Below are 52,883 nucleotides of genomic sequence, written 5' to 3' on the forward strand. Positions count from 1 at the left end.
TGCGACTGGCCGACGGGAAGGTCGTCACTGTCCCCAACGTCCAAGTGGATCTGGCTGTCAAGTTTGAAGACTTTGACAGCCTCGAACAGTTCACTGTTCTCGATATGGATCCATATGATATGATCCTGGGCATGCCCTGGCTTGAGAAGCAAGCCCTGGATCGACTGGCGAGGCAAGGCAATCGGTGCCAGCCGCCCTGCGCAGTCCGACAGAGCATTGGTGAGTCATGTTCCCACCTCTGTCAGGACCCGGGGCGCCCGCGAGGGCTGCCAGGGTACCAAAGCATCCGGCAGATGCTTGGGAGTCGTCGACGTATATGACGACTCCGAGGATGTTTTGATGGTGGCCGCGCCCAGAAGAGGCGCCGGCCAAGTGGGTAACTTAGGTCCACAGGCGGGTAACTTAGTTCCGCAGACAGCTGCAGCTGTCATGAACACTGAGAACAGCGTGTTCAGAGTGGGTAACAGAGTTCCACTCACGGTCGCCCAGACCATAACTGAAGAGGAAGACGTCGGATACGCTTCCTGTGTGGGTAACACAGTGCCACACGCGGTCGCCCAGACCTTAACTGAAGAGGAAGGCGTTGAACACGCTTCCTGTGTGGGTACAACAGTACCACACGAGGCCACGAGTGCCTCGGATGTCGTAGCGACGACATCCCTAGACGTGGGCAGCAAAGCTCCCCGTCACAGAAGCCGTCGGCAAAGACGCCGCCGCCGCCTCAAGTCGGATCCGAACTTCGTTCCGATCGACGTCGCTTCAAGCGACTCGGAGTCCAGGGCCCGGGCTCCTCCGACAAGGCCGGTGGAAAAGTGCTATCACATCTTCGATAGCGAGACGGGTTTACCCGTCAAGGCATCTGGTGTCCACTTGGAACAGTTGCCAGAGGTTGCAGAGATACTGAACCTCGAGGAAATGACGGCTGAGTCTTTCCTGGCCAACCTCAAGGCTGGAGAGATCGCTGAGATGGTACTCATAAGACCTGAGACCACTCAGGAGGAGCTGAACTCCTCCTCTGTCTTGGACGAGAACGTCCTGGAAGACATGAACAAGCAGCGTCAGGCGCGCTTGGGTTCTGAGATTCTCAAGAACCCCAAGGATCCGGTGTATCCTTTGGCGACGGAGTATGCGGACGTGGTGAATAAACACCCACCGACCCAACTCCCACCGGATCGAGGCGTACGGCACGAGATTGATCTCGTGCCCGGCACAAAGTATTGTGTCACGAGGCAATGGCCTCTCCCGCGCGAACAGTGCGAGGTCATTGATGCCTTCTTCGCCGCGAAAGCGAAGGCAGGCATGGTGCGGGAGTCGAAATCCCCGCACTCGACGCCGACTTTCTGCGTTCGTAAGCCGAACGGAAAGTGGCGTCTGGTTCACGCTTATAACAAGCTGAACAACGCAACGGTGCCGGCCCAAACACCGATCCCACGAAAGGATGTGTTGTTGAACAACATGGCCGGGAGCGTACTGTACAGTGCGCTGGATTTGGTAGACGGATACTACCAAATCCTGATGCGAGAGAGTGACATCCCGCTCACCGCGGTAAGCACTCCAAGCGGCATGCTTTGGGAGTGGCTCGTCATGCCGCAGGCCTTGTCTAACGCCCCGGCGACGTTCAATCGCCTGGTGACGCAATTGTTCCGCCCTTTGCGTACCTTCGTACAGACGTACTTCGACGACATTTTCGTCCATAACCGTGCCGAGGGAGGCAAGACGGCCATGAAGGTGCATCTGGGGCACCTCCGTCGAGTGTTGGACGTAATGCGAGCAAACAAGCTCTAAGCCAACATCGACAAGTGCGTTTTCGCGTCACCAGAGATTAAAGTTCTCGGTTGCTTCGTAAGCAACGTGGACGTTCGGGCTGACCCAGACAAGGTCAAGGCCATAGCAGCATGGCCGACGCCCCGATCCCAGAAGGATCTTCGAAAGTGGTTGGGCTTGGCCAACTACCTTCACAAGTACAGTGCAGGGTACGCGGGCTTCGCTAAGCCCTTGTCGGGCCTCCTTCAGAAGGACGTCGACTGGCGCTGGGAGCAAGAGCACCAGGATGCTTTTGACAGCATCAAGGCCAGTCTCCAAGAGGCCCCTGTCCTGGCCCTGCCGGACGAGACGAAGCCGTTTAGCGTCGTCTGCGATGCCTCCGATTACGCCATCGGGTGTGCATTGCTGCAGGCCGACACGGCTGGACATGAACGAGTCATCTCGCTCTAGTCCAGGCAGCTCAAAGCCTCCGAGAGGAACTACCATGTCCACGACAAGGGGCCCCCGGCAATGAAATATGCCCTTGTGAAGTTTCGTGTTCACCTTCTGGGCTCCAGGCCCTTCGTGATCTACACAGACCACGCATCCTTGAGGACGGCGACTAACTCGCCTCACCTCTCCCAACGGATGGCGAGGTGGCTGTCCTTCTTCGCGGAATATAACTTCCGCGTCGAGTACAAGCCGGGCAAGCTCAACGTGCTTGCGGACGCCCTCTCTAGGCGTCCCGACTATGAGTTGGCCCACATCACGCGGGTGACAACGGATCTATATGATCGGATACGCATGGCGTATCGGGACGATGAGGCTGTCGCGCCTATCGTCAAGTTCCTTAAGGCCGGAACGAGCGCGAAGTCCGACTGGCTCTCGTCGCGACAGCGCTCACGGCTCCACCGATATGAGTTGAAGGAGGGCCTCCTCTATTATCGGGTGGAGCCCACTGATCCTCCACGGGTGGTCGTACCCAACGACGAGGATCTGAAGTTCGACATCCTCGCGGAGGCGCATGACGCGCCCTCCAGCGGCCACTTGGGCCGCGAGAAGACCTTTCTGTCGGTCTCTCAGTCCTTCTGGTGGACCCACATGTACAAGTGGGTCGCCCGGTACGTCAAGACATGTGAAACATGTCAGCGGGTTAAACCCGCAGGGCACTCTTCGGCTCCACTACAGAGCCTGCCCGTACCGGCTGATTGTTGGAAGTCGATGAGTCTTGACTTCATCTTTGGGCTTCCCGCCGACGGACACGGCAACACCGGAATTTTGGTGTTCGTGTGTCGGCTGAGCAAGATGGTACATCTTGCTCCAGTTCCCGTCACTGTGACGGGCGAACAAACCGCAAGGTTGTTCGTCGATGGCGTGTTCCGCTATCACGGTCTCCCGGAGACGATTGTCTCGGACCGAGACCCGCGGTTCACTGCTGCGTTTTGGAAAACGCTGTTCCCTTTACTGGGAACTCGTCTGCAGATGTCCACTGCGGATCATCCGCAGACAGACGGCCAAACAGAGCGCGTCAATCGAGTGCTCGAGGACACTCTGCGCAGTGTGTGCGCGCAGCGCCACGTACGTGGTCGACGCAGCTTCCAGTTGTTGAGTTTGCGCTCAACAACGCGGTGCACGCGTCCACCGGGGTTCACGCCGTTCTACTTGAACGGCTTCCGCCACCCCCAGAGTGCCTCTCACTCTTCGAGGAAACACTGACTCCTCTATTCTAAGTGGGGGAGAGGCTCGGAAAGCCCTTTCCTCCCAGGTCTCGGATGTGAGGCCAGTTTCGCTGCGGAAACAGGTGGAATCCTTTATGGATACCAAGCTGAACATCGTCAGCAGGGTCCGCGATGCCATGGCAGCGGCCCAGGATAGACAAAAGGAGTACTCAGACAAACATGGAAGAGGAAACTTAAGTGTATTTAAAGTGGGGGACTTAGTGCTATTAGACACGAGGAACCTACCGCTAGACACTGTCAGCTCTGTCGGCAGCAACAAGCTGAAGCACCGCTTCATCGGACCTTTTGCAGTCCTGGCCAGACATGGTGCGTCGTACACCATCGACCTTCCAAAGTCAATGACGACGCACCCGACGTTCTATGTCGGACGTCTTAAGCGGTACTTTGACCCGCAGGGGGTTGCTGACTCGCAGACCCCCCTTGACCCAGCTCCTCGAAGCGAGGGCCGGTCACAGTCGTCGACGAGGGCGTCGGAGCAGGCACCCAAGCCTCGGTCGGGACGGCAAGGCTGCGGTCAAGACCGTACGCCGGAGGGGCTCCATACGAACGGACCCCGGCGCCATACGCCGAGTACGCTGAGTACGCCGGGTACGCACCATACGCGTACGTCTGGGAGTGTGCCGCAGGCGGCTCCGGACGTGGCAACAAAGCCTCGATCCGTCGGATCATGCGAAAGGCCTCGTCCAGATCGGACGAAGAGGCCCGGCGGTCCACCCGCAGGTGCAGGCTCGCGACCTCTCGCTCCACCAGGTCCAGGCGACCCGCAAGACGAGCGAGCTCGCCCTGATTCCCGGCCTGGGCGGCAGCATTACCGCCAGTCCCAAGGCCAAGTGCAATCTCAAGCACGAGGAGACGTTGACGGAGGCGGTCAACCTCAGGGTCCCGTGTCGGACCCGCAGTCGGAGCACTCGAACGAGAGTGGCTCTCGGGAGGCGCCGAGTACTCGTACTCGTACGAGGGCACCTCCGCCCCTGCTTGACCGGAATGGAGAAGTCCACTTCCACGTGGAGCGGATCCTCCAGGAGCAACGGTGTCGCGGGAAGCGACAGCTCCTCGTGAAGTGGAGGGGTTATGCCCACTCCGAGAACTCGTGGGAGCCGATTGAACGGCTTCTGATTGACTGCCCGAAGGCTGTCGCAATCTGGGAACAGAAGCGGCGGCAGCTTCATAAGTAGTCCGGGGCTTCTTGCCCGAACGGGGTACGGATGATGAATACATACCGTACCCGCGCTCATCGTGAGCGCTAGAAGCCGCGCGCTTCAGGATGTCCCTTGGCAGCATACGTTTGCTGATCAAGTGGGCAAACCTCACACGAAGATCACGCTGGTCCAGGATGTGGGACAGCTGCTGATCTTCATGGAGTTCCCATAACTCCGTGGGCGAGTACTTGAGAGTCTCCACCCACGCCCAGAACATGTCCTCACAAGAACTCCATGTGGGACAGTTCTCGGGCATAACCCAGGGGTATCCCCAAACAGGATAGAGACCACCCCGGGTCTCGGGCTTCTTACGACAAGTCGTGAAGTCCTTAAGGGGAATGCGGTGTGGCGCGAGAAGCACACACCGAGCAGCCTCCACGTTGTCGACGAACAACTGTTCTTTCTGAACAAGGGCTCGTTCATAGATGCCCCTAGACGTGTGGCCGCCCACAAGGCCACGAGGAGCGACGAGAAGCTCTAAGAAGAGGTCAGCCCCAGAGCTCTCCTCGGGAGGCCAATACCCTCTTGAGTTGATGGCAGCTCCCTGGCTGACGGGTGCCGCCACCGAACCCCCACGCACACGCTGGGCAGCTTGGAAATCCTCCTGCTGCTGGTCGAGGTCATTCGAGACCTCCCGGGGCTCAACAATGGCACCCTCCTCTTCCTCTTCTTCCTCCTTCTCCTCCTCTTCATCCGAGGAGCCGAAGAGACTCTGATAGGAGCGTCGAGTCTCCTTCTCCTCGCGGAGTGGAGACTTAGAGGCGGTACGCTTCTTTGAGGGCTTGGCGCCTTCGGCTTTAGAGGCCTTAGCGCGCGCAAGACCCTCGGCAAGCGAGAGACGTTTGCGAGGACTCCCTTCCTCATCGCCACCGGCTTTGGGAGTGCCCTTAGCCTTAACGGCCGGACTCTCAGAGCGCACAGAGGTCCTGGGACTGTGATCACCGTGATCACTAGCGGACGACTGCACGCTGTCTTCTTTGTGCTCACTGGGCACTGGGCTGTGCCCTCCCACAGAGCCCGCAGGAGCATCATGAGTGCTCTCGAACTCGGCATCGTCCTCACTGCCCGAGTTGAACTCATGTTCTACGAACCGAGGGTTCGGACGATTGTCTGAAGACGAGGGCGACGGACTGCGGCGCCTGCTTGCGCGCTTGTCCGCAGCCGCGTCACCCGAGGATCCGATCGCCTCGGAGGCCACCTGAGTAGCCTCCTTGAGTGCAGAGCCTTTGCCGTGAGGCTTAGTGCTCTTGGCCTGCGCCTTACCGGCTGCAGCCTTGGAGCGTGTCTTAGCACCGCTCTTAGCAGTGCCACGAGGCATGTTAACGGTCGAAGTGGAGACCTTGACGAAGAGCGCACAGGTTGCTGCTCGAGGCTCTAACTGTAAAGTGAGCCTCCGCCGCGCTCGCGCGGCCGAGTCGATGGTTTTCGACTTTGAGAATGAGAGTTTGTGACGAACATCTCTTCATTCTGATTGGTCGGTAAACCGAACCTAAGTGGGGGAGGATGTAACGGGGTACGTAGCACTAAGTGTACCCTGGTTACATGAAGTGTGACACTTCACACTTCAGGAGTATGACATGTCATACTCCGGGATATTTGGTACAAGGTACCAAGGTCATTCAAAACCAACCATTGGTTAAATGACATTGCATTTCTATAGGTAACTGATAGTTTGTATTAACCACAAACTTAACCTACCTATAAATATACTCAGTTTACAATCTACCTTATTTAGGTCACTTCGCTCTCTTTAATTAAAGAGGGGACCAGTGAACTGCCGTTCACTGAGAGTTTGTATACTCTCGGAAGATAACTTCCTCTAGCGCAAGGTGCTGTGTGACCCCGTCACAATCACAGACAGCTGCGGAGATGCTGGGAATCATGGAATGCCTCAAAGAGATAGGGCTGAAGCTACTGGAGCCATCAGTGCTTCATGTCGACAACCAAGCTACAAGAGCTCAGTTGGAGGGAGAGGATTCGTCCGGACGTGCCAAGCACATTTGACACGCGTCACAAGTTGGTGAAGGACTTCGTACAAAAGATCGTGCTACGAGTACAGTATTGTGAGTCCGTCAAGATGCGTGCAGATACCCTGACGAAGGTCCTCCCCGCGCCACGCCTCAAGGAACTGCGTGAGATGGTGATGTTGTCAGGATCATCGCCCGGGAAGGAGTGTCGGAGCTAACAGAAGATCTACATGAGACCAAGAGATGCTGAGAAGTCACGCACACGGATGAGATGGTGAAGATCACGTCATTCATGAGAAGGTGAGCGTCAGCAGAGAAGGTGAACAGGATGAGCAGTTAGGAAACCTCTCGAAGGAGAGAATGCATTTTACATAACAACTAAATTCAATCAGTCTTCAATCTACCACGCCGAGCACAAGCGCCTAACATAAGCTTAACTTCACGCAGCACAAAAGGTCGGTTAAAGCTCGCGCGTCACGTTAAAAATAGGTGGAGCTTCTTAATCTCTTAAACGATAGTAAGCTCGAGTCGCTCCTTGCTTGTTGGTTTAATCGCCATTTAAAAAACAGAACTTTTTTATAGCAATTATTGTTTTCGTTAAAAACAAAAAATGATTTGAAACGTTTTCACTGTTAAATTTAATTTACTTTACGTCAGGACTACCTCTTCGATATCGGAATCGTCGAAGCTCACTACGCTGTCATTTCGAACGTCTCGGGTGGTAGGTTCATGACTGAGAAAGTGTACAGCATCGTCGTTCTCCTTGGCAGCAGCATCGATAAGTTCCGCGAGTCTCGTTGATACCTCAGCGGATTCACTCTCGTCTAACGTCACAATACTCGTGTCAAATGACATGTTGGACGACATCGCCATTGAATGTACATGGTCGCTCCTTGATGCAGGGTCGATAGCCACAGCTCCAAAGTCCGACCATCGCTGTGACTGTAAAGAGTCGGCAGACAGGGGCACAACGGTGGATGCAAAGTGGTCGACTCTTGCATCTGACGACTGAGATTGAGTTAAACTACTTGCGTCGGCCTGCCCTAAGTGTGAAGAAGAGCGTTGTGAGCTTACTTCTTGCACTTTCTGCTCTTCATACTGCCATTGTGCTGGACGGTTCTTCTCGTCTAATTCACGTGGCGACACAGCTCGTTGAAGCCTAAGTGATGAAGTGCTTTCCTCCCCTCCATAGCTTCTAGCACCCCAGCGTGACTCTGTATCACTCGACGTAATGTGGTCTGTTGATGTCTCGAGTTCGATGCCCGAAATTTCTGTAAGCTCCGGAGTGAACGCATTGACGACCGCTACCTGAGACTCGACCGGTGAAGGTGAAGAGCTACTTCGACTCAGTTGCACTCCTCTAGAATCATTCGAATCGTCAACTCTCGTCCCTGTTTCCTCCAGTGCATTTAATAAATCGTTATCATGTCGAAGATTTTCCACGTCAAGAGTATTTCCTACGTCGGATGGGCTCACCGAATTCCCCCCTGGCGGCGTTATTTTGCCCTCCTCAAACCCACCAGCACTGACAGCCATATTAAGCTGATAGTTTGCTGAATTTCTGCGAGTTTGTATCATTCCTGAGTCGGTTTTGACATCAGTATTTAAATTTTGAGCTGCGTCTTCAACCCCTTGTCTTTCAATCGACAGTTCTTCGTGCTTTGCAGCGTCGTCTGAGGCTACCAGCTCACTGCTCCCAGTACCACTAACTTGCTTTGCTTTCATCAAAGCCCCAAAAGTTGCCATCGCCTGCCGAACAAGCCCTTGATTGATCTCAGACTTCACCTGATTCTCCGCTTTAAACCGCTCCAACGCTTTCTGACGCGTCTTCTCCATTGGTACCCACTCCTTCTCGATCATCACATTCACCACTTGTTCACATTCTACCATCTTTGACAACACGTCTGTGGGTAGCCCTTCCAAATGGCCATGCAGAGCCTGCTGGATAATAGGCAAATTGTCCTCGGATAAGCGAATACTCTTCGGCGGAGCACCAAATCGACGCGAAAACTGCTCCAGTTGCTCGAGGCAACTGGCAACACGCTCTTTAACTGCATCTTCATCATGCTGAAAGCGACTACGAACGTATTTGTGTCGAGAGATCGAGCTGTAATTTCTCAAAACTGGAGCATTACTCGAAGCTGCATAAAGTGCGGCGCTAGTGAGATAATCCAAAACAATGGTTAGAACGTGAACCTTCGCTTAGCTTCGCTTACAACTGACATGGTTACCTTTGAGCACGTTCGTCAATAGTTTCAAGAAGAGCTTGAATGTTGGACTGTTGAATATCATCGGGCACGCGATCATCCGCATTCTGCGTAGCTGATTCAAGCAATTCTACCTTTTCATCGGCAACGCTACCGTCAGGACTTGGCGACTCATCTGAAATCAGTTCGGGGACGGCGGAGCTAGATACTGGTTCATGATCTAGAGCTAGGTCTTCCATTATGCTCACCTGCGCTTCGGCATCTACGAAAAGTTTCGATTCGTGCAAGAGCTCGAGCGTTTGACTACCCACCTCTTCGTAGCTTACGACCAATGGATCTGTCCCCATGTCCACACCAACTGGAGCACTTGACTCAGTTAACTCGACGTTTTCAACAGATAAATGACTGCTTGGCTCGTCCGTCTGCACAATCTCATTAACGGTACCAGGCTGTTCCGTTTGAGAGCTATTATCTTGCTGCACAACAGGTGAAGGCTCACGTGTCAACGCCAACTTATCCGCTAGCTCTTTCTTCTTTCTTAAGGCGGACAAATGTAAGGCTTGGACCTGCGCCAGCTCTTCTCTTGCCACTGCCAGCTCGGCATTCACAGCTTCAAGTGTTTGCTGTAACTCTCTGATCTCCATCTCCGCCGCGAGTAATGTATCGTCATTACTACGCGGTAAGTTCGTAAGCATAACAGCTTTAGTAGAAGCCCCCATCATCTGCTTCTTCGCTGTGAGGAACTCGGTCTGCTGCTGTAAATCCGCCAGCTCATCCTCCGCTTTCTGTTTCTGCAAGCAAACTTCATGAAGCTGTCGCTGGGATTCTTGTAGCTGCTCAGTTTGCAGTCGACTAAGTCGCTTTTCCTCCGCTACTTTCGTTTCGGCATGTAAGTTTTCATACATTTGCTTAGCTTTCTGTGTCTCCTCTTGAGCAAGCAACCGTAGTTTCTCTTCATGCTCGTGTAGCGCTTTCTCCATTTGTTGCACCATCTTCTGCATCGCGGCTTCGGGGGATGGATACGTGTCATCATTTTTCACTGTTTTTTCCTTCTCTTCCACGTCGAAACGTGGACTCGCTTTGTGCTTCACGGGCGTCTCCACTTCTATACGTTCGTTTCTATGTCTTCTCACCAGATGCTTCTCCAAATACACAGTCGACGAGAACATTTTCCCGCAGAATCCACACACACGAGCTTCCTGCACTGCAGGGCTCGCATTCTCTAAATCTTCATCATTATTCTCCATCAAAGCTCGTCTCTTTTGCTTCGCTCGTCTCTCCGATATCAGCTCCGTTAACAGCGTCTCAATCGTCGCCACTGCCGATGGAGAAGCTCTAAACGACACAGCAATAACGACACAGCAATAAACCAATAGAACATAAACAGCGCTCAAATGTTTAAAGAAACTGCTAAAGAAAAACATACCCGTGAATCTGCAACAGTTTCGCGATATTTTGCAGCACTTGATGCAGCTTTTCCACCTGCTTGTCACCAACCCGAGCCTTGGATTTCCACTTCTGCGTGCTCACCACCAGCTCGTCTCGCTCTTGTTCCACCTGCCGCAGCTCTTGACTCAGCGATTCCAGCACGTCGCCATCTCTCGCTCGCATATAGAGCAGATATTCCATCGCCAGCTGCAGGACGCGCACGAGGAACCAGGCGTCGCGCGTCGTCGGGTCTTTCAACGTATTGGGCAGTCGCGCGAACGTTATATGAAGTGCGTACGGCTCCAGAACAGCCGGATCCCCTCGACGCACCACATCGGACACATCCAAAGCTCCTAGAAGCCGCCAGTTAAGCTTCTCGCTCCGCTCTCGCCAGCAGAACCTTCGCATACTCGCGAGCCAGTTAAAGAATAAGGCAATATATCTGATATCCTCATTCGGGGGTAGGTAAAGTTGATGTACCCATTTCGATTTTAATGCTTATATTCGGTATATTGATTTAAGACTACATGCATTACCCAATCATAATTTCTGGTTGTATTGGCTGGTGCCAAGTTCATCATTCCAGAGCTCTTCGCACGTGCATCATGGCTGCGCTAGCGGCTTCCTCGCTCAATGGCGTCAAGATCTACAACTTGTCGTCCGGCAAGACACTGCCTCAATGGCTAGCCGAGAAAGGTGGCAGTCGCAAGGCACTGGCCAAGGACGAGGACTACCGCCGTCGTGTAGAGTTGTTGCAGGACTTCCACTTCCCTGCTGGCTCCCAGCGCGTGCGCATGTCATCGGACGGCAATTACGTGGTAGCCACGGGGATGTACGCTCCATCGGTTAAGGTTTTCGACGTGCGTGACCTGAGTCTCAAGTTTGAGCGCGGGTTGGACGCTGAAGTGGTGCAACTGGAGGTTCTATCCGCCGACTTTGGCAAGCTCGCATTCCTGCAGGCAGACCGCTCCGTGGCTTTCCACGCACCATACGGCACGCACTACAATATGCGTATCCCTAAGTTCGGTCGTGACATGACGTATCACCGAAAAAACTGCGAGCTGTACGTCGCAGCATCAGGTTCCGACGTGTATCGTATTAACCTGGACCAAGGCCGCTTCGTGGCTCCGTTAGAACTGCAGTCGCAGTCCTCAGCGGCCAATGTAGTGCAATTAAACCCCATCCATCAGCTGCTGGGCGTCGGCTGTGACGACGGCGTCGTGGAGATGTTCGATTCGAGAAGTCAGCAGCGTGTGGGGAGTCTGGACGTCGCTGCATATTTCGCAACCAACTCGAACAAGCAACTGGAAGTCACAGCGTTAAGATTCGACGACGACGGACTGACGTTTGGCGTCGGCACGTCCGAAGGACAATGTCTACTGTACGACCTGCGTTCGTCGCGTCCATTACTGGAGAAGAACCACCAGTACGGCCTCCCCATTGTGAATCTGCAGTTCCACGACTACGCACGTAAGGTGATCTCGTCAGATGCTAAGGTGATTAAGATCTGGGATCGTCGTGACGGAGCCGTGTTCACGAACGTGGAGACGCCTGCAGAGGTCAAGGATGTGTGTGTTGTAGAGGGTGCACAGGGCAAGTCCGGTGTGTTGTTGGTAGCTGGAGAACAGGAGCGTGTTATGAGCTATTACATCCCTGAGCTGGGCATCGCTCCGAAATGGTGCTCGTTCTTGGATTCACTAACGGAAGAGCTGGAAGAGGAGGCACAAGCCACAGTATACGACGACTATCGCTTCGTCACTCGTGCGGAGATCGCTACGTTCGGACTGGATCACTTGGTGGGCACTCCACTACTCAAGGCGTACATGCACGGTTTCTTCATGGATGCTCGACTGTACAACAAGGTCAAGGCTGCGGCCGATCCGTTCGCGTACGATGAGTGGCGCAAGAAGAAGCTCAAAGAGAAGGTCGAAGCCAAACAGTCCAACCGTATCACCATCCAACGTCGACTGCCCACGATCAATCGTGCTACAGCCGAGCGTATACTGCAGAACGATGCCAAGCGGAAAAAGAACAGCAAGGAAGGAGAAGAGGAGGACGAGACGGACAAAAGCTTCTCGAATCCTCTTGGCGACGATCGTTTCTCGCGTATGTTTACGTCCTCGGACTTCCAAGTGGATGAAGAGAGTGACACGTACCGTATGTTGCATCCGAATGCTGCTAACACCAAACAGCGCAAGCAGGAAGACATGGACAGTGACGCTGGTACAGACGATGCGGAGGAAGACGAGGTGGGTGGTCGCTTTGCCCGTGTGGACGACAGTGAAGAGGAAGAGATTGAAGGCCGAGCGAGCGACGAGTCCTCGGACGAAGAGGAAATTGAGGAACCGAAGCGCGCTGCGCCGAAGGGCAAGCGGAAGCCTGCACCCAAGTTCTACGAGATCGCAGAAGGCGAGAAGGTGGGCGACCTCATGGCTTTCGGCTCGTCAAGCGACCGTGCTGCTCAACGCGAGAAGAAGCAGTTGGCCAAGTTGCCGCTTGCTGAGCGGTTGAAAATGCAGCGTGTCACTGAGAAGGAACGCAGCGCCTTCAAGAAGGAAGAGACGGCAGGTGGAGGCTACATGCGTGAGATGTCCTTCGTGCCACAGGCTGATTTGCGCAAGCAACAGCGTGCACGCGAACGCGCAGCCGGCGACGCGGATGATGGCGACGCAGCATTTGGCAATGGGAAGCGACGGAAGAAACGCGGCGTGGGCGACCTGAAGCTGTCGAATCCTGGGCGAGGTCGTTTCCGTAGATAATCAGCATGCATTCCCAATAGAATTGATTGACAAACATTGTTTTTTATTGCACTGGAGAAGCTCTATACATTGCGTATGGTGAGTGTCTTACTGGAAACAATCGTGGAGTACATCGCAGAGCTTGGCGGTGACTGGGTACGCTACTTCTCTAAGAGAAGTTCTCTTATTACTGTGAAGTGTAGGTTAAGACTAATAACGTGTTGACGATACTAGGCGGCATCCTAAGTCTACTTTCGATTGCTGGTTGCTACAAAATGTTGATAGTCCAAAATCAAACACAATCGTATCTTTTTTGCAGTCTTTTAGTGCCGTAGATAGAAAGAGTTGAAGTACTTCGTGTACCCATTGACGACGTCAATGAGATCTTTTTTTGGCCTCATTCGTCAAAAGATCGTCAGCGTGCCAAGTTCCATTCGCAGCTATGATTTACTACGACGCAGCTCGGCTGTGGGGTGTGTTATTGCGTTGGCACGGGTCTGCACTGAACGGTCAAGCGCCGATCCGAGCGCTGCACATGGCGCTGGTTGCGCTGGTCGTCGCGCTGTTGGATCACTACTACGTGTTCATGGTGACGACTAGCAAGTCGATTGCGTTCACAGATTCGCTGACCGTGTTCAACACGTTCCTCGGTCTTGTCGTTTCTTTCCGATTGAACTCGGCTTTTAACCAATGGAGATCGGGTATGGTCGCAATGGGGGCGCTCTCAGAGGCGGCGAGGGACATCGTCGGCTCTGGGTGTGCGTATGTGAGCACCACGATCAAAGAGGAAGTGAATGAATACGCGAACGACGAGGCTAAAGCACAGAACAGCGATCAGATTGATGAAACCAAGCCGCGTCCCATTTCGCGGGATATTTTAGAGAAATGCACATTTTTCACCGAGTTGCGTCGTCTGGTGTTCCTGTACATCACCATCGTATTCCACGACTGTCGTGGCCGAGATGACGTAGACAAGCTGATGGACTTGGGTGTACTGACCAATGCTGAGTATGACGAACTGTTTGCCAGTGGCTCGGAACACAAGAAGGGAGAGGAGATCGAATCGTACTGCGATTTAGTGCGTCGAACACCTCACAAACTACGCGCTACCATCACCGAACTATGGCTTAAACGACTTGTACAGGTGGCAGCTCAGTGTGGCCATTTGACACCTGGAAACGCCAGTACGTTGCAAGGCAAGATTTCTCAATTGCCCAATCTGTACACGACGGTCTTCCACATCGCCAACGTGCCGATCCCGTTCAATTACATGCAATATCTTCAGTTCTTGCTTGCAGCGTACATGCTCCTCTACATGTTTGTGATCGTGCCAAACTCGGGACTATACACACCCATTTGGGTGTTTCTATGGGGAACATTCCTCTTTATGGCCGACGAAATTGCGATGGAGATCGAATGTCCCTTTGGTTTGGACGCTAACGACATTGATTTAGAGGAAAGATTGCTGCAGATCGAGGAAGAACTGACGGTTCTCGTCCGCAGCCAGTACTACTTTATTACCGGTGGGTCCAGTCTATGCTTTACCGGTGGATTGTGGTGCCAAGTGCCGAACGCAACGAAGGAATCCACGCCTGAAATGACGAAGTCGTTCTCGTTCCACCAAGGTCGCTTGTCTCCGTCGAATATTGCTACCGTGGAGAAACACATGCTGCCAGAGATCAACGAGTTCACTGCTTTGATCGAAGATTCTGCAAAACTCAAAAAATTCCAGAAGACTGCAAAAAACTCGTCTGGAAGTAGTGGGTACGGATCGATGGCTTCTGTGATATAGTGGATAGCAGTCTAGCACAGTGCACATCCAAAAACAAAGGTGATAAGCTCTTACAAGTATCGTGCCTGTTTCTTTTGCATTAACTGTTTCTTTTTTTGCATTAAGAGCCCTTAGTGCTAAGCCATAGTAGCGGCTGTTCCAGGTATCGTGTCCAGCTCGCTGTAGTGATCCCAGTGTGACATCTCCAACGAAGCAGGCGTTATGGTGTCGACCGTGCGCTCTGAGGCAGGTTGAGACTGTTTCCGAAATCGAGAAGACTTAGTAAGACGTTGTCCTAGCAGTCGACACTGACAATCTGGTTCGCTCCGTGGTCGTACGAAGCTGAAGGACGTTCGAGGGTGGCCCCCGTTGGATCCACGAGCCAGCATGGGAATTTGTGACTCATTTTGGCTAAATGAGCTGCTCGAGCTCTCCACGCTTGCATCGAAAGCGAAATAGTACCGCGCGGTAGCACTGTTCTCAAAGCTCTTGGAATGGTTGACGTGGTGCAGGACGCTAGAATCCATCAATGCATTGCCCATGCGAATCCCCTCAGCTGGACACCTTACAAACCGCTGGTCGATCATTCTGTCGACGATGAATGCTCCGGGGAAGGCGAGTGTGTGGTGAACACCAGGTAATCTTGAACTACAAGTAGATTCATTCATGACGTCAAAGAATTCGCTTAGCCCGCTCACTATATCGAGAACCAGTCGCGAGCATAATTCCTCTTGGATTTCTTCCAACGCAGCGACAATTTGTGTTGCCGAAGGACGTAAGCGAGGATCACCGTGCCATGAGCGCTCAATTATACCACGTAGTCGCGAAGGCGTATTAGTGCTTAGTCGGGGACGCGCACCATGTAGGACTTCTTCAATTACTTGCACATGATCTTCATTTGCTCGCGGGTACTTATCACCACCTGGATGTAAAATATCCCACATCGTAACAGCAAGTGAATAAACATCAGCCGCTTCTCCATGTACACTCAGCTCTCCTTGCTCAATGATCTCGGGTGCTGTGTATGCTGCCGAGTTCTTCTCCATGTGCATCCTCCACGGTGAGTCAGCAGTCGAGTCTGTTGTACCCATCGGCGAATCAACAACCAGTTTGTGCTCAAATTGTTTATTCTCCAGAATGGGTACTTTTGCTTTTGATGCAACTGTTCTTTTTTTTCGGTTCACACTCCTTGATTCGCCAAAATCCGATAATTGCACGTTGCATGCTGCATCCACAAGGAAACTTGTTGGCTGGATGTCGCAATGAACTAAAGGGGGCCAGAAGCTGTGAAGATAAGATACAGCACGAGCAGCATCTAGCATCATTCCGATATTAATCAGTAGTTGCTGTCGAGCAGGGTGAGCATTTTGCCGGCGAGCTTGATCCGCCAGCGTATCGGCCAAATTTCCCTGGCAGAGCTGGAAGACGAGGCAAATGGTTGGCGGTGCTACACACATTCCATGAAATTTAACGATGTTGGGGTGATTCAAAACACTGCACATGGCTGCTTCGTGCGAAAATGCTGCAACAACGTCGTCGGAGCAACTTGACGGTGCATATGCCTTGACAGCGACGTGGGTTTTCATCTTGAGCATACCTTGAAATACAGCTGACTTGGAGCCCACCCCAATCTGCCGAACGAGTTCCAGATATGCGAAATCGATCACACACTTTCGATTCATTTCAATGAGCACGTGTATACCGTTAGAGGAAATACGCTCGCTCAGACCATTTTCCCGCTGAAAATAATCCTGCAAAGCACACGCTCGTTGTCCGACTCCTCGCCAATACTCGGTGTCTGCTTTCAACACTCGCCACACGACCAAAGGACAAAATGCAACCCACGATAGTATCGCAAAGAGAACATAGTGGCTATTACGAGCAGTCTTTGGATTCGTGGCGAATATCACCACTAGAACCATGAGCGTGTAGAACACGAAGGTAGCGAAACACAGTTCTCGAATGATTCTCTTCGTAGCTCGGTTTGGAGGCTTGATAAATGCGTACAGAAATGGGAGCATTAACAAGCCTCGCACAAACTGAAGACCAATCGTAAACTCCTTTTGATGATTTGGAGGCCCGAAATTCGTCACCACCCAAACATACAAGGTGGTGTAGTAGGATAGAATCAACGACAGTCCCACTGCTCGCTTGACGGCTGGGAATGACAAGCTTTTCTCGAACATAAGCATCAGAACGGTCACAAACATGAACTGGTTGCCGGAACAGAACGATTCAAGTATGACCGGGGAGATGAACACGTCGAAGTAGTCTGTTGCAAACGCCACCACTAGAAAGACGATGTAGGCACCATTGATAATTGCCATCACGAACAGTACAGGTTCGTATGCCGGTAAAATCACTTTTCTCGCTGCTTCTACGTTTCCTTTAAATGCCCCTGCTCGATTCATCCTTATGTGCCAAATCAATCCCACACAAAGCAACCAAATCGTCATGAATCCTGCCAAGATAAACACCATCGTTACCCGCATGTGCTGTCCGGCATTCTTCAGGGACTCTCGGTCACCGATAATTGTCTCGTTCCCGACAGTGTGAGCGAGAAACCGCTCCACATATCGCAGAGTTGCAGCAGACCCCATGATCCCAAAAACTTGACCTGATGAGCGCTTAGTATTGAGTTGAGAAGTGACAAAACGAGGAGCCAGAATTCCTGGAAGGAACGAGCGTTTCACAATAGACCACCCGAGGCTTAGTGGGGGCACATCTTACCTGATACTATCAGGCTGATAGGCGCAGCCCCAACAGAAATAACGGCGTTCGATAGTTTAAAAATAAAACGACCCCGTGCGTTGCCCAACTATTTCTGACAAATATCTGCAGCAAAATAAATTACAGTGTCGTCAAATACCAGTGTACATAAAGAATAACACTTGAAACTCTTTCATGTAAAATTCACAAAACAAAGATCAGCACTCGCACTTGATGCGATCGTATCGAGCGCAATCGATCAGCCGTCGAGTTCAGCAATGATAATTTATCATAGATAAATCCTCCGAATGGTCGAGCCCAACGTACACGCTGGCGTTAGATTTAAATGTTCAATCGCGCATATGGCGTCGTCGACTTAACTTACAAGATTATAGGTAGAAAACGCAAACTTCACAGGAATAAATCAAGATATTAGGCGTTTTCATTTCTACGAACCTGTCGATCACCAGCTTGAAAACTTCTTGCTCTGATCAGAAGCCCTCTTGACTAAACTTAGCTTCAATTGAAGACAGCGCGTTCCATGCAGATGAGTATTTTTGCAAATGCTACCGGCAATCATTAAATACTTACATGGATATTGGGTTTTGTATTTATAAGTGCTGACCACAGCTGCGAAAATTTTTTTTGGTGAGTAGTAGATCATAAATTTTTTAAGAAAAGCTTTTTTTTACTTTTTTAAATAAAAAACAAAAAAATGTTTGAAATCGGTTTAATAGTGTACTATTTGTTAAAAAACGTATTAAGCTGGTGACTCAAGTCATTTATATGTTGCAGCGAGTGTTGGCTCGCGAGAATGTGGACGAGCGCAGGCGTGCGTTATTTCGCTCTGGCGGCATCACAACGCACCGTCAATTACTACAACGTCCTCTTTGGGATGTCGCTCATGCTGTGGACATGTCGGTTCGCGAGGTGGAGGTACCGCAATTAATAAATTCGACCTGTAGCAAATGCATCATTTTCACATTCGTGTTGTGCAGCAATTGATGACAAAAGTATCGCTTCGACTGGCCCCAGCAAGTCGATCGGTAATGATAAGCTCTCAATTTATTGAGCATTAAAGAGTGTGCAATTGGTTGCTGAAAAATGTGCCATACCGTCAGGCCTTCGATCTCTTTTTGGAAAGTGCCAATCATCCGACATTCCTGCGCACAGGACTGCCAAGCATTGATCAGGCTTTGAATGGAGGTCTGCACTGTCGAGCACTATCAGAGGTGAGTCAATTAATGCTCTAAGTGCGAATGCAGCTGACGAGATAACAGTTCGTGGGCACTGCAGGAATTGGCAAGAGTCAAGTGGCCATGACACTTGCGGTGGTGTGTGCAATGGATTATCCGAACAACGGAGTCGTGTTTTTCGACGTTGAGCACAATTTCAGTGCCAAACGGTTCGTTCATTCATGTATGGTGGCAATGAAGATCGATGATGCTGTTTTCCGGGTGTAGTTTGTTGCAGATCACCATTGCCCGCATCAAAGTGACCCAAGCTGGTCAAGAAGATATCAACGAGCTAGCTGCTGCTGTTATCAAACGTATTCGTGTCGTGAAGGTCAACTCCATCGCAGCTTTCCTTTCCAAGTACAGCGTCTATTCCAGGTATCTTGAGGAAGTAGACCATTCTAACGACTTTTGCAACAGATTCAAGGAGATGGAAGATGCCATGCATTCACTTAAAGCCAAGCTTCTTATTATCGACTGCGTGACGACGCTCTTCCTGAAGGTTGTTTCTTTCTCGTGTCTTGTGGATATCAGTCCACGCTATTAAAATCAATACCTTGTGATGCTAGGCCGACGACCTAACACATTCGCAGCGCCAGCATGAAATGTTGAGGATGGCAAGAGACTTGAAGTGAGCGCTGCAAGGCGTAAGCTCAATCTACTGCTTTCGGAAATCTTACGGCAAATGCTTGTCTTTTAGGTTATTCGCAGACACATACCAGGCGTTCGTTGTGGTCACCAATCGTGCAACTACAGTAGACGGCGAAGGTAGGGATTCATCGTTTGTCGTCATTTGTTGCATTGATATTTCTTAACACATCATGTTGAAGATGGACTGTACACGAAGCCTCAGCTTGGTGATAACTGGGCACACTGTGTCACCACTAGGGTCAGTTATTTACTCTTTTTGTCAACCCTCGACATCTCTTAAAGTAGTTTAATACGTCGTGTAGTTCATCATGGAGCGACATTCTCTCTATCACGCGATGACCATCGTCAAGTCTTCCGTTGCAGGATACGTCGTTCAACCATTCACAGTCAAGGTATGCAATCAGTTCACAATATCTACAACAGGATCAACTTCTAACTGTCGTAAGTGTAGGAAGGCGGCGTAGAACCTGTAGAGGAAGATGAGTCTTCTCGACGAGCATATTTTGACGAGTTCGACATCCATGACGACTTACTAAGCGACCTGGCAATGGCTACATTGCCTACAGTTAATCCAGCGTGCACACTACGCTCCACACAGCAGAGTAACGCTGACGATCCCGACGCAACTCAACTGATGACTCAAAGCGACAACGAAGCGTCTGAATCACAACAAGATCAAGTGCAAGAAACGGAATCTAGCAGCTTCGATATCGTTTCCGACTCCAACTCGGAAGACGAGCACGACTCGTTCCAATGGGGCGTGGTAGCTGAGGAATAGAGGGAAATACCAGTAAATAAAAGAGTATACACGAACCCTGATAGTTGATCAACGCCGTGTCGAAACATGGCGGGAAGCTTAGGAGGGTGTATTTAGTCCGACGCACGTCCAGCAACTAGCAACGCTTACGCCTTAAGAGCGTAGCGGCGCTTGGGGTAGTACGACTCCTTCCTCTGCTGCTTGGGGGTCTTGAGAGACTTCTCGTGCTTCGAAAGCTGACGACGGATAGCGCGCGTCTGCTTGCGGCGCAGGTCCAGGGGCACGTGCTTCTTGCTGCCCAGAGCGGCACGGAGCTTGGCCTTCTGGTTCTGGTTGTACACCGTCAGGACGCGAGCGATCGACTTGCGCACCACGCCGATCTTGCTCAGCTTGGAGGCAGCACCGCCAATGACCTTGGCCACGCGGAGCTGAGCCAGCTCCTGCTGGTAGTCGTCAAGCTGACGCAGCAGCTCAGTCTTGCTCTTGGTGCGAAGCTCGTGCGCCTTGATCTGGACTGCAGCCAATCAAAACAGCAACGTTAGCATCTATTTCTTCACTTAAATCGGTCGGAGACGGGCAGCAAGGCCTATAAAGCGGACAGGCAGGTGGCGGTGACTTTTAAGCGGTAGTGTCCTGTCCTGTAGCGTCTGGAGATCTGACTAGTTGCTTCCCTGTTCCTGCTTGTTGTCATTTTTGTACAACCACAGTCGACGTCTCTGCCGCCACCTGCCTGTGATTTTAGCGCCATCGCTGTTGTCCGTCTCCTAGTATTTCCAAGCGAAAGGACCATTTGTCTTACCCATTGTTTCCTAGTTGATGCGAGTAGCTTCGAACTTCCCTTTTGTTGCGTGGGCGAGGCAAATGGAGGCGGCTCGGCAGGCCACTGGTTGGCTGAAAGAATGATTGGTCGCTGCTGGTGTCTTATTTTGACTACCAGATCACAACTGTCAAGCGACATTCAGTCAACATTTAATCGTGTATCTAGGAAGTCAAATAGTACTAAGTACGAGTTGAAGTTGTAAATCATGGCACCTGTCGAGCTTCCTCTTCCTCGACGTCTCGCTGGTCCTTAGTCATAAGCAATTGCAGCGTCGCCTCCTTTAAGCTCATCAGTTGCAGTAGTTTATCCCGTGCGAGTTTGGCGTCTCCAGAGCTCTCAAAGCAATTGCTCACCACCTGTACTACATAGACCTGGAGATCCTCGTTCATACTAAGCAATTTCTTGGCGTGAGGCTCGAATCCGCCGTCCTCGTGCAAATCCATCCAACTGAATAGCTTGACTACTGGCCAGATAGCTTTAGTTGGAGATGCAGAGAGGAATTTCTGTGCCTTCTTGCCGCCAAACTGCCGGTTCGTAGCCACCTTGTCTTGCCAGAAGCGAGCGTCGTCGATAGCCTCCATCTCGCGCTTCAAAGATGCAACTAAAGTGTCCCCATCGTCTGCATACACGCTTTTTGATATAAACACAATGGCACTTCTCCGTAATTCCAGCTTAGACTTGCCCTTTGGTTGGAATGGATTCAACAAGGCAACAAGTTTGCTTCTAGCCAGCTCCACGCGCTTCTCCAACTTTTCTCGCTCCTCGAGCTCCATGCGTTCAATTAGTTCCATCGCTTTGGGTGGCGTTGACACCCGTCGATTCAGTACAACATTCCAATACTCCATTCTCTGCGCTCGCTTATCATAGTCGACAACCCATGCGTATTGTGTGATACGGTTGAACTCGATCGTTTGCAAATACAACAAGCGCGCCTTTCGGACAGCAGCTTCCAAGATTTGTGAGACTTTGACTCGGAAATCTCGCGTGACGTCCATAGCTATTTGTCCTGGCGATTCGTACGCTTGACGCAAGGCGCCGTCTTGGAAAGGCACAATGTCCTCATATCGAACAACTGCAGATCGGTTGGCTAAAGGGACGAAAACTAGCACACTACCCGTGAGAATCAAATTCTGCGTCGACACAATCGTTCCTACACAATTTTTCCATTCTCCCTTGAGGATTTTCACTGGTTCGTCGTAGTCACACCACGTTCTGACAGCTTCCAGCACTTGGGCCTTTTTATTCTTACTCCAGTGCTTCTTACCTGGCTTGGACGTATCCACTGGTGGGCGCTGCAGGAACAGAGTACGTTTGATGCTCTCAAAGCGTTCATGACGCGCTGCGATCTCTTGCTTTGTGTCCGACTTTAAAGCCGATGACACACCAAACACAGCTTTCATCTTGTATACAATGGACGCCCGAACTTTATCGTCCTTTTTCCGCTGTGCCCGAGCTACTTGTGTCTGTCGTACTAGCTTCATGTATGCCTTCCCGGATTGACGCACAACGAACGATCGAATCAGCGCTTGGATTTTAGCCGCAGCGAGGTTCTGTCGCTTGTATTCCTCTTCTTGCTGTCGTCTCTGTTCTTCGCGCCGTTTCTTCCGCTTTTCTCGGTCTTTTTCGACGTCGACACTCCTCTTTTGCTCTGCTATCTGTCGAAGAATGGAAAAGTAATTCAAGCGATGGCAGTGATGGTATTGTCGCTCTCCTTTAGCATGGTACGAGCTCATACAGCGCTTGCAGAAGACATCTAAACAGGTCTCGCAAGACCATTGAGCTACTCGGTCAGAACACTCAACGCACATAACCACCAAAGCTTGGAATTTGTGTTGCTTCTCCACTGTTTGATCTCCATCCAGCTTACTTTTTTCTTTAACGTCATGGCCAGATATTGGGTCTTTACGTTTGAGTAGCCGTTTGTGCACATGGGGGAAGCAAACATCGCAGAAAGGAACCTTGCCATTGCCACATTGCAGACACTCTCGCGTCGCCGTTTCCGACCCACAGTGACTGCACTTTTGAATCTTCCGCAGTTGATGTCTCTGAAAAGCTACTCGAGGTTTGTGGTCTCTGTCAAAGCAGACTTTGCACATGGCATCTTCACACTCGACACAGTAAACCTCCGCAGGGACTCTAGATGCATTTGGATTCGTGCTGTCTTCGTGTCGTTCACAGAGAGCGTGAAATTCCTCACCAGGAAAAGGTAACGGGACACCCTTGCTGCAAACGACTCCTTTCAAGAAAACTGGTCGCTTCGTCAGAGTTCTCCCGCTGATTATGTGCTGGAATTTTACGGCACGTCCAGTATGATCGATGAACTCAATAAACATACTAGCAAGCATCGCCTTTAGCTGCAATCGAAACTTATAGCAGCGATACGCCAGTTGAATTGTTGCAGCACATTTACTCCGATGTTTCTGGATTTGTTGCTCACGGAAGATGACCACGAACGCCTCGTGTCTTCTCTTAGTAGCGATGCAAATCGCGAACCTCCGCAGTATCCTCTCGGACCAAAGTAATCGCTTCGTGCAATGCGATTCCAGAAGTTTCCTGTATTTTCCATTTTGAATCGTCTATGGAAGTACAAAGCGGTTCATGAATCGAAGAAATCGCTCGAAGTCATCGCCAGTATCAACAGGCTCTGAACCTTTGGTCTCCTTGTTGATACTCGTGTCCGCAAATTTCTCTTTCAACAGCATCAAAATGGCTTTGTTAAATCTTGGAAACGATATCGTCTTTGCCTTAGGTTCTTTCATTTTCGCGAAAATGACGTCGGCATTCTGCATTGGGAAGTGAGTCTTGTGAATAAAACCATGCGGAAGAGCCTTGAGAAACCTTGCGAAGTGAGAGTTGTCCATTTCCACTAGGTTGCCTGAAGCAGTTCGAAAAACCTCCTGCCAAACGCCGTCGTATCCTTTTCGCTTCCACTGCCTTTTCGCCAGGTCCACAGTATACAGCACACGATCAACACGAAGTTCCTCCTGTGTACTGCCTTCCTTGTCGTCTGCGCTTTTTACTGACTTAAAGATGAAGCTCTGGAGTAGCAATTCATCCTTAACACGTCTGCGAGTCCTTTCCTCGAGGACTTTACCCACTGCACTCTCCTCCGCTAAGAGCTGACGACGTCGAACCACTGCTGACAGCATTACTCGTCCAACGTATCGCCGCGCTGCTCGCTGAATAATTGCAGCTTTGAGACCGCGGAAACGCTGATTCTCGATATTTCGTCGAGCCCTCCAACGTGCTTGGATTCGACTGAGCATCTTGAGAGCATACCTCGTTTTCAGGAGTTGACTTCGCGTTTTATATCCTCTCCACAGTTTTTGAATCCGCTTCGCGCTTCGGTCCTCCATCACTCGCCATGCATAAGCTCGTCCTCGGATCCCTCGAATCCGCTTTTGTATGCATATAGCTGCTAGTCTCCGTTTACGATTGCCTTCCCGTCTTGTTCTCTCCTTTTCCTTGGCTTTCTCGTACCGAAGACGCTTGCGTATCTGCTTTCCTCTCCATCTGGCCTGCACTTTCCTAGCAGCTTGGACTTCTCGCGAACTTGAAACATCAACTGGTTGGAATGGACTGGACTTGAGCAACGAGATTTGGCCCCATTTCTTCTGTAGTGGAGTTGGCACGAGAGCGTTTGCCTTTCTTTTGCGACGCTCTTCCTCGATTTCCTCTAATATCTCGGTACGTCGATCAATGGCTTGTTGCTTGCGTCTCCTGAGCTCAATTCTAGAAGTATACGATCTCCAGGCACACTGAACAACGACAACGGCTGCCTGAACGTCACGTCTGTGCTTGGCTACCCATCTGCGAGCTTGTTGGCCTCGATAATGTGCTTGAACCTTGAGTATCTTTCGTTTATCTCTTTCAAACGCAGCTCGTCGACGGCGTAGCACTAGGACTCGTCCTTCCAGCCACATGCGAACAGCACGCTGTATAGTTATCGCAGCTCCAAGCATTAGTGTACTCTTCGCTCTCGCAGCCGATTGAAGAGCTTGTTCTCGACGACACTTGTCGACATGAGCGATTTTACTAAGCAAAACTCGCCTTCGCTTGGCGATTATCCGTCGCGCATGCTTCTGAATGCAAATGGCTGCTTTTTCTCGGCGTTGTCGTCGCAATTCGCGACGTAGAGTTAGCCACTGAGTGCACAATTTCCTCCAAAAATGCTGAATACAAAGAGCAGCTTTCTCCCGAAGTGCCTCACGTGCACGTGCATGACGAAGCGCGTGATTTCGTATACAGCGAGTTATTGTACAGGCTGCTTGGTGCTGTTTACTGGTAAGTAGAGCGAGAAAGTTCTCTTGTCTGTGCTTGAGCTCCCTTCGTATTCTTCTTCGCTTTATAAGTTCACGTTCGGCACTTATTTGTCGCCACCAGCATTGAAGACGGATGCTCGACAGTGTCCACTCTTGTTCTCGCATTGCGAGGGAGTTTTCGTTCCAGCGATTCATTCCTAGAAACAGCAACTGGTTTGTCAATCGAACTCCAACGCGATGCAATAGTTCGGCAGCTCGCTGATGAGCTGGCGATGCAAATTTCCCCAGCCCAACCGCATAGATCACATCCAGCGGAATCCACTGCTTAATTTCAAGGATAGTTTCCTTGACTTGAGATGCTGCCGCCCCATATTGCGATTCCAGCTGAGTTTGTTCCTGAATTAATCTGTTGAAGCTGCGAGAGCGCCTCGCTATTTTGTTTTTGCCTGAAAATAACTCTTGATTCGACGTCTTCACTATACCACGTTTTGTTGTTTGACCATCCGTCTGCTTAAGTTCATCTGCCTCCTGTGTATTAACTGCCTCCTCCACTGGCTTTGCAGGTAGCATTGCTGCACGGGTATTGGTCTCATTCTGTGTAGTTAGCGGCTTAATTGCACCGTACGACCTTTTCGTTTTCCGTTTTGACGCCACCAGAGAGGTTGATTTAACCATGTATTGTAGGTCCATCGGTTCAGGTGAGAGGTAGGCTACTGCATTTTGCCGTCGAGCTTGTTGCAGCCGCTTCCTTTTCAGCTCACGATAGAAATCTTGGAAAAACTCGGGACGGTCCACTGAGCGCTGAAAACTCTCAATTTCACGCATCTCGGTCTCGCAAGGAGGAGGCAGCTGAGCAAGTCTACGTCTCGTTCGAGGCGACATCGTCGTCAACAATGGCAGCACTACATGAGAAGCTCTCTTCATTGCAGGATTTGCAACATCGATCGGGTTTTCAATCTCAAGAAAAGGATCGTCGTTCCCGTGCTCTTCGATTTGATCCTTTGAATCTACCAGAGCCTTGTCATCTGCCTCACCGTCGATATATCGGGCCTTATTTTCATCTGCTTCAGTACCTCTTAGCATTTCTCTCACCATATCTGGCTGGTTCAAATACTGGGTCACCGAAAGTGGAGGAAATGTTGCCTTCTCAAAGGAAGGCACACTGTCTTCCTCCCGAGACAACGGACATTGAGGGGCTATCCGTCTATTTTCCCTCTCCAAACTCTTTCTATCATTTGCGCTCTCGGTATGCTGAATGGCATTGCTCTTGCGATGCCGCAGCACTGTTGCCGACTTGTTCAGCACCTCTCGCCATTGCTTCGGGTTGTAGACCGCACAGCCGTCGATGGCCGCTGCTAGCCGCACAAATTCTCCAGTAGTGGTATTGTATGCATCGGAGTGTTCTCTCTTACTCAGTTGGCGGCGTATTGCGCCCTCGTCGCGCCGGTATGTCGCGACTGCTGGCTCCATGCTCACATTGAAAACTTCAACTTTAAAATAAGTTGCGTGAATTTATTTAGAGAAGCAACATAACTGAGCGCAACTTAAACATCAAAAGCAACTTAAGTGGGCCCATTTTGCAGCCTCTCGCCAACCAGCCTGACATGCTGTGCTCGCGCTTGCTCTCCGCTGTGACCAAGAGCGCATTGGTGCCTGCTTCGCTGCTCCCGTCCATTGCAGGTAGGCCGCATGCACGTATTCTAACAATAAATTTCTTCTCCGTTACACTCATTAACCCGACTCACCCATTCCTTCAATGTGTGTCAATCCTTTTGTGTCCTTTGCAGCTCGTCCGACTGTCGCCGTCACTGGTGTGCGCAGCGTGCCGTCGACCATCAGCTGGTTTGCAGCTGAGGAGACGCCCGTCGCCATGGAGCTGCTTAACCGCAATGCTCGTCGTCCGAAGAAGGTCAGAACAGAAAAAAAGTGATGAACTGTAAAGCTGTCCTGCTCATGCTGTGTGGTTTAACTGTGCAGGCCAACCACGGCAAGCGTCCGTGCTCGCACCACCGCCGCCGTCAGAAACGACTTGGTGCCAAGAAGGCATAGAGGATGCGTATCTACAGTGTCATCAACGCTGCACCTAGACAGATCCATCCCTTCGAAGCAGTCGATGATTGCGCGGGCTTGTTCCACGTCCTTCAACGTACTAGACTTGAAGCCACGTTGACACACATCTACATTAGTATGATTTTTTGCCCTATCCTATGCTACACTCGACATTTTGGTTCCCATCTAAGCTGGCCGGTCATGTCGGTCATGCCTGTGGCATGGGCTCGTCGCCTTGAGCTCGGCTCTGTTGTTCCTGTTGTCGCTCGTTCTGCATCTGGCGATACTGTTGCGTGACAGCAGCGCGACGACGGTCGTCCATGAGTTGCTGCTGTAACTGCAGCTTGCGCACATGCTCCCGCAGGTCGTGACAGCGCGGCACCTTGCACTCATATTGGCGACACTGCCGAGCGTGGAGCTGCAGTAGCGCCCACACACGCCGACAGATCGTGCAGCCGCCGTACGCTCGCTGCTTGCACTGCGCGCCGTGACGCATCAGCTCCTTCATCTTCTCGCAGTTGGACGAGCCACAGTTGCCGTCTGCACACGAACTCGAGTGCACTAGCAGCTGCATGTGCAGACGAACGTTCTTGGCGCGCTGTTCGCGAAGACGGCGCTGCTCTGCAGTCAGAGCTGCAGTGCCAGCTGCGCCTCCGGCTCCAGCAGGACCACCAGCACCAGTTCCAGCGGCTCCTCCGCCACTTGTCGGCACCATTTCCAGTGGATGTTCGTGCTTCTCCTTGGCGTAACAAGCGTCGCACACGTCAAAGTCCGGACACGTGTGGCAATGCCAGCGGTTGCCCGTCACGATGTCGCGCGTGCACGCGTTGCACTCGTACACGTAGGCGTTCGGGTTCGGGTTGCCCAAGTGGTACAACGCCATCATAGACGAGTGTTTCGCTCGCCGCAGCTCGTCGAACTGGTAGTGGTTGCCTTGACACAGGCTCAAAAATGCTTGACGGGTGTCGAAAAACTCGCTGTCGTTGGTCTCATCCGGGTCCGTGCAGCGTTCTGGTATTGCTACATTCTCCTTTGTCAATGCGTTCAGCCGCGTCTGGAGCCTGTTGTGGGCTGTAGATGAACCTGCAACCGATACAGCCTTGAGCTTCTGGTAGCATCCATCGCACAAGGCAGTTTGCACCACCTTCGGATTAAGACCGTGCTCTGTTTGCACACTGTGGTCGCGCCAAAGCACGCCTTGCACCACAGACGTGTTGCACACACGACAACATGGTACCAGCTTCACCACCAAGAAGTCGTCCTTCATGGGCTCGATCACTTCACCGAGTTTGTGCATTAAAGGGTCCGACAGCTTCCGGTCTGGAGTATCCAACGACTTCACTGTAAGCGTGCGGCTACTCGTCGTAGTACCATCATGTGCATCGTCGTCTTCGTCCTCATCTCCTGACGCCTCGCCACCAGACGCTGTCTTCCGGCGCTTTGGCTTCTTCGATTTCGACTTCTTGTTCGCCGCTTTCTTCGTATCCGAGTTCTTGCGCTTGTGCGACTTGGAGCCACGTTTATTGACAATCTTTTTCGGCTTCTCGGCGTCCAACTTCTCGATCAAGTCTTCGACCAGGCCGACCCAATAGTCGCCCTCGAAGTACGGCAGAGCACACGGCGTGTTATCATTGCGCCAATAGTCATCGTACATATTGGTGATCTGCCATACTACCCCCTCTTCCTCAGCCTTGACCAGCATATCCACATACCAAGCGCGTAGACGATCCGACTTGGGCGTCTTCTGTACCTCGGGATGGCAGTACAAGATATAGTCATCGCCCTTCAGAGGTGGACAAGCCCACAGATGCGCCGTGTGGAAGCCACGCTGCTTGACAAAGTCAAAGTACGCAATCAACAGTTCGTGATACACCTTGGTGCGCAGATGAGCCGGCTTGAAGTAGTTCACCGAGTCCAGATACGAGATGTATACGCGACGCGAGTTGCAATCCGCTTCTTGCTCGTCGAACTCGTGTACGTACATACCGAACAGCAACACCGACACACCATCAATCTCCTGGAACATACAAATGCACTTGGACTTGAACCGATGCTCGGACGTGTACTTGTGCGAGTCCTTGTACCGCTGGAACATTTTATCGCGCACCATCAGCTGCTTCTCAATGTTCGACACCAAACGCACAGTCAGACCTTCCGCCGTCTCCACATCTTTCACGTCGCGTTGCGTCCATTTGGCCTCATCCTCACGCTCTGCTTGCAATGACTTGGTTAGACGACGCTCCAGAAAATCTGACAGCTTCGTGCGCTGCAGATCCTTCGCACTGAAGGCGTGGCGCCCGATCTTGTACTTCTGAGGTTCACTCTTGCGGTGCTCCAGTAAGCACTCGGGGCATAGAAACTCGCTGCCGGGCGAGATCGTGATGGAGTGGACCGTCCCTTTCGATCCCGATGACGAAGAAGAACTCTTGACAACTGTCGTAGTGACAGTCGTAGACTTTGCATTCGACGACGAAGGCGACGGAGAAGCATCGCCGCTGTCAGTTGACTGACCTCCCTCGGTCTTGACCAACTGCGGCTTCTTCTCACTGTCAATCTTTCCATTGAAAAGCGCGCAGATCTGGTGAACCCAACGCTCGCATTTGTCACACTGCACCCATGGCTCTTCGTGCACTTCGTCGTTCTTTTTCCGCGCGAGCTCACTCTTCAGATACTGGCGTCCTTCGTTGTGCTTGATGGAATCAGGCAGATTAGCGTGGCATTGATGACAGCAGTGATATTTGTTATCCGCTGACGTGTAGTAGTAGCAGTTCCGTCGGATACGACTGTTACACTCGCCGTTGCAGTACAGCACAGCAGGCTCAAATACCATGCGCTCAATGCCGCAGAGTCGACAAGAGCTCTCCTTCTCACGAGCAGCCGTCTCGTCGACATCGATTTCGGCTACAACCTTGCGCATTTCACTGTTAAAGTCCGCTAGCATGTCCTTCGCGAGACTGTAGACATCCTGGTCTTCGCTGTTGTACTGCATTGCATTCTGGAACGTCGTTCGGACGTCATACGCGAACTCCTCCGTGTGCTTGTAAATCCCAAGTTCCAGTTTCTTTTTCACAGTCCCTAAGTCCATCGGCTTCCGGACAATCTTAAAGTAGTTCGGGATATTCAGCGCCACCGGGTCCACGGGCGTGTTGAACACCCAGCCAAACTTGTGCTCCATCATTCCTCTTAGAGTTCCTTCCAATTTCTTCTTCAGATTCGCAGGGGACACTGTGGCGTTGTAGAACGTTAACAAAGAGTCCACATGAGAAGCTAGATCCTCGTTACTGAGTTCGTTCAGCACAGACATTGGCACTTCAGAGGAAGCAGGCGGCGCTGGTGTTGCTGCCGCTGCAGCACTTGAGGTCGCATCACCTCTACTGGTCGCTATGATCGCCTTTGGCGTTCCTACAGCACCGGCTGGAAGCTGCAAGTTAGTACTAGCATCCATCCGACGATGCTCGGACATCATTGCGTTCAGCTTCGGATTGTTCATCGTCAGTGGGTTGATGGCTACTTCCTCCTTTACAGCCGACGGAGTGGCTTGAGTTGAAGCTGTTCCCACAGTGTCAGGTTTGACGTGAGGTTCTACTTTCACCGCGTCTCCAAACGACCCTGGAGTTGGTGGCATACTGCTCATTCCCCCACTGCCCATCCCCCCATTGTACAGCATTTGCCCTTGCATTTGACCGTACCCTTTCCCTTGGACATGATTCATCGGCAGCGTTGGTCGCATAGCTGCCATGGAGTGGTTGCCTGTGTGTTGCTGCGGCGCTGTCAACATGTTCAATGGCGCAGCTACCGAGACAGGAGTCGCACTTGTGTTTTGGAGGTCCATCGGCATTTCCAAAGGCTTTCCCGCCACTGCAAGACTGCTATCACTCTTGGGAGCTACATCATCCTCTTCACCCAACAAATCATCAGGCGATGGCTTCATCGGCGTCGCTGGAGCTGACGGTAGCTGCGGCTGTTGGAGAGAAGGTTGCTGTTGCATTTGGGGTGGCATCGGAATCGGCTGCATCGCACTCATGGCGTTATTCACACCGTTCTGCGTTGACATCGCCGACGCAGCGTTGCGCTCGTCAATCACATGCTTCACGATATTCCGCTGACTTCTACATTGCTTAAACTTGACGTCCAGTTGCTTGAGCATCACGCGTTTCTCCTGTACCTGCGTTTCGTACTGCGTCTTCTGCGTGGGGTCTTGTGTCGAGTTCGAGAGGTGTAGCAGCTGCCGACACTCGTTCATAATTCCGTTCATACGCGCTCGAATCTCTTCCACCCACTTCTCCAGCTTCACGCAATGCGCCGTCAACTGCTCCAGCGAACGTCCGTTTAGCTTCTGTTTAATAAGCTGGAATTGTCGTTGATCATCTGGTACCAGATTCATAGGTGCACCCGTATTCTCCGCCTTGACATTTCCCTGTTGGCCCATCATACCGTTCGAAGTCACAGCAGGCTGCGTGTTGGTTTGTGCTATCGGCATCGGTACAGAGCGGTTGCCTCCGTTCGGCATCGCCATCCCCATCGAGTTCATATTAACACCCATCGGAGTAGCGTGGTTTACCGTCTGTCCAACACTCTGCTGAGGTTGTTGGAAGTTCATCGCCGCAGCATTACCGTTGCTCTGAGGTTGCTGCAAATGCGCAGGCATAGCCAGAGGCATCTGCTGCTGCGGTTGTTGAGACTGCTGCATCTGCTGCTGCTGCATTTCCTGCTGTTTCTTCATTGCTAGCATACGCTGACGACGCTGACTCGCAGCGATAATCTGCTGTAACGCACGGTCTGCATCCAGCATCAGCGCTCCATTTTTCTCCTTGACTTCCACGGGGTAGCGAACAACTTGGCACACGAGACACTTAGCGTTCACGCACTGCTGGAAATGCGAGAGCACGTACTTGGACGAGATACAGTGGTTGTACGAGCACGCGTTAGTCTGTCGGCAGGCACCCATATGCGCCCAGAGTCGCTTCATCTCCCCACAACTCGGCGTCGTTGTGCATGTGCTCTCAGGCGACTTACACCACATGGCATGACGCAGCAGCAACAGGCGCTGTTGTTGACGCTGCAACACTTCCTTCGATCCAGCGGTCTTGACGTCATCACGGACCATGAGGCGCAGCTTGTTATGGTACTCCGTTGTCTGGTTCTTATCCAGCGCTGACGTCACTTGCTGAGCCTTTGCCTTAAACTGCCAAATGATCTGAGCCGACTTGTTGCGCGCAGCCGAGGCAGGAGAGCTGGCCGTTGGAGGACCCGATCCAGTTGCATTCCCGCTTGTATTGGCAGTAGAGCCCGGCGTCGTTTGAACCCCGTTCTGGGCTAGAGGCGAGATACCTGCGCCGCTCATCGACAACCGGTCCGACAAGGACGAATCAATCCCTGAAGGTGTCGACTGCATGAGAGCTTGAGCTTGCGCCGCATCTGCCTTGACTGGAGTGTTCAATTGAGACGGCGGGTCCTGTAGTTCCGGCGGCATTTGAATAGCTTGAGAAGCGAGGTTTTTTGCGTCCGAACTGACCCCGTTCGGCGTCGATGCAACTGCTTGCAAGCCAGGAAACGGGATGGGCGTTGCAGCAGGCGTGGACGTCGCTGGTCGGGTATTCGCTGGAGAAGCCTGAGTCGATGTGCCCGGCTGCCTCATTGCATTGGCCCCAACACTTCGCTGGTGAGTCTGCGCACTTCGCACAATGCTCCGCAATCGAGACTGGAGTGTGCTTGTGTTCGCATACTCTTCACGCGAAGCAGCGATACGGTAGCACTCATCTTCCAGACGATGAGCCATCTCCGGCAGCTTCTGCAGCCAATTTGCTGGAGCATTCGATCGCTGGTTCTGAAGCACGCGCATAATGTGGTTCAGCATCTCCTTGCGCAGCGCCTGGTCCGCTGAAGACTGCCACGTCGGTCGCGTTGCAGTTGTCGATGATCCATTGTTCTGAGTCGAAGCTTGAGGCTGCGATCGTGCTGCGTTTGCATTACCTGTAGCGTGTAGACCTGAATTACCCGCACTCATCTGCCTCTGGGCAGCCATTTGAGACGGGAGCTGACCTGTTCCGAGCATCTGCTGCTGTTTCTGCTGTGCTGCTTGTTGCTGCTGTTGGCTCTGCTGGTGAGCATTATTTTTCAGAGCCTGCTGCTGCTGCGCGAGTCGCTGACGCTCAAGAAGCGCTTTCTGCTGTTGCTGCTGACGCTGCAGGTTTAGCTGACGCTGCTGGTGCATCATCTGCATGTAGTGTTGTTGCTGCATTTGCTGCTGAGGCATGTAGTAGTTCCCCTGCTGGTTCATCATGTTCATGTGCTGCATATTGTTGAACATCATGTTGTTCGTGTCGTTCATACCGAAATTGTTGCCGCTCATGTCCATCCCCATGCTGTTCATGCCCATGTTCACGCCCATATTCATACCCATGTTCATCCCCATGTTCATGTCCAGTCCCATCCCGTTGCCATTGTTGTTCATGGCGCTACTGGTCGCGGTTGTGTTCATAAAGTTCATCACGTCCAGACCACTAGACGACGAGGACGACGTGCCGCTGTTCGTCAGCGACTCGGATGCTAGTGAAGCCGGAAATGGGATCGCGTCCGTCGTGGAGCTCATTGGCGCTGACGACGCGGACATCATTGACACTGATGTGTCCATCACCAAGCTGCTAGTACTCGGGCCACTGCTTGACGTCGTGGGCGAGTTGAGCTCGTCGGGAAAGTCGATGAGCCCAGCTGTGGATGTTGACGAGTTGCCACCAAGCATCATGGACGAGTCCGTCATGAGATTCATACCGCTACTGAAGTCCAGTCCGCCGGACAGGTCCATACCACTCATGTTGCTGCTGTTGACGTTGGTACCACCGCCCAAGTTAAACTGATTCATAAAGCGGTTGTCGCCGGCATCCATGTTCATGCCGAAGTCCCCCACGAATGCGTGTGAGGAGTCCATATTAAGCTGCAAGAGGTCGTGAACAAGCGTTAGTGCTGGTGTGTTAGGGCGTTATATGGTATCTACGCACAGGACTGTGCGGTGAAGAGGAGCGCTTACTGTAGATCTGCTTCTTACCTGTCGAACGAGGCCAGTAGACAAGCTCTTACACCACTCGAGGCTCTTCTAATCGCCGCAGCTGAAGCGATGTACGCGAGCGGGCACAGCGCTGGCTGTAGGGACGTTCTGAGAGAGCGGATGCCACAAGACGAGAGAGGAAAGAGCCGCGGTTCAGATAGACACGCGGGGACTCAGAGGAGGGAGCGCTCAGACGCGTACGGGCCGAGCGTGCCTGCCTTCCTCACTCTGTGCTGGAGCTTTTCTTTTTCTCACTGATGTAGCAGGCCACAAGAGGGCGGCGCGGTTTCAGATAGGGGGCATTTATTGTAGTTTACTTTGACCTGTGGCAGTAGTTTTGTAATTTACTACTGTTTAGCAATACAAAATATGAGTATTAGTTGTTTTTACAGGAGATTCGGTCAAATTGCACACAAATAGAAACCCAAACTAAAGCACGCCACAGAAACGGTGCACTTGAGTACCGTGTACAGTACTTGTTTGCTGTCAAAAGCAGAAATACTGGCCGATCGCATTTTAGGTTGCATTTTATAATGCGTACAGCTCCGCACCGCAAGTCCACAACGTATACATGTAGTGCTATTTAACATTAAGTGCCTCCTTGCCCTGTGCTATGTTGGGTGTAACGGTGTATCCACGTGATCGCGGTGCTGCAGCGATCACCGGATGGACCATGTTTACTGCTGGAGCATTGAGCACCATCAACAAAGTCAACGCGGGCGGGATGACGAGGCGCGGTTTCTTCATGGTACATGTATCTTCGACGATTATACAACAATCTTGCTGACCTGTCCGGTACATGTAGCTGATGGAGGCAGTCAGCAGCATCCATACTTGTATAACGATAAAGTTGTATTGTAATTTATACCACCTCCGAGTTGAAGGCGGCAACGATGCCGGTGGATTAATAATATCAGACGCAACGGCCATCGCTTTGAGCTCAGAATGATGACGTCAATGTGGACACCCCCTTATTGATAATTCATTTAGTAGTGACTCGCCATAGGCGAGTCGCTTTCCTGTTTATCGTGTGGTAAAATGAGGAGTGTGTTGCGGGATACGAAACGACTGGTACTGCGGCAAAACGTTACTAATTAATGATATTGGGCGTTGCAGTCTTCAAGCGTAGGCCCAACAGCTTGATGTGACAGCGTCCCTAAAACGGCATGACAAGGAACCCCTTGGCGGGATCGCTGATACATGTAGTCTACGTGTAGTCAGTCCAGAGGTTTTACATGATGTAGAGCCCCTGGACTGACTAGTTGCACTTTGTCACACTCGCGTGGATTAGGGGTACTTTCTTTGTCTCTACATGTAATTTTGCGAGCGATCTTTTTGCTCGCATGGATAAACGAATCATTACTATAATAGCGAGAGCACCACGCAAAGTTTGCTGAAGCCTGAAAAATCCTAATTAATGACAACTTTGAAACCCCCTAATTAAAGTGCAAAACGGGATACGACTCGCAACATCCATCGCTATTAGTAATAACGATGAATTGGATCGTCCAGTCGCATCATCGTTGACAACCACAGTTCTGCATTCACTGCTGCAACTGTGAGTCTCACAGTGAGGAGCCGTTGTTCTTCACATTGCACGCAGGCAATATGCATGATCACACGGCTGTCAAGCCATGAAGAGCCTTCGTTGGTCGAGCCTATCCCCGCTCCAGGAAGCGGTTGTACTTTGCTGCTAGGGTATTTATAGGTCCCGACGAGATGAAGATAATTAAACTTAAATAACTACCACTGATTTCCTAAAGTGAGCACCAATGGATACATTCCGCTTCTTAAGGGCCTGCCTGGCAAGGCGCGAAAAAAACTTGATCATCAACGAGTTGGGTCTGTGTGTGATTACAGTATCCGATGTTGATTTCAGTGCGGTCAACCATCCCGACCTAATCTGCAAATAGCGGCCAGCAGCATTTAAATATTACATAAATAGCAGCTTGAATCACCCAATTTAAATTCACACAATAGGCTATTGTTTGTTTTGGGCTACTGGTTTGGGCTATTCAAAAGCCCAAATCAAACCGGTACAGTACAGTATCACGTTGAACTAGCCAGTTCTTCTGAAACCTCTTAAGTATAAAAGAGTCTGTAGTAAGCATGAACCAGTACCGTATTAATAGGTAGCTTTATTTACATGTTCATTTTGTCAAAGCCTGCTGTATCATGGAGCTTCTAATGATGACATGGTAACTCAGGTAAGCTGCGCCGAGCGTGCACCCGAGTTGGTCGATGTAGCGCCCTTGGCGCTCTTGAGCCAGCAAGTACCGCCGTTGTAATTCGTCCACGTGAACGCCTTACAGCCGCCTGTGGTCTGGCAAATAGCGCAACAGCCTTCAGCGCTGCTCTTGGCATTGCCCACGTCGTTGCCAGCATAGTCGACGTTCTCCTCAATCTTGCCGCATGTGGCACCCTGAGCTGCTTTCTGGATTGCCCATGCACTACCGGCTCCACCAGTGGAAATGTAGCTGGCAGCCTGACCGGCAGCCTCACGGCCGGTGTACATGATGAAGCCGTACGGGTTCACGGTGCCGTCGCGCATAGCACTGGCATCCGCAACAAAAATGTTGCTCGTGCCCAGCACACGCAACTTGTTGTCAGCACAGCGCTTCGATCCCGCAGACGCGTCGCTTGAGGCGTAGCAGCTTCCACCAAAATGCTGCGCCGCCATTCCGCGGTTAGCCGATACCCAATTGGCCACACCGTTCGGGTCCGAAGCGCCCGAAAGGAACGCGGCGCCTTGTGCCTTCATGGCACTCACAACGTGCTGGGCGTACTGCTGCATCGCGACTAGGTCGCGGTTTGTAGCAAAGTACGCGCCGCCTTCTTTGAAAGGCTGCCATGCGCCATTGTTGTCAAAGCCGGACGCCGCGCGGGACTCCGGGTTGTTAATGTACAACGGTATCGACAGCGCATTGTCTAACTTGGCGAACTCACCAAAACCATGAGGAAGAACCGTGGTCTGGAACTCGTACTGGCGGCCCTGCACCTCGAAGTTCTCATAGCCGATAAGAACTGGGCCAGAACTGCTCCAGGGACCCGATCCGTTCTTGTTGATGTATAGGTCGAGAGCCCACGACGGGTAGTCACGGTAGCGGAAGCTCTTCATCTCAGGGTGCGAGAACGAAGCGATGACCATGCTCGTGTCGAACAGGTTGCGACCAACGTAGGGGTTGATGATAAAGTCGCCCTGCGAAAGACCCGGGAACTTGGCGTTGCCCTTTAGCATGTTGAGCTGGTCAGCAGGACCGATGCCACTCTGGATAAGTACCATAGGTGTACTCAACGCACCGGCAGCCATGATAATCGTACCTCGCGACGAGAGTTGAGCCTTGGTACCACCATACATCACACCCGTTGCCTTACCAGCCGAGTGCAGCACATAGTCGACCTTGGTGTTCGTAAGGAGCTTTACGTTTGTGCGCGTCTTCATCTTGCCCCAGAACGCGTTAGCAGGGGAGTCACGACGACCATTCTTGAAAGTGAAAGGAGCGTGACCGAAAGTCTTGCTCTTGTTATTGCGAGCCGCGGCGTCATTGAGAGTCCTCTCCGAGTAGCCTTGACCTAGGAATGCCTTTGCGACGACCTTGTAGCCCTCCTGCGTGTACCACACGCCGTCCGTCGAAGGTTTGTCCGTGACTCCATGGGTCTTTTCGTTCTCGTCCATCTTGGCGATCATGGAGGCCGCCGAAAAAGGCCATTGCATGTTCGTCACGTAGTCGTTCGGAGGACGGAAGTACAGCGCAGCATTGATAGACGAGCAACCGCCGACGAGCTTGCCAAGCCACATGGAACCGGAAAGCCAATCCACGCGAAATTGCGAGAACTGCGAGTTCCAAGCTATGCTTTCGTACTCTCCAGGAATGTCAAAGGTGGTGAGACCCTGGGCTTTAGCATAGTCTGGGACAGTTGATCCCCCGGTAGCCGCGAGAGACTTGGGCCCGGCTTCGATGATCAGCACGGAGACACTTGGGTCGCGCGACAAATACTCAGCTGCAACAAGACCACCAGGTCCACTGCCCACGACGATGACGTCGTACGTCGACTGAGCATCGACGACGAAGCTGGAAGACGCAAATGCAACCAAAGCGCAAGCCCATAGGTACGCTTTTCCGGCAAACATCTTCAGGAGACAACAGTCAGTGATACGCGAGGCCTTGTTTGCCGGTGGCAAAATTGAGTTGTGGCCTCGCAAAGAATTCTAGCCGTGGCTATTATAACGATTCTCTGCTGGCAGGGAGTTTATGGCGCAACAAGTGTTATTTGCCTCCCCTCGGCACAGCTCGCAGATTTCCGATCATGATTTGTCGGTCGTTCCAGCATAATAAAACTTGCATTGACATGTGACGAGATACAGTAGTTGCAAATTGCAACTATAAACCCCATCCAGGGATTTCGGACCCAGGGTCGTGCCCTGGGTCCGAAAATGTTCGGTGCGAACCGAACATTTTTTTTTTGTTCGGAACATGAGTGTTTTAAAAAACACGTATAGTATTAAAAAAACTGAACGTGGATTAGATAACTCAACTTTATATTAATACATGTAGTTTAATTTAGGTCTAGTGAGTTTTGTGCTGAGCTTATGCGATAAAAATTGTACTTATAAGCGTTTTTTTAGGACATCTTAGGACTCGTTCAGGACGAATTAAAAAAGAAATAGTTGCACAATTTAACCCCATCCCTAAACCGCCTGTCGCAATTATTAAGACTCTCTAAAACCTCTCGTTCTTTATATTGAAAGGGCGCTTCAAAATGTAAAATATACTTACCAATACATGTTCATGCCTTGTCACTTTAGCACAAGTGCCCCCCACTCCCATTCTGTTTCCCAGCGCCAATTGCTCCACTCCCATAGACGTCGACAAGGTGGCAATTCAGCTACGTAGACTGCGAAGAGCTGTTGAAGTTGGGTAAGAGGTCTAGGAGCCGTCAACATAGCAATTCGAGCTTGGACATTGGCGCTGGACCAAGGTACAGGCGCGTTCCAGTACTCATCGATAAGCTGGTCAAAGAGTTGGCGCTCCTCGTCCAAAGTGGGATGGTGCCGCATACGCGAATCTTGCATCAGTTGGCGTGCGCGAAGCAGCTCATGGCCTGCGCTCTCTTCAAGATCTGTTGCAGTTTCTAGCAGTGCGTAGAGCTGCTTGGCACGAGCTGTCCAGTCGTCGAGGAGAAGCTCCAAAAAGGCATCGCCGTCAATTTTTCGGTGGGTATTCAGCAGTGTATTTCGTGACGCTGTGGCTAGCGTGAGAGCACGCTCCTGGAGCTCTTCACAAACACCGATAGGCCACGAACAGTCCACACTCAGCTCTGTGCACGGAGCTATCCAAAAGCGGAAATTCCAGTAGAAATTATCACTGAAGAGATCAGTGATAACCTGCTGAGCCACGTTCTGTGCAATTCCAACGTTATGGAAGACAACATCAGCCAGTGGGATTGAAGCAGAGACTTCCTCGATTCGAGCGGTGTTTGCACCAGAAGCACTGATACTGGCGGCAACCTTACTTCGGTAGATATTCTCCAAGATATGGAGGAAAACTTTGATCTTTTCGGGTGGGTTAAACTTGTCGTCGATGCCGCAAAGCGAAGCAAACACTCGAACGCGAGCGTGATTTGAAGCGGTGTGAAGGGTGGTGGATATCGTGCTGTGCAATTGATCCAACGCGAGACGGCGATTTGACGATCTTTGCGACAGAAAGCGCACTACAAACTCTGGAAAGCTCTCCTGGAAACTTGAAGAGCCCCCCGTTGCGTCAAGCGAAGAGTCAACAAAAGCAGTACCGTCTACCTCACTTAGGACACGCTGCTCGTACATGTCAACGATCATCGACATGAGCAAGCTCGCGTGCATTCGTCGTTCGGGCTTCTTGGATGTAATCTTACTACCTAAAGCTGCTCCGGGGCCTCCCTTCCCACCAAAGCTCTGCTGCGGTTTGTATTGCAAGAGCGGGTTCGTGACCTGCCGCCGCCATATCCGCACACGCTTGCAGCATTGATTCAGTCTCTCGAGCCGCACAATATCCTCTTCAAGCGCAGAAGTCACCACCGCTGTTTTTAATGGTTTGAAGTGACTTTTGGCTGGAGTTCCAAAGCGAGTCGTTGGTATAGCAGAAGAAACGATATCAGAGTCGGGAATTGTGCGAAAGAGCTCCTGCTCGCTGCGGAAATGGTCTCGGAATGTCTGTGACGTTTGGACGAGCGAGTTCTTAAGACGAACGTGGCTCACTTCTGCCTGTGCACGAGTCAAGGAGTCTAGAGTCATGAGTCGGCGTAGGCGAAGAAAAGGAATGCACTGAAATGTTTTGCAATCCAAGAGCTATTTTTGCATGCTAAAAAGCAATTTTTAAAGTCGCTTTAGTTCTTCAGACCAGCTTCTCGTAACTGAGTGACTGTGCGGTAGTGATACGTGTAGGAGTAACCATTTTCCACGCTGAAAACCAGATACGACGTTTCCTCATTTGCTTCCTTGTCGGCAAGACGAGCCTTCACCATGGTTCCATCTTGCAGCCAGCGACCAACCCATGGATCCTCATTTATGTCGTACTCAATATGTCGTCCGTCCTCCAGGACGCCATTCACAAGAACGTGTCCGGAGGGACCCACCACCACTTCCGAAGCAGCGCAGCCCCGGTTATCTGGTGCACGAGCGTCGCTGTAGCTCGTATCACACATGACAACATCTTCGAATACTATGCCATCGCTGCTGCGGTCTGCTGCACAGGTATCCTGTTGCTGGGGCTGCTTCACGACTGTCGGACAATTGCCGTGAGGCGTGTGGCCAATAATCACACGTCGAATGCCACTTTCAGAAAGCAGCGACGCAATCTCTTCTGGCACTGGCGTCGGCATCCCTGAGGGCAATAGATGGCGCCCCATGACCACACTACCGGTGTAATCTGGTAGAACGTATTTGAGCAGTTCAGTACCGCCACGTGAGGAGTGATCTTCACTCCACGTTGGGTGGTCGATCCATTCCTGAACTTGACTTCGGTACCAGGTATTGAGCTTATCCACCCACTCCAGAACCGAGTCATAGCGCTTCGACGGTTCGTCAGGTACTCGACCAAGAGCAGACAAGCTGGCGTCCTTGTCCCCGTCAATGATACCACCGTGCACAAACAGAGTTTGGTGAGCCACGAACGCTAGACTACCGTGCAGTAAATACTCGCGCAACACGCCGCCTTCCTCGACACTATCAAGATAAGACTTGGCAATGTCGTCATCCGTCACCTCCTTCCTGTCACCAACTTCTTGACGCAGCTTCAACTCGGCTCGACGTCTCTCAAAATCACCTTGAGCTCCCATCGTGTGTTCCAGCATCCATATCAGCCGATTCACTTTGGTATTAACCATAGAAGCTCCATCTTTGTCTTTCTGTTGATCTGCCAAGAACTTTTTCAATGTCATGCGTTTGTCCTGAGGCACCCACGTTGGGCCTTCCAGAATTTCTGCATTACAGTAAAGCGCTCATATCAAACGCTCTAGTTATCGAGTATATCTTCGGCAGAGCACCAACCTTTGGCCATAGAGCTTAGGTCCATCTCGGTATCATTGAGCTCCGAGGTTAACCGCATCTTGTTCACGTCGCGGTTTCCCACAAGTAGCACGACGCGATCCGGGTGTTTCTTCTTGAGGTGCACGAGCTGCTCGTAGCATCTGCAGTAGGATAAATATTAGTGATTAATTTAACGCAACAGTAAAGTTCGCATTGTTTCTTGTTCACTTGAGAGTGTGGTCTCCTTTATCTCCCGCATCTCCCCCGAACACGAGCATGCAGTCGTCACGCAACTTCAGTGTCTCCTCTTGGCCGTCGGTAGTCAGCTGCAGACATGATGACTGGCGCACCACGTTGCGCACGTACTGCCAGTTGCCCTCCACATCTGTAAGCAACGCCACGCGCCTTGAAGAAGACGTACTGAGAGAGGTTGAAGGCATCCACATCGAAATCAGCAAAAATTTAGACACGTTTCGCTTCAAACAGAACATTTGCTGAATCCTGGCACAACGGGTTTTATGCTTGGGTTTTATTGTGCTTGGCAGATGGAATGTCCATCCGTTTTTATCGGCATGGTCGGAGCATAAAACCACGCGTAAAAATGAGATGGGAAGAGGCAGGCTATCGATGTGGATTTGTAGGATTTGACAATCGCAGGACAGCACATCAAAAACACAATGCACCTGTGAATTTCACAATATCATGTGAGGCACACAACTAAACCATGATTTGCGCATCAGTGCCGTGATGCGTGTACATCCAATCAATAGCAGCACACAGGAACAAAGTATAGTCACTCACAGAGCTTAGAAATGCACAATAGCCAATCGCAAGCTAGCGGGACGCAGATTTGTCCAATCAAAAAATTCTATTTCGGCTTGTTCACTCTATCAAACAGCTTAAAAGTCGATCCACTCGTCATTCTTCAAAGTTCCTCCCCGCCAGTACGAATCTATTTCACTACCTTCTCCCCAAGATGCCTGAAGCAATTGTCTGGCGCCCCATGTGCACCGAGCTTAAAGAAAGTGACGCACTCATTATTATCCAGTGTCTGAAGGTCTTCAAGATCGCCAAAAGTCAAGCAATCTTTTGCACGTTATGTGCCGTTCCAACACCGCACTTGATGCGCTACAAGATTCTTAAGTGCCGCTGCACTCAGTGCAAACAAGCCGCCCCCTATGCCACGTGTCCGTGGAGGGCAAAAATGCTAGTCTGTCTCGGCCGCAAGGTCGTGTCACTATTTGAGAGTGGCGAGCATGTGACTAGAGCGATACCGCCACACAGTCGCACCCTCACTACAGCTCAAAAGGATTTTTCTAAGCAAATGACTCGGGCTGGTATGAAGCCGGCTCGTATACGCACGGCGATGCTATTGCAGTTCGGTTTACGACCAAGCGAGCTTCCAGCTCTACAAAAGGTCCAGAATGTCGTGTGCTACTATCGCCGTACCAAGCTCGGGGGTAGTGACACAACTGCAACTATCGTGGCGTGCAGCGGGGCTGCCGTAGCTTTAGCGTCAGAGGAAGACGTTCGACTCAAAGAGTCACTAATACTAAGTTCCTTATCCAAAGGACACTTACAGCCCAAGACCAGGGCTCAAAGTTAACACCTTAGCTTTTATGCTTCAAAACCAGAAGTGTTTTATTTACTATTATTGCGGCCAAGCCGCCTAGGGGTAAATGTATCTCTTTAACTATCTAGCATAGTTAAACCTAATCAAATGCATAACGTGTGGCTTTCAGCCAACGTACTGAGATACCTTGTTAACTCTCCAACTTATGTACTGAGAGTTTGTTAACTCTCCGGGTACTTCGTACCCCTGTGTGCTCCACACCATGTAACCCCGTTACACTCTCCCCCACTAAGATGAGAACATTCCGTTCTCGAAACTCTCCTCAGCGAGGTCACGTCTTGTTAAGACGGCGGAGGTTACTACACCTCACACCAGCGTTGTACAGCTCCGTGAGCTCACAAACGCCTACGCATCGTTGATGCCCAACTTCTCGTCGTCGGCCCACGGCCCAATGCTCCAAGCGCAGCGCGCATCTTGCTCTCAAGCGGTCTCAGACCTACGCTCGCGCTCCGCGCCTACTCCAAGAGCTGCAAACCGCTTAGAGCAATGCTCTTGACTCATTCGAGTCGTCGACAACAGCTCAGCGGTTGAACACTCGCTTCACAAGCGATAGGTCCGTGGTTCAAACCCACTAGGGCACAGCCCTCTCGTTCCATGAACGATTGTTCACGCTTGGACAAGCTTAAGGGCAACACCCTTTTAGCTCAATGGCTGAGCGCTGGCTTTGAGAGCCACAGGTCGGTGGTTCGAGCCCACCAGGGCACAGCCCTGTCGTTCCATGAACGATTGTTCACGCTTGGACAAGCTTAAGAGCAATCCGCTTTTAGCTCAGTGGTCGAGCGTTGGCTTTGGAAGCCACAGGTCGGTGGTTCGAACCCGCCAGGGCACAGCCCTCTCGTTCCATGAACTATTGTCCTTGAATGCACAAGCTTAAGGGCAATGCCCTTTCAGCTCAGTGGTCGAGCGCTGGCTTTGAAAGCCACAGGTCGGTGGTTCAAATCCACCCGGGCGCAGCCCTCTCATACCATGAGTAGTCCGTTCTCGGACTGACGTACGGGCATCGCCCTTGTAGCTCAATGGTAGAGCTCCGGCCTGTCAAGCCAAAGGCCAGTGGTTCGATCCCCATGCGGGACACCACTTTCGCTGTTACAGCGCATCCACATTTGGATCATGCTCATCGAGCAAGTTGTTTCAAAACAACTATGCGTCTATCGAGACGCTTGTGCCTGAACCTTGTTCAGCACAACACGAAGCACCTGCTTCCTTCGGGACCATGTCCCTAACACTACGAGGTCTCTCCACCTCCTGCTCCCGCTGCGAGCACCGCTCATACATGTACGTACGAGCTGGCTGCTGCAGCCACTGGTCAGAGCCTGAGCTCAACTACTGACCTCATCGCTCCCCACTCTAGTGGGAGGCGCCCAGCGCCTGGCGACGCTGTCGCACGCCATGGTGGCGCTTCGGCACATGATGTGCCCGGTCGTAAGCGTCAACGACGTCAGGGCAATCTTGCCGGAGGATAACCTCAAACTCCCATGAGTTCTGTGAGTGAGGGTAACCCCTCCACTTCACTAAGTACTGGGTACGACCCTGGCGTCTACGCCACGCCACAAGGCGTTCCACGTGAAAGTGGAGCTCACCATGCTCATCGAGCAGAGCAGGAGGAGGCCTTGCCTCAGCTGGGCTCTCGCGGGGAGAGTCAGCACTTGCCGGAACGGCGTCTGCGTCCATACGACGCCGGCGTCCACGACGCGAACGTTCACCGCCCATCGGTCGATCTCGAAGAGATGATCCACCTTGTGGATAGGTTAGAGCCACCACTGTTGACTCACAACCAGGTCTCGGACCTTGAGCGTCCAGCTGCTCGGCTGAATGTTCAGCTTGCCTTGCTCCTGCATCTCGAGCACTTCGCTCCGCGACCTGTGGCTCTGCCACATGCTGTTGATCAGCCATCTGTGGATCCACCACTTGCTGTCGTTCAGCCTCCCGTGGCTCTACCACCTGCTGCCCTGCAGCTGTCCGTGGCCCAGCCACCGTTGGTGCCAACGCCTCCGCGCTCACCTGAGCAGGGTCTTGGTATGGCTTAAGCAAGCCGACATAGAAGACCGGATGCGTGCGCATCTTCTTCGGAAGGTTGAGCGTATACGCTAGGCCCTTCCTGGCCACGACCTTGAACGGTCCTATGAACCGAGGTCTTAACTTCGTCTTGAAGACTGCAGACACTGCATGAGTAGGTAGGTTTTTAGCGTTTAATAAAACTTGGTCACCGACCTCAAACCTCTCAACATTGCTTCTGCCCTTGGCATCTGCATGTTCCTTTTGCGTGTCTTGGCTTTCAGCCATAGCGTCGCGTACTTGACGCATTACGCTCAGTCTCAAAGAGACAAAGTCATCGACTTGCTTGCGAACCGCAACAGGGCTGACATCAGCTAGCCGCTCGGCTATCCCTCCCCCACCAAGCCCTGAGCCACTGCGTGGCGGCGTCAGTGGGACGCGAGGGTTAACCAAGCCGTTCACATAGAACGGAGTGTAGCCTGTCGAGGCGTGCACTGCATTATTTAATGCGAACTCAACGAGTGGGAGCATCTGGCTCCAGCGTTTTGGCGCCTCAGCGCATACGCTTCGGAGGGTATCCTCCACAACGCGATTCACGCGTTCGGTTTGACCATCGGTCTGCGGATGGTCCGCCGTGGACATGTCCAAACGAGTGCCGAGCACTCTGAAGAGGGACGTCCAGAACTTCGCGGTGAAGCGCGGATCTCGATCCGAGACAATTGCCTCAGGCAAGCCATGTTGGCGAAAGACTCGGTCTAAAAACAGCAAAGCTGTACCTTCACCATCAATGGTGTCCGGCACTGCCGCTAAATGAGCCATCTTGCTCAATCGGTCTACAAAGACCACTATACCTGTGTTTCCCGCCTTATCCTTGGGAAGGCCAAACACAAAGTCCATACTCATGGACTGCCAGCATCCCTTGGGGACAGGCAAACTCGCCAATGGCGCTGCCGTGCTCGGCGCGGACTTTGTCCGTTGACACGTCTCACACGTGCGTACATAGGTGCCGACCCACTTATACATCTTGGGCCACCAGTACATCGAGCTCACCGAGCCATAGGTCTTCTCCCGACCTAAGTGCCCGCCCACGGGCGTATCATGAACCTCATAGAGGATTCGATACTTTAGATCCTCATCATGAGGAACGACTACACGAGGGTTATCCTCAGCGTCGGTGCTGTAGTACAGCAGGCCGCCATCGAGTGAGTATCGATGCAGCCTCGCGCGTAAGCGCCCAGACAATTCCTTGTCAGAGTCTTTAAACTCTCCGCTCCCAAGAGCCCGTAGCAGCGCTACGCACATGTCGTCTTGTGCATACGCTCCGCGTATCAAGTCAGGCACTGACGACGTCACTGTCGTGACATGAGCTAACTCGTAGTCCGGCCTGCGCGAGAGCGCATCGGCCACTACATTAAGCCGCCCCGGCTTGTACTTCACCTCGAAGTTATACTCGGCAAAGAAGGAAAGCCATCTTGCCATTCTCTGAGAGAGATGAGGCGACTGTGTCGCAGTGCGTAACGACGCATGATCAGTAAAGATCACAAAAGGCTTAGAGCCTAGCAGGTGTACCCTGAATTTGACTAGAGCATACTTCATTGCAAGTAGCTCTTTGTCATGAACTGGATAGTTCTTCTCTGCAGCTTTGAGCTGGCGAGACTCAAACGCGATCACGCGTTCACGCCCTTCGGCGTCTGCTTGTAGTAAAGCACAACCGATTGCAAAATCGGAGGCGTCACAGACGACGCTAAACGGACTATCCGGGTCCGGCAGCGCAAGGATCGGAGCCTGGAGAAGGCTCTCCTTCACAGCCTCAAAGGCTCCGTCGTGCTCGACGTTCCAGCACCATGGTGCGTCCTTCTTAAGGAGATCTGATAATGGCCGAGCCATCTCCGCGTAGTTCGCACTGTACTTGTGCAAGTAATTGGCTAAGCCTAGCCACTTGCGTAAGTCTTTTTGGTTCTTAGGAACCGGCCAGTCCACGATGGCCTTGACTTTGGCAGGATCTGCCCGTAAGCCACGCTTCCCAATGAAGCACCCGAGGAAAGGTATCTCCTCCGCGCCAAAGACGCACTTGTCCAAGTTGGCATACAACTTATTAGTGCGCATGCACTCGAGCACCGCTCGCAAGTGGTCAATGTGGTTATCCACGTCTGACTTTCCGTGCTCGGCACGACTATGGACGAATATATCGTCAAAGTACGTTTGAGCGTACGCCCGGTGGGGCCTAAACAGCTGCGTCACAAGACGATTGAACGTTGCTGGTGCGTTTGACAGCCCCTGGGGCATCACCAGCCACTCCCAGAGCATACCGCTCGGAGTACTCACCGCTGTCAGCGGAATGTCCCTCGCTCTCATGAGCAATTGGTAGTAGCCATCGACCAAGTCGAGCGCGCTGTACAGCGTACAGCCTACCATGTTGTTCTGCAGAACATCCTTGCGAGGAATCGGCGTTTGCGCCGGGATAGTGGCCGCATTTAGCTTGTTAAAAGCATGAACAATGCGCCACTTGCCGTTCGGCTTTCTGACACAGAACGTGGGTGTCGAGTGCGGAGACTTACTCTCACGCACCATCCCTGCCTCGTGCTTCGCACGGAAGAATGCGTCAATGACGTCACACTGCTCTCTCGGCAAAGGCCATTGCCTTGTTACGCAGTATTTGGTTCCAGGAACCAGGTCAATCTCATGACACACGCCTCGATCCGGAGGCAGGCCCGTCGGTGGGTCTTTTGAGACAACGTCTCCATATTCCTTCACCACCGGGTAGAAGGGATCCGAAGGATCTTTGAGGATCGCCGATCAACTTCTTGCGCTCAGCGCCTTCTTGGTGTCCTCTAAGACCGCGTCGTCCACGACGGATGAGGAGTTCAACTCCTCCTCAGGTCCCAGCAAGACCACCTCGGCTAGCTCGCCTGCCTTTAAGGCTTCGCCGAACTCGGCAATGGACATCTCGTCCAACTCTAGCAGAGCATCTGCAGCGGGCAGAGTATCAAGGCTGATATCGCCTTCTACCTCCCCCGTCACTCCGTTCACGAGTGTATACAGCTGTTCACAGCAATCACGTGGAGCATCACCGCTCGTCACGTTGGACACATCGTCCGACGTCGAAGACGTCACAGACGCCCTGCGTCTTCTTCTCCCCTCCCTCCGCGACCGAGCCCGGCCGGATGAGGGCGGTGTGGCGACATCTCCGTCACTACCACCGGGTGCAGCAGCACCATCACTCCTCGAAGAGGATACAGTGTCTCGCAAGACACTCGGCTGAAAGCCAAGAGGTTCTTGAGCTTCACACAGTGAACTAGGTGTCACTTCACCTGCATCTCCTGGGCCACGCCCATGATGCCTCGACTCGCAGTCGACCGCGACCCTCGGGTCACGCAGCGGTAGGTCATCGACCAGATTCATACCACTCAGTGGATTACGCGCCACTCCGCGCTCGTCCTCACCAGGACCCAGCAGTTGGTCATTGACCTGACCTGCACCGCTCCGCGGATAACGTGCCGCACCACGTACGCCCTCAGGGCAAACAGCAACCTCGTTGCTAACAATTTCGGACATACCAATGTCCAGCACTACGGCCGCCTCGGCCTCGTGCTCGCGCCAAAAGCGCTTCTGCTTCCTAGCAGAGGTGGGTTCATGACTCACCAAAGCTCCACTAGGAGCAGGGTGCGACGCACCCAGCGTTTTCGACTTCCAGTCGATCCATGGCTCATGACGTTCCAGCCATGCCATGCCAAGGATGAGGTCATACCTCGCATCCAGGTCTAAGACCAAACAGCGTTCCACGCTGTCGAAGTTCTCAAACTTCACTCCAAGGTCGACAGAGACCTTCGACACAGTTACCAGTGTCCCCGTCGCGAGACGGACAGAGATCGTATCTCTCGTTGGCACTTCCAGTGCCTCAGCATACAGCTGACTCCCTTCCAGGGTGGAGCGACGGGCGTAGTTGCCCGAGGCTCCCGAGTCAATCAAGACTCTTCATGGCTTTGCAAAGCCCTTCACGTTCGCTTGAACGACCAGCAAGCCCGGCTTGCACACACTCTTCTCGTAAGAGAGCTCAGCTCTCTTCGGGGCTGAGCCCCGTTGCCCTCTACCTCTTCGAGGCACAACAGAACTCAGTTCTTCCCCAGTAGGCCGCCCCGCGCCTACTGGGAGTTGCCGTTTCCCGGCGATGACCCGGAGGGTTGGCTCGCCGGAGCCTCGCGCTTCTTGCGCAGAGGGCAATAGGCCCTCAAGTGCTTAGTGCTATTGCACACAAAGCATCTGCGGATGCCGGCTCGCTGCTCCGCAGCAAGAAGCTCCGCTTCTTCATCTTCAGCATAGCTGAGGTCCATCGGCTCTGGACCGCTCGAAGAGCTTGCGCTACCAGCGCTCCAACCAGGTCGCGCCGACCTGAAGTTGTGCTCGGCATTCAATGCCACATCCACCGCCTCTTCATAAGAGTTAGGGTGTACACGGAACACTTCCGTGCGAGCTGCGCTCGCACGAAGTCCCTCCATGAACACGGTCACGCTGACCAGTTCCGGAAGAGGGTCCGCCGCCATTCCGGCGATAAGAGTTCTCAACTCTTGGACATAGTCCAATAAATCCTTCTTACCCTGGCGGGTAGCAAGGAACTTTGACCGGATACGGTACGCCTGATTAGGCGGCGCGAACACGCGCGAAAGCTGTTGCTTCAGCTGATCCCAAGTGGGAAATGCAGCGTCAACAGACGTGCCGCACGTTAGTGCCCATTCGCGAGCGCGACCTCCAAGCCTGGAGATAGCCAGCGCCACGCGCTGATGCTCAGACTGGAGCAGGGCCGATCCCATGGCCATCTCGACCTCACGGGTCCAGAGAAGGAGATTCTCTCCATCCTTCCCCTCGAAGGTTTGTACGCTCACCATGAGCGGTTTCAGTCTCATAGACTCTTCACGCGTCATCGACGCCGCCCGCCGTTGCGGCGCTCATCTTCTCTTGGACATGCTCCAAGAGCGCGTTCTCGTAGCGGGAGAACGATTCCAGCCTGGCAGTGACCGCCTCTGGACCTTGCGATGCAAGATGAGCCACGCCCTCCGGGCCAAGCAAGGACATAAGCTTAGTAAGCGCGTCCTGCTGCGCCGGGGGCAAATTCGCGAACACGGGGTGTTCCATCCTCGCAGAGGATATAGTCAACCGACTCAGGAGCGGGATTGACTACAAGTGCTACCAAGTGCTGCGGGGCTGCCGTAGCTTTAGCGTCAGAGGAAGACGTTCGACTCAAAGAGTCACTAATACTAAGTTCCTTATCCAAAGGACACTTACAGCCCAAGACCAGGGCTCAAAGTTAACACCTTAACTTTTATGCTTCAAAACCAGAAGTGTTTTATTTACTATTATTGCGGCCAAGCCGCCTAGGGGTAAATGTATCTCTTTAACTATCTAGCATAGTTAAACCTAATCAAATGCATAACGTGTGGCTTTCAGCCAACGTACTGAGATACCTTGTTAACTCTCCAACTTATGTACTGAGAGTTTGTTAACTCTCCGGGTACTTCGTACCCCTGTGTGCTCCACACCATGTAACCCCGTTACATGGCGGCTATGCAGAAGCTACCGTTCAATGGTCCGGAAGAAGAACACGAACCATTTACGTTTAGCTGGGATTTGGATAGTGAAGGCAAGCTCGTTGTCGGCAATGGATCCGATGAAAAGCCATTCCTTGTGGGCTTTTCAACGAAGGCACTGCTTCGCCAAGCTTCCCAAGACCCCGCGACCTTTATTTTCCACGTGGACGCTACCTACAAGACCAACCAGGTTGGATATTCAGTCTTGGTTATCGGTATTACCGACGCCGCAAGAACGTTTCACCTGTTGGCATTGTTTGTCACATCCCAGCAGCAAGAAGGGCACTATGCAAAGGCCTTTGCTGCCCTGCGCTGGATCTACAGCAAATTATTGGGGGAGCTGCTGCACATTTCCTACTTAATGGGAGACGCTGACGCGGCCCAGTACAACGCCGCAGCTGCGGTTTTTGGAAGTGATAGCAAGTATGTCCATCTAATGTGCTTTTACCACGTACTTGCCAAGGTGATCGATCGGCTTAAGGGTCTGCCGTACGGGGTACGCGACTCGGTCCTTCGCGACATCTATGATCTGCACTACAGCAGAAGCGCTGACGACTTTGCCACTGTGTCCAAAGCTACAGAGGCTCGCTGGCTCAAACTTCCAATGCTGGAGACATTCCACCGGTATTTCCAACGAGTCTGGTTAAATGATCGATTTCGCCACTGGCAATGCTACAGTACGCCTACCGCCTTTGCCACCACCAACAACCCGGTTGAGCAGTTCAACCGGGCCTTGAAACGCGATTACACCGCACATCGTCTCCTGATAATGAGCGAGCTGTTACAGCAACTCGCTGCGTGCTGCCGCCTGCGCGCAATTGATCGCCGTCCGTTCGCGCTCACACCAGTCGCATCAAAAGAGCTGCTTGCTCGTGTGAAGGCCCTTCGGAGCCAGCAGCTTCTACGAGAGTACGTAGCACCACGAATGAGCCTCGACTTCCTCATGGTGGATTCTAGCACAGATATTCTTTACGTCTTGTACACGGCACCAGAGAGAGCCTACAACCCTGCCACGAACTCCTTGCAAGAAGCGCTTCAAATCTCTGCTCAGGTTGGTGTCAACACTGCACGGAAGGAAGACGAAGACCAGCCCAAGACAGGGTGGCCAGTCAATTTGCTTACCCAGACATGCCCTTGCTCCTACCACTTCAAATATGGTAACTGCGTGCATCGCCTCTTCGCGATGCAGGAGTGTGATCGCGTTAAGTGCAACGGCGAGGAGGTGCTCGTCAACCGTCGTGCGTACAAGCGCAAGCGAGCTACAGTGGGCACCGCTCCTACTACAGCAGGCCGTCCTCCCCGTGCCGGTCACGCCCTCCAGCGGGAGTAACGCGAGCGATTACGCTGCAGCAACCGAGCCGATCGTCAGCCGCTGATGTGGCCGAACGTCGGCAGAACTACTGCATCACCGTAGTTTTGGAGCCTGACTGATGCTAGATGAACAATGCATATGTCTAAATACAGATAATGATAAAATATTAGTGATATTCAGTAGCAAAGTTAGCGATAACACTTACACTTCATGCGCGTAGAGAGACGTCTGGCGGTCGCTCTGCCCAGCGACTGGCGCCTCTCCAATTGGCAGCATTGATGATGGTAAGCGTCGACTAACCAGCCGCGTCACGCGTCACGCGTCACACTACGCATAACTACTATGCTTAAACAGCCCCTATTCGCACACCAAACCAGCAGCCTGCCGGCTGCCCTTTCGGGTACGATATCTCATCAACTTGACCGTTTGGCTTGAACAGGCTTGCAGAGCACCGAGCTGTGATCGCTGCCCAGCTGTTGCAGGCGGTCTAATGCACCAGGACTCCATGGGGCCTTAGGAATACCGTGCGATCCACCG

The 52,883-nt window shown here is 52.1% G+C and overlaps 11 protein-coding genes across 11 annotated transcripts; 3 read left to right on the top strand and 8 right to left on the bottom strand.

Moving 5' to 3' along the window:
* Window positions 1-10,265: 10,265 nt before the first annotated feature.
* On the bottom strand, window positions 10,266-10,691 carry PITG_07295 (uncharacterized protein; the record flags this gene model as incomplete). Its single annotated transcript, XM_002905181.1, has 1 exon — window positions 10,266-10,691. The coding sequence occupies one exon, from the start codon at window positions 10,689-10,691 to the stop codon at window positions 10,266-10,268; it is 426 nt and encodes a 141-aa protein (XP_002905227.1).
* A 197-nt stretch (window positions 10,692-10,888) lies between these two features.
* On the top strand, window positions 10,889-13,042 carry PITG_07296 (nucleolar protein 10, putative; the record flags this gene model as incomplete). Its single annotated transcript, XM_002905182.1, has 1 exon — window positions 10,889-13,042. The coding sequence occupies one exon, from the start codon at window positions 10,889-10,891 to the stop codon at window positions 13,040-13,042; it is 2,154 nt and encodes a 717-aa protein (XP_002905228.1).
* Window positions 13,043-13,431: 389 nt separating this feature from the next.
* On the top strand, window positions 13,432-14,813 carry PITG_07297 (uncharacterized protein; the record flags this gene model as incomplete). Its single annotated transcript, XM_002905183.1, has 1 exon — window positions 13,432-14,813. The coding sequence occupies one exon, from the start codon at window positions 13,557-13,559 to the stop codon at window positions 14,811-14,813; it is 1,257 nt and encodes a 418-aa protein (XP_002905229.1).
* Window positions 14,814-15,087: 274 nt separating this feature from the next.
* On the bottom strand, window positions 15,088-17,284 carry PITG_07298 (protein kinase; the record flags this gene model as incomplete). Its single annotated transcript, XM_002905184.1, has 1 exon — window positions 15,088-17,284. A coding segment is annotated over one exon (2,193 nt), but the record flags the coding sequence as incomplete, so codon positions are not given.
* Window positions 17,285-18,287: 1,003 nt separating this feature from the next.
* PITG_07299 (uncharacterized protein) lies at window positions 18,288-20,284 on the top strand (the record flags this gene model as incomplete). Its single annotated transcript, XM_002905185.1, has 12 exons — window positions 18,288-18,437; window positions 18,500-18,547; window positions 18,623-18,733; window positions 18,782-18,906; window positions 18,965-19,096; window positions 19,157-19,238; window positions 19,306-19,367; window positions 19,437-19,504; window positions 19,567-19,625; window positions 19,690-19,779; window positions 19,839-20,147; window positions 20,243-20,284. The coding sequence occupies 12 exons, from the start codon at window positions 18,288-18,290 to the stop codon at window positions 20,282-20,284; spliced, it is 1,278 nt and encodes a 425-aa protein (XP_002905231.1).
* PITG_07300 (60S ribosomal protein L35) lies at window positions 20,204-21,000 on the bottom strand (the record flags this gene model as incomplete). Its single annotated transcript, XM_002905186.1, has 2 exons — window positions 20,204-20,658; window positions 20,944-21,000. 2 exons carry the CDS (start codon window positions 20,945-20,947, stop codon window positions 20,291-20,293), a joined length of 372 nt encoding a protein of 123 aa, XP_002905232.1.
* Window positions 21,001-21,167: 167 nt separating this feature from the next.
* Window positions 21,168-25,391, bottom strand: PITG_07301 (uncharacterized protein; the record flags this gene model as incomplete). Its single annotated transcript, XM_002905187.1, has 3 exons — window positions 21,168-22,799; window positions 22,893-23,540; window positions 23,604-25,391. 3 exons carry the CDS (start codon window positions 25,389-25,391, stop codon window positions 21,168-21,170), a joined length of 4,068 nt encoding a protein of 1,355 aa, XP_002905233.1.
* Window positions 25,392-27,483: 2,092 nt separating this feature from the next.
* On the bottom strand, window positions 27,484-35,067 carry PITG_07302 (histone acetyltransferase, putative; the record flags this gene model as incomplete). The annotated part of the gene is made up of 2 exons (XM_002905188.1): window positions 27,484-34,209; window positions 34,909-35,067. The coding sequence occupies 2 exons, from the start codon at window positions 35,065-35,067 to the stop codon at window positions 27,484-27,486; spliced, it is 6,885 nt and encodes a 2,294-aa protein (XP_002905234.1).
* A 1,456-nt stretch (window positions 35,068-36,523) lies between these two features.
* PITG_07303 (carbohydrate-binding protein, putative) lies at window positions 36,524-38,452 on the bottom strand (the record flags this gene model as incomplete). The annotated part of the gene is made up of 1 exon (XM_002905189.1): window positions 36,524-38,452. One exon carries the CDS (start codon window positions 38,450-38,452, stop codon window positions 36,524-36,526), a length of 1,929 nt encoding a protein of 642 aa, XP_002905235.1.
* Window positions 38,453-39,118: 666 nt separating this feature from the next.
* Window positions 39,119-40,591, bottom strand: PITG_07304 (uncharacterized protein; the record flags this gene model as incomplete). Its single annotated transcript, XM_002905190.1, has 3 exons — window positions 39,119-40,054; window positions 40,118-40,351; window positions 40,448-40,591. The coding sequence occupies 3 exons, from the start codon at window positions 40,589-40,591 to the stop codon at window positions 39,119-39,121; spliced, it is 1,314 nt and encodes a 437-aa protein (XP_002905236.1).
* A 57-nt stretch (window positions 40,592-40,648) lies between these two features.
* Window positions 40,649-42,300, bottom strand: PITG_07305 (uncharacterized protein; the record flags this gene model as incomplete). The annotated part of the gene is made up of 3 exons (XM_002905191.1): window positions 40,649-41,777; window positions 41,846-41,985; window positions 42,053-42,300. The coding sequence occupies 3 exons, from the start codon at window positions 42,268-42,270 to the stop codon at window positions 40,684-40,686; spliced, it is 1,452 nt and encodes a 483-aa protein (XP_002905237.1).
* Window positions 42,301-52,883: the final 10,583 nt, after the last annotated feature.

This window comes from Phytophthora infestans, genomic scaffold (genome assembly GCF_000142945.1).
Source record: "Phytophthora infestans T30-4 supercont1.10 genomic scaffold, whole genome shotgun sequence".
NCBI lineage: Eukaryota > Oomycota > Peronosporomycetes > Peronosporales > Peronosporaceae > Phytophthora > Phytophthora infestans.